At 42.2% G+C, this 72089-nt stretch overlaps 2 protein-coding genes across 2 annotated transcripts in view; one reads left to right on the top strand and one right to left on the bottom strand.

Moving 5' to 3' along the window:
* LOC106611047 (transforming growth factor beta-3 proprotein) overlaps positions 1–11326 on the bottom strand; it is a 15222-nt gene extending 3896 nt beyond the window's left edge. Inside the window, exons 1-4 of the mRNA XM_014210876.2 lie at positions 10523–11326; positions 2123–2286; positions 726–855; positions 471–578 (exon numbers count right to left, since the gene is read on the bottom strand). Coding sequence (XP_014066351.1) covers positions 471–578; positions 726–855; positions 2123–2286; positions 10523–10868 — 748 coding nt within the window. The 5' untranslated portion in view covers positions 10869–11326. The remainder of the gene's footprint in view (positions 1–470; positions 579–725; positions 856–2122; positions 2287–10522) is intronic.
* Positions 11327–27544: 16218 nt separating this feature from the next.
* On the top strand, positions 27545–70681 carry LOC106611048 (intraflagellar transport protein 43 homolog A-like). Its single transcript, XM_014210879.3, has 9 exons — positions 27545–27652; positions 27952–28056; positions 53666–53730; positions 57815–57853; positions 58692–58738; positions 68731–68803; positions 69792–69867; positions 70046–70108; positions 70394–70681. The coding sequence occupies exons 1-9, from the start codon at positions 27608–27610 to the stop codon at positions 70502–70504; spliced, it is 624 nt and encodes a 207-aa protein (XP_014066354.1). The 5' UTR covers positions 27545–27607; the 3' UTR covers positions 70505–70681.
* The last annotated feature ends 1408 nt before the right edge of the window (positions 70682–72089 follow it).

Below are 72089 nucleotides of genomic sequence, written 5' to 3'. Positions count from 1 at the left end.
CCCACTCCTCCTCCTCCTCCTCCTCCTCCACCAGTCAGAGCTGGTCCCTCTGTCTTCCCCCTGGGTTAGTGTCTGCTCATCCAATCTTCCCCTGATAGCAAAAGCAGTAGAGAACTTAGGAGAGACGCTGCCAGTGGATACGGACGCCCCTCTTAATTCGGGGCCAAGCATCTGAGCGCCGTGGAAGCACATTCCTTGTGGCCAAGCCAGTCAGGGCAGCGTTCCCAGGACCAGGGGCCCCCAATGCTAAGTGAGATACCAGACCAATTGTATTCCCATGATATTTTCTTTCTCTTATAAAAAAAAAGTGCCGAATAACTATCAACCATTGAGGCCCATGTTCACTGGATAAGACTTCAGAGGGTCTTTTTCTACATCAGAGCTCGTACGGAAAGAAAGGGGGGCTGTGAAGAGCAGTGGAAAAGCCAAAAGGATTTTCATACAAAATGAGGCATCTCGTGTCATCTGACCTTTGAACTTGACATCTAGCACCTCGTTGATGTTTTCGATGATGTCACCATTGGGGTTGAAGGTGTGGCAGGGGCAGTGCACACTGATCTCCAGGCCCAGGTTGGTCTCTGAGGGGAAGAAGAGGAGGTGGTATTTAACTTTGAGGCCATTTGTCTTTGTCCAAATGAACTTGAGTTTCCAAATACCCTTTGCTCATGCTTTGATATGCAACATATGGTATGAGACAGGGAACATTGGGGCTTTAGTCCACTCACCTCGGTACATGAGCCATTCCCTGACTGTGTCTGTGACATCGAAGGAGACCCACTCTGGCATTCCTTTGGTCAGGGCGTTCTTGCCCCCAATGTAGCGCTGCTTGGCTATGTGGTCGTCTGGCCGCAGGATCTGCCATGCCAGAGGTAAGAGAGTGACCCAGCTGCATATGCTCACTCTCTCTCCCACACACACACACCAGACGGCAACCCAGCCAGCTCTGCCTGAGCCAGACGCTCCAGGATGCCCTGGGCCAAACGTCTTCTCCTCATGGAAAATGTGACTCCCTGTGTTGATATCCCCATTTTGCAAGTTAATGCCTGTGTGTAGCCCTACTGCCAATGAGAACCTGGCTGTCCCTCCCATCTGCACTTCAAACAATTGGGCTCTCAACATTTTGGGTTTCCTTACACTGGTCTAGTCTGGATGAGGCACTGCATATGGTGCTAGAGACGCCATTGATTCAGATCTCTGAGCATCTCTGAGTATGTGCTGTATACCAGCATGAAAGTGTACTTTACTCTACGTCTCAAATTGCAGGACTGAGGCATAGGATGTAGAGATCCACACTTTAAACAACACCTAAGGTTTCTGTGAACAGGGAGAGGCCAGTGAAGTTGGGGGCTTGGCGCCACAGCAGCGCCTAGTCCCACAGCAGGCTGGATAACCAGGTTCCTGAACATTGTCAGCATCTAATCTGGCTTCCTGTGGGAACAGGAGACCCAGCGAGAGAGTGCCAGCCCCTGCCAATCAGCTTCAAGCTATGTGTGGGGGCGCCGCTCCGTTTACTCCCCCAGTCAATCTGAGCTGAGCTCGGCCCTGGCCAGAGCAGAGCTCGCCTCAGGCAGTATGCGGGCTGGAGATGCTTGTCTCCCTGGCAGGAAATGTTGGCACCTGATCATGGCTCCTAGTCTCTCACTGGAGATTAATGAGGAAACTGAGCAAAGACCCATCCCTGCCACCCCACATACACCCCACAATCCCAGGACAAACACACATCATTTAAACACACAAATCCAGGTGCAGATGTCTGAATCCCCTGTTGAAAACATCTAACGGAACTTGAAGAAAGGGTGGTTGGACAAAAGCTTGGAGATTGACAGCTGTGAAAGGAGAGATAGCAAAATGGTAATCTTGAGTTTCTCAGAGTCTGCTGTAGCACACTCTTAAAGTTTTACAAATGGACTTATGCAGAATCCATTTGACTTGAGGCACATGGAATAATGATCATCACTTAAAAAGAGGAGAGAGGAATTAGGGGACCTGTATAAATAGGTGTAGACCAACACTACATGTAGACCAACACTGTCCCATGTGCATTGAGCCATGTGGGAGAATTGGATCACGACCCCCCCTGCATGCTTGAGTACAGTGGGAATGAAATAGTACATTCACACACCTGGTAGAGCTCAATCCTCTGCTCGTTCCTTTTGGCGCTAGAGTTGGGGACACGAAGGGCTCGGAACTCGGCTCTGAAGAGGTTGGTGGAGTTCTTCTCCATGGCCGAGACATTGAAGCGGAACACCTTGGAGGTGATGCCCTTGGGGCAGTAGGGAAGGTCATCTGAAGAGCAGAACACACTTGTGTCACAGACAAGGTGAGCCACCTTAAAACACTCTAATTATGCAATCCTCCCTGCTTACACACAGCAGGACTGTGACTAAAGTCATCACTCTGTACACAGCCTAAAATCTGTTTTGAAATAAAATGATTTGTCAATCTTTTATCTATCTTCTGCATTTCGTAGTGTTTGACACTATAAACAAATGTTCTTCACAACAGAAAAAATACAGTTAACCATTCTTCAACCATTGCCTGTGAATAAAACTAAGCCTTGGGCCATCTGCTTATACTTCGTGCAGTGTGAGTTAGCAACAAGTTGAAGTCCTGAAATGAAAACCAAATGTCCTATGCGTTGGTGGAACTGAATAGGCTGGTCTAAGATGGCAGGGTGCTCAACAGGTGCTCAGAAAGCTAGGACAGAAGCCAAGCATTCTCTGGACCAACCAACCAACCAAGCAGCTCAGCGCACATATGCAATCACATGCATGTAGATACAGAACACGAGTTCAATCAATGTGTTGTTTGTAAGGGAGATAGACAGTCCTCCGGTGACTGTTTGTCAGGGGGGCTGAGTGTATAACTGAGAGTTGCGCCTTAAGGTTTTCTTAGCCATCAATTGAGTAATGAAGGGGAACAAGTCCTGTCAACCTGTGTGGTGTGGTTGTGTAAGGCAGACAGTGAACTCTGCTTCAGTAGTACAGTAGTTACAGTAACAGCCACAGAACACTTCTCGATGGCCCTCTTCTGAAATACTTCCTGTTGCACTGCCAGTCAAGGAAGCGTTTATTTTTTTCCCAACCCTAATACCATTGAATCGTTTATTATTTTAACAGGCCGAGCGCATGCAGTGTTGAGCAAAACAAGAACACGGCAAGCGTTTTACGAGCAAAGTGGAAACACTAATTTACAGCCAAGCCATCGCTAATTTATTACCCCAAGCCTGAGCTTTAATAGAGACCCTGTGATTCTCTGTGGTGTTTAACAAGGACATTGCACCTTTGGTTGACATCTAGATTTGTTTATAACAATGGAGAAGGATGTTTGTGTATAATGGATTGTGAGCTTATACGTCTACCTAAACTTCCTATGACCTGTAATCCTATTTCACTGCGGCTTTGCCATTATCCGATATTTCCATTGAATGTTTTTTCCCCCCCCACTTTTTTCAAGTGACCTTTTCAGTCTTGACTCTTCACCCCTAGCCAAATATCTGTCCTGTGCTTCCTCACAATCTATAAGGGCTCAGTACTCCCTTGGCCTGTCCCACACACCCTTTCTCTCTCGTCTCCTGTGTCCCTCTGCCTCCCCCACAGAAGGTGGAAAGCCCCACTTTGAGAGGAGATTTGAAATTCTAATCAAGTCTTTAGTTTCCTTTTGGATGACCTCATTTTTCCCATTGCAATGGTTTTAGGTGGATTTCGCATTAAGGCTTATTTTTGCCAAGGGTCTGAAGGTAATTTGTTCCATGGCTGTGAGTGCAGGGGAGAGCTAGTATAATTAGAGTGAAATACACAGCAGGATAATTGACAGTCTCTCTCCTCTCCATTATCAGATCTGGTTCTAAGGCCAGCAGTGTGAGGATGCTGATATCAGCAGAATCTGGACCTGAACTCTATCTGGAACAACCAAAACATGCCCCAAAGAGCTTCTCTGGGCCCTCAAAATAGATTATTTATCAATGCGACAAACTTTTATTACATTGTAGCCCTCCCCATTTCTCAAGGTTGTGCACTGTTCTTTCGAGAGTCATTGTGAAAATAGTAACTGTTTTTTGTGTGTGTAATAACAAACCGTAAACAGGTATCACAGTTACATACTACAAACAAAGTACTATTTAGAATTGTATATCTACACTGTAATTACACTAATCACCTGCCTATGTAACTACATGGTTTTCATGGCACTTAACATGAAGTGGTACAAACACCTCTTCCACTTTCCCCAAGGGACTGGAACTGAGGTCCTGCTTTTTGTAACCTCTCTCTTTTTTTGGCAGTATGTTGGCAATGACTTCCATGGAGTCTGGACTGTGGAGCTGAGAAAGCTGACTTCGGAGGACCAGTTGGAAACCATCCACTAACACCTTGACAGAAGTGTGATGTAGTCAAAATGTTGAGCAGTTGACCAGATATATTTATGTACTCAACTCTTAACCTACGAAGTCCGGAGCCTGCTGGTTTTCTATCCACATGATAATGAATTGCACACACCTGGTGTCCCAGGTTTAAATCAGTCCCTGATTAGGGGGGAACAATGAAGAAATGCAGTGGAACTGGCTTAGAGGTCCAGAGTTGAGTTTGAGGGTTCTAGGTCAATAACATGGTCAATAGAAGAGTCTTAGGTAAGGGTTGCAACAGTAGTGAAACCCTCCACATAGGAAGGCCTAGGGACAGACTTCAAATATCTCTGCTCTAAAGCTTCTCATAAAGCTTCCACCCCAGACAGACACTGCTCCCCCTGCGCCCCCCTCCACCCTCTGCTTCCTGTGTCTGGGATGCCCCATCACACTAGCTCCTCCCTACCCTGGCAGGTGACATCACATAGAAGCTCCCAGCAATCAGCCTGTTCCCAGTGCTATGATGTCAGTCTCTCCAAAGCTATGTGAAGGTAAACAAAGGAAATGGGAAGCATGGAAAGCAGGTGCTGGTCAGCTGCTGAGGAGTCTGGACCTTGTTTATCAGTGAAAAATGGCAACGGCGCTGCAAAAACTGGTATTATAATGCATTTAAATTACCTATCAAACTAATCTTATAAGACTTATCTGGCTTATCCAGAAGGCCATAAATATTAATGTTTTTCAACTAACGTTTCCATCTTAAAAAAATAAGTAACCAATCATGCTTTCTAATCTGTCAATAGAATAATATAGCTAACTCCAGATGACTAAATGTAATAACCTGAACAGTAAATTCCAAATTCTTGCAACTGAAGTACTGATCCTGCTCATAGAAATATACTGTCAAAGGTTTGCTCACCTGTGTGTGGTACTATCATTTAACCCTTGTGTTGTCTTAAGGGTAAAAAATGACCCGCCACTATGTTTAACAGCAGAGAAAACCCCCTAAATTATATTTCTTCAACTTGAAATTTTATGACTTTTCCTAGAGTGACCCCAACATTAGAAAAAGTGAAACATCGCCTTTGTATAGCTTTCATGGAAATATGAACACCACCAGGGTACAAAGATTGTCTTAGGGTCATTTTTGACCCGGCAGTTAAAATCATTTACACAACACACACACAAAAAGAGAAATTGAGATTGTGTGCTACTGATTGAACTCAGCCAGCAGCTCCTGAAGAGGAAGATCACCATGGTTGGCACAGTTAGAAAGAACAAGCATGAGCTCCCCCCTGCACTCCTCGCAACAAGGGGGAAGAGAGACCTTCTCATCAAAGTTTGCCTTCACCCCCACCACCACTCTAGTTTCTTACCTCCCAAAGAGGAACAAGAATGTGGTCCTCCTGAGCACACTGCACAAAACAGCTGAGATCAGTGATCGTGAGGACAGGAAGCCAGCCATCATCCTGGACTACAACCACAACAAAAGGAGGCATGGACAACCTGGACAAGGTGATTGAAACTTCCAGCTGCAGGAGGATGACCGCCTGCTGGCCCCTGGTCATCTTCCATAACATCATTGATGTGTCCTCATACAATGCCTTCGTGATATGGAACAAGATCAACCCTACCTGGATGACTGATAAGCGGAACAAGTGGAGGTTGTTCCTGGAGCAGCTGGGAAAGGCACTTGTAACCCCACACATTCAAAGGGAGCACCTCCCCCGCACAGCAGCCTCTGCAGCGCTTGTGAAAACTGTTCAGGGGGCTGAATCTTGTCCTGATCCACCCGAGGCTGCAGCTGGGGCAGGCAAGAGGAGGAGATGCCAATTCTTCCCCCAAAGGACAAATACTTTGTGCTGCACATGTGAGAAATACATCTGCAAAATCCATGCACACGCACTTGTGCTAATTAGAGTTGACTGATTTATGTTCTTCACGTTTTTGTATCTATTTTATTCTTATTGCTGTTGCTTATACACCTTGTGGGTGGGGCAATGGTTTAAAAAAATGGGAGAAGACTAGTATTTTGTAGTTGAATTCCTCATTGTACAGTATATAATAATATATCACTATGTTGCCAAAAAAGTTCAAGACTTATTGTTTCCCTTCAATAAAATGCATTCAAAACTACTTTATGCACATTTCTGCTACTTTCTTAGGCTATACAAGTGCTATCTCTTGCTAAAAACATTGTTTACACCTATGCAGTACCTTTAGCAATAATAATAAACCTCTACTTTAGTAAAGAAAACAATTATGACAGGTGTGTTGTAATAAAAACGAGTGGTGTCCACTGACTAAATGCAGTCTTTCTGTGTTGTGAAGAGGGAAAACCCAGATATTCACAAAGTTTGATGAATGACAGGTTGTTTCTTCATGAAAAATAGATTTGGGGTTTAAAATTCAATTAAGCTGCTTTATTTTAGGGGTTTAGTGAAGGCGAGTCATTTTTTACCCTTAGGACAAGGGGAGTATACAGAATATTAAGACTACACAAGGGTTAAACACAATGCTTTAGTGTGGACCAGGCCCTCCTGTCCTGAGTAAGTCTCTACACATGGAGCCTGTGGCTGACTGCGTTAGATGAGATAATGTGATGGAGTTCTCTGCTGAAGTAAGACAGCTTTTTTCCACTTGATCAAGGATGAAGAGGGAAAAATGGCTGGGGGGGGGGGGCGGGGCGTCTTTCGGAATGGACCAGAGAACTCTGTGTCTGTTTGCCTGGGATGACATCACTTTTCTACTATTCCATATATCAGAAACACTGCTGTCCTCAGCTCCGGTCCACATCCTTCTCCTATCCTCCCAACGATGAATCAATGATTGCCATATGCCAGACCGACCACTCATTACAAGCTTTTCTTCTAAAGAAACCTGTCTCTGCCTAATTTTCAGCTATGAGAGCCAACAGGTGGTTTTCTTAGATGGTTCAATGGTTGTCTTTGGACAGTCTTACTATGTTAAGGCAAACATAAAGACAGTGAATGAGTGCTAATATATGTGGAGGAGTCAGTACAACTGGAGTTCAGTACCCAAACCAAACCTAGGACTGGGTGCTGTGGATTATGGAGATGCTTGGCCCTTGTGTCGTTAGTTTGGCTCCTCTACCAGTGTTTGCCAAATGGCTCCCATCTGCACTTGTCATATCCACAGCTTTGCTGTTTATAAACACTGTTTATATTCAGAGATACCTAACTAGTGGTACAATGAGTATTTTGGCAAATTATTCTAGCTATTAAAGCATATGAGTCTGGGAGGAAAAATCTCTGCTTCATCTTACACAGCCCTGTATATGAATAATAAAAAGAGTGAAAAAGCACCACTGACAATAATCCAAGACATTCCCACTTTCCAAAGAGAGTGTATGTATAACCCATTATATTATGGAAATGGATTTAAAATATGCCTTACTGTATTACTGTGGTTGCTCGTTCTAAGATTTCTATATTTCTTAATTCCTTTCTTTTTATTTTGGGGATTTCAAATCAAATCAAACTTTTTGTCACATGTGCCGAATACAACAAGTGTAGACTTTACCGTGAAATGCTTCCTTACAAGCCCTTAAACAACAGTGCAGTTCAACAAGAGTTAAGAAAATATTTACCAAGACCAAAATAAAAAGTTTTAATAAAAAGTAACACAGTAACAATAACGAGGCTATATACAGGGGGTACCGGTACCGAGTCAGTGTGCGGGGCTACAGGACAGTTGAGGTAATTTGTACATGTAGGTGGGGGTGAAGTGACTATGCATAGATTTCTGTGTATTGTTTTGTATTGTTAGGTATTAATGCACTGATGGAGCTAGGGACATAAGCAGTTCGCTACACCCACGATAACGTCTGTAAAATATGTGTACGCAACCAATAACATTAGATTTTGGTGACAGACATTACACTCACTGATACTTCTTATGAAAATGACATAATGGAAAGTGAAGGGAAGAGAAAAGTGGTTATTCGTCCAAACTGCAGGCCTTGTTAATGAGAGGATAAACTCTCTCCCTCCCTTACACCCTCCAGAGTAGACTGTATCTGGATATTAACAAATAAAACGATTAAACAAACAAAAAACAGGGACAAAAAAGTGCATTGTAGGCTACATTTACATAAGTGTATGAAAAAGAATTAGTCTAGCTCCATAGCCAATGAGTGACAACTGTAGCCTATAGGCCCTGTTTATTTACTTTGATCATGATTGACAGGGTGACGTGACTTGGGCTCCTGACCATGACTGGTGCAGCCCACAGCTCACACATCAGACCTCTGTTTGTTTTGCGGACTCTAAGGCAGTGGCGTAGCCATAAATTAGTTGGTGGGTGGGACTGCAGAAATTTGGGTGGACCCTAAAAAGCAGCCAACTTTGTACACATTTTGCCATGGGGCACATAGAAAAATGTGCAGCTTTATTGCTAATCTCATGCTATTCTCTACACATTTTGCAATGAGGCTGAGAGAAAATGTTGCTTTTTTAAAGCTAATTAAAGACAAAATATAGGTGTGTTGACTGTGATAAAGTCACAGGATTATGAGCTGTCTTGTTTACTAAATGAACAAATGAAATAGGCAGTGGTATGATGTATATAGCCATAGACGCACTGTGACATATGCCTCAATTAAGTCATATTTGTGGCTTATTGGGGGTGTGGCTTTGTTAGTTTTTTTTGGCAACCCATTCGGTGAGAGTGAATGTCATTCCAGGTCATCTGTTCTGTTATATTTCATCAAATCTGACTAACACAGTGAATTGCTTGCTATGAATTTGATCTGATGGTGTTTGCTTGTTTAGATAAAAATACCAATAATGTCTTGTTTGGAACATTGACAAGTAAAGAGCACCAGTCCCTACACCCCTAGACCAAGGTGGTTGTAGTAGTTATTATTTTGAGAGTCAGATACACTAATGGGACCCAGGAAACAGATTTGACACAGGGGCCTGAGCTGTTGCCAGAAGAAGCTCTGCTCGGTCTTTGAATAGCATGAAACACCTGCCATCTTGATCTTAAAGTAGTAACATGATGCAATGATCCAGCCCCTGAACAGCGAATAGGCCTGCTTCCAAGTCTTCCACTTAGTAAACAATTCCCTTCCTGAGAAAACTCACTGCAATAGAGGCAAGCTTCCAATAAACCTCTCACTCTGATTAGACTGGAACAATCAGTTGTGGGTGGTATATACAGGTAACGCCAACTGGGATGAGCAATTTTGCTCTAGTGCACAAGCCAATTTGCAGCTGAATTAGCTGTGTTTTAACGTTTCAATAGAGCCAATATCTTATTTTTTGCTGTAGTGTACACAATACATAATCAAACAATTGATCAAAAAAGGTTTTAGATAAATGCATATTTGGACTAGGGAAAGAAAGGGTAATTGGAACAGTGGTTGGAGGAAAGCTAAAATCGATGGAGTCCTAGAAAAAAATTGTTCCAATGGCATCTATTGTGCGCTATCTAGTGTGCGCTATTGGGAGTTCCCATGGCTTTTGAGTGAGATATGAGGGAGGAATGGCGCTTACAGTGTGCGTTTAAATTGTGTTGGCCAATTCATCTCAGGCGGATGGAACACACCCCAAGCGAAGGTGTTCTTGCGTTCTTTAGTATAATTTGTTAATAACATTTCCTCTACGTGTTTGCAGTATTTCGCCTATGCTGCAGATCTACGGGTGCTTTTATAATTTCATTCCGCTGTAATTAACATATGACCAGTTAAAGGGAGACAATGACAAATTCTATAAATAAAACACAGACAAATTGCATTGCACACATCTCTGTACTCTGGAGGGGAGTCAGAAGAATTATATTTTAAAGCGGAATAAAAAAAAAATGGCTGAATTGGCTTCTTCGGGAAATCATAAAAAGTTGTCTTGTTTCTTTATTGGAAAGGTATGCTTCTCGATTATTTTCACAAATTGTCACTCTAAACTGATATTACATGCATGCGCTGCTCACCAGCTGTGGCATTCAGGTTAAGAAATGACGCATCATCAGACCTGGACTGCTTAGACTTTCACCATGGAACAATGGGCTATTTACATTTAACAATCAGGCTTTTGATCAGTAGGATACCTAACATAATAGAAGCCACGGTGGCAACACGATCAGCTGTTTGGTAGGATCATGATAGAAAAATGGCCTGCATGGGTAAAACGCGTAAATAGATACATGAACATTACTTACTGTTTTCTGGTGGTCCATTAATCATATTGAACTTGTAAATCTCTTTGGCGTAATATTCAGTCTCCGTGTTATCCTGTCCACAACTTTGCTGTCTGTCTCTCCCCAACTCCTCGATCAGCTCCTTCGTACTGTTATAGAGCGCCAGCACCTGAAACGGTACCTGATTCGGACCCACTGTCTGCGGCGGGCTGGTCATTCGAAGTTTACTAAGAATCTGTCCTCGGATTGCCTCTACTCTCTTTTTCTTTATGTGGTCTATGTCCACAGTGGTGCAAGTGGATAGTGACAAAGTCATTGTCACACAGTTCAACAGGAGGAAAAACAGAAGTGCTTTGCCCAAATGCATATTTCTATCTGCCCTTGCTTAGCTAATAATATGATGAAATGTTTTTAAAAGTATGGTAAACGGGAAACAGAAAAATACACCAAATAATATGGACTAGATTCCAGGAGAAATGTTACCCTCTATCTTTGCATTAAAGTGGTCAACGAGTTTTCCCCCGAGGAATCCCATCTTGTCAAGATAGGGCTAGTGTCATCTGGGTGCTAACCCGCTATGCATTCCAAGAATAGTCCAGATCATTCTTGAAATTGTATCTTATCTGAGACCCCTTTTCATTCAACCTGTTGTCTTTCTGTTCTTCATATGTTCTGTCACAACCTTGACATCTTCCGTTTTCTCTCTTCATTAGTTCATCATGACAAAATTAACTTTCTCCATTGCTTTTTATTTTTCATCAACTGTTGCTGGTGTTAAGTCAGTGCCGGTCTCCCTCGCGCTCCTGCCCGTTTTGCACAACCAGAGTCTCGTACTCAATGGGCGCGCAGTCCTTTCACTGATATTTTATAGTAAACGGTATTTGTGACGTTTGGGAAGGAGGGGCTGCAGATCATAATTGCACAAGTACATTTCGGGGAGAAGCATTTCACACTATGATTATGTCTGCCTATCTGGAGGCCATGTGCCAAGTATTACAGATAAATAAACAACGTATTTTGTTTGCGATTGGACTTTGTAGTATTTATTCAATTTATACAAATACTAGCCTACGCTGTCACTTCAGGTCATGAAATAGTTTCGGGTCACACAAGAGCAGCGTACATTTTCAAGAAGTGAGAGTATGCCCCCTAGTGGATATGTGAAGCTAATGTGGAAAACATGAGGGGGAAAACCAAACCACTGCATATTACTTGATTTTCATATCATTTACTGATAGAATAGGCGTACTTCTGTCATACCTTTATAATTAGCCTGTATGCTGACAGTATTGGTTGGTGATTGAAAATCTAATCATGTTTCTCTGTAGGCCTATATCATTTTAACTTTATGTAGTTTTATCTCTGTTTGGATTGTTGTTTGTTATAACACAGGGCACCATTGAAAAATAGATCCTGGTCTCAAATGGGATTCTCTGTATAAATAAAGGGTAAATAAAATAAAAGTTTGAGTTATTGGGTCTGAGACATAATGTCCAACAAGTGCCTATGTCCTTCAACTTTGCTAAAGTTGTTTGTCGAATTATTAATACAATCTAATGTCAGCAATGTCGCTTTTGATGTAAAACTATACTCAGCAAGCTTCCCTAGGGACTGCATGATAGGATATTTTACATTGCAGAAATCTCTACCACTAAAATGTATTGAGACGCAGCATGATTCTTTTTAGGTCATGAATGACATGAACATATATAGTGGTATGAAGTCACTGGTGTAGTTGCAGGGAGAGATTCCATATCAGTATCTCTATATATGGAACTCCAAAGGGCTTAAATCAACATTTACTGGAAATAATCTAGTAAATAATACTGAACCTCCAGTTGCTGGCATACGCCCAACTGTCCATTGACTAACAAAAATAAACTGCGGTTCAGATGCCATGAACTCATATAAGTTATACCAAAACTTTTACAGCGATGCCAGACTACAGGGCATATAAGGCTATGGATAACAAAGTTAATACGGGCTCTTTTCCTGACTGATAATTGGCTCAAATTATGACGACGAAAAAGACAATGTAAGCCTACATAGCATGTTTCCATATTGTTTCTGGGCTAATTGCCTGACTTTATCTACCTAACGTTACATTTAATTTGGGCGCTAGCTAGCTACATAGCATTCATTCCGCCATTTTATTGTTGCTAGGTAACCTTAGCTAGTGTTTATAAACCTTTTCAACGGTCGAAACAATAACACGTTCTATAGGCACGCGCAACCAGGTTCCCCAGTCTACATCATGTGCTGCAGCGCCATCATTTCTAACTAGCTAGTTAGTTGGTTGGTTGGTTGGTTAGCTAGAACACATTTATAAATTCCTATTTCTTGATCCAACCAAAACAATTCACACATTAATTATATACACACATTGACTTATTGCTATCAGATCCACTAAACAAAATAATCAGACAACGTTTATTTCCCGTTTGCTCTGGTGATGTTACATTTGGCTAGCACACCAAATAACCAGTCGAGCTAGTGTAATGTGAGGTAAAGAAAGATTAGTTTACCTTTGCCATCTAGTTTACCTTTGCCAACAATATAACTAAACTAACCGTAGCTAGCATTCGAGTCCAATGTTTGACGGCCGCATTGTTTACATCAAAGTTGGCTAGCAGCACTAAGTACCCCACTATCAACCTCTCTCCCCTTCACTAATCTGTCTCTCCTAGCTCTTTGTCTGCTTCCTCCAAAATGCAACTATATTTTACCCAGGTATATTGGCCACTTAGCTAGTTTCAATTAAGAAATATACTGTCGTTTCAATGAACCGCTAGGCATCTCTTATTGACCTCATGTTACGAGACCAAGCTAGCGGTTGGTAGTATAACAAACGCTAGCGCTGACACCTTGTGGTGATAATGTTGAACTGTATATGAATTACACCAGGATGATACATTACGTGAAGCAAACAAATATACACTTTATTTCAAGCAACATGTATTTAGAAATTAAATAAAATGAACCTTAAAATATTCCTTTCTGCACACCCTCTTGATAGTGATATATGCTGATAATGTCTCTCTGCTGAGCATGTCATCCTTAGGATCCGCCCCTTTTCATTCCAAACGTTTGCCTAAAATGACATACCCAAATCTAACTGCCTGTAGCTCAGGACCTGAAGCAAGGATATGCATATTCTTGATACCATTTGAAAGGAAACACTTTGAAGTTTGTGGAAATATTAAATTAATGTAGGAGAATATAACACATTCGATCTGGTAAAACATTATTCAAAAAAAAAAAAAACGTTTTTTTCTTTTTTTCCCTTAGTACATCATCTTTGAAATGCAAGAGAAAGGCCATAATGTATTATTCCAGCCCAGGCGCATTCTATATTTTGGCCACTAGATGGCAGCAGTGTATGTGCAAAGTTTTAGATTGATCCAATGAACCATTGCATTTCTGTTCAACATTTTGTATCAAGACTGCCCAAATGTGCCTAATTGGTTTATTAATACATTTTCAAGTTCATAACTGTACACTCTCCTCAAACAATAGCATGGTATTCTTTCACTGTAATAGATACTGTAAATTGGACAGCACAGTTAGATTAACAAGAATTGAAGCTTTCTGCCAATATCAGATATGTCTATGTCCTGGGAAATGTTCTTGTTACTTACAACCTCATGCTAATCACATTAGCCTACGTTAGCACAACCGTCCCGAGGGGGACCCACTGATCCTGTAGAGGTTTTAAGGCCTACCTTCATTACAAAGGTTGGGCTTGCACAAATACATTTTCTGATGGCATGTGGGAAATGGGATACCTAGTCCGTTCTCCAACTGAATGTATTCAACTGAAATGTGTCTTCCACATTTAACCCAACCCCTCTGAATCAGAGAGGTGCACAGAAGCTATAGAAGTCATATCTGGTATCCTTCAACATGGTTAGCCTTGTTAATTGTCTAAGAAAAAAAGAAAAACCCACACTGATCTTGGCAGTATCAAACCAGACTTGTATTTTCTTTATTAGCAAATGATTAACACACAAGTTCTCAGATGTGTGATTACTTTTCTTATTCCCACAGTATCATTTTAAATGGAGAAAACATATCAGCAAAATGTAAATAATGTGTGAGGATTTGCAAATCCTGTTTCTGTATAGAAATGACAAACCACATGTACAATTACATTGGACATGCCCACAAGGACAATAATAATCCCATCATGTCTGCATTGTGCATACATGCCATAAATAATCTCACATCCACTGTAACCAATAGTGGAGGCAAGAGAAAATACCCTGGAGAGTGACCACAGTGAAGGTTAACTTTTACATGGGCGGCAAAGTAGCTATGTAATGTATGAATTCCATCCTTGTATGGCTGACTGGGCCAGAAACCCTAATCAGATTACACTTGTAGCTAGCATACCAACCACTGGAGAAGGAGGACAATAAGTGTAGAAAAATGAAGCAAATCAGTGCAAAATTAGAGGACATCCTCCAGCAGCCGAGATGCTTACAGCATTAAAATATAGATCAATTCATGATAGACTGGAGGAGACACTACTTCAAGTCTCACGGGGGGATGACATTACATCACAGTGGCTACCAGAAATTATCTGCAACTCACCTCTGCTACAGTCACACCCCTTTCACCTCCTCCTACGCCACCAACTCTGATCTGAGTCAATGTAGCAGAATTAAATTAGATTGACTCAGTTCACAAAGTCTGCTCTGCTGGCTGCTGAGATTGATGTATAGGAGGAGGTCAGTGAGTGTAGCAGAGGGGTGAGTGTGTTGAGGTAGAGGGATAGAAAGAGGTCAGTGAGTGTAGCAGAGGGGTGAGTGTGCTGAGGTTGATGTATAGAAAGAAGTCAGTGAGTGTAGCAGAGGGGTGAGTGTGTTGAGGTAGAGGGATAAAAAGAGGTCAGTGAGTGTAGCAGAGGGGTGAGTGTGTTGAGGTTGATGAGAAGGAGGTCAGTGAGTGTAGCAGAGGGGTGAGTGTGCTGAGGTTAATGAGAAGGAGGTCAGTGAGTGTAGCAAAGGGGTGAGTGTGTTGAGGTTGATGTATAGAAAGAAGTCAGTGAGTGTAGCAGAGAGGTGAGTGTGCTGAGGTTGATGTATAGAAAGAAGTCAGTGAGTGTAGCAGAGGGGTGAGTGTGTTGAGGTAGAGGGATAAAAATAGGTCAGTGAGTGTAGCAGAGGGGTGAGTGTGCTGAGGTTAATGAGAAGGAGGTCAATGAGTGTAACAGAGGGGTGAGTGTGTAGCACACGTGAACTAGTTGACAGGGGAATGCTAGTCACTTTCTCAATTCATCCGTTCCTCGATTCCTCTCCTCGTCTCCTTCTAAAAACCCATTGGAGAAGAAGGTCAGAGGGGAGGGATCTTGTATCTTCTCCTCCAATACAATACAGGTGAGGAGATAGGATGCGAGTAATCAAGGAAAGACAAAGTGAGAATGGCCTAGTAGCCATCGTGTGGTGAGGTCACCCACCCTGAGACCTAAAGTACTGTTACCTTAGCCCAACCAAGATCCTGGTTTTGGAATGATAATGGATGGTGCTTTGTGGGTATGAAGTGCTGTTATGGACAGGGGTTGCATCCTAGGTCAGCCATACAGGGATTGTTACACCCACACCAATGATCAAGGACATCAGCTGCTGCTCAAATCTGTGCAGTACCATCAGACAAATGAAAGTGAGTGACAACCAAATAAAACAGACAAACAGGGAATGTTCAATGACCAAAAAATCCACTTTACATAATTAAAAGAATCAAGACTTTATTTTATGTCATACAAAGAATGCCTATGTAAATGGTTAGTGGGTTTAGACATTCATCTTACTCCAAAACAAGAGATGATTGAATAGTTAAATGAATAGTGTTTAATACAAATAATAAGCAGAATGTCAGGGATGGGCTGGAACAGAAACCTGCACACCCATTAGCTAGATCTCTAGAAGCAAGGTTCACAATGCATATATAACACATGGCTATATACCCTTCAGTCTCTCCAGGACTTGGGGCTTTCTTTGGGACCTTCATCCACACAAGGTTAAGCAGTTTTCACAGGTCTCTGTATCTGAGATTAGAAGCATAGACATTAGACCAGGACTTGCTTCATTATTCTCAAGTGATATAACATTTGATATTTCGTTGTAATTGAGTTTTTGTATTGTCATATTTCTCTCTTTGGGACTAGAAATCAGTTCATTAGCTACAGTTGAAGTCGGAAGTTTACATACACCTTAGCCAAATAGATTTAAACTAAATTTTTCACAATTACTGACATTTAATCCCAGTAAAAATTCCCTGTCTTAGGTCAGTTAGGATCACCACTTTATTTTAAGAATGTGAAATGTCAGAATAATAGTAGAGAGAAGGATTTATTTCAGCTTTTATTTCTTTCATCACATTCCCAGTGGGTCAGAAGTTGACATACACTCAATTAGTATTTGGTAGCATTGCCTTTAAATTGTTTAACTTAGGTCAAACATTTTGGGTAAGTTGGGTGAATTCTGGCCCATTCCTCCTGACAGAGCTTGTGTAACTGAGTCAGGTTTGTAGGCCTCCTTGCTCACTTTTTCAGTTCTGCCCACACATTTTCTATAGGCTTGAGGTCAGGGCTTTGTGATGGTCACTCCAATACCTTGACTTTGTTGTCCTGAAGCCATTTTGCCACAACTTTGGAAGTATGCTTGGAGTCATTGTCCATTTGGAAGACTCATTTGCGACCAAGCTTTAACTTCCTGACTGATGTCTTGAGATGTTGCTTCAATATATCCACATAATTTTCCTCCTCATGATGCCATCTATTTTGTGAAGTGCACTAGTCCCTCCTGCAGCAAAGCACCCCCACAACATGATGCTGCCACCCCCGTGTGTCACGATTCCTACCGACGGTGGCGCCCCCTCCTGCTCGGGTGGCGCTCGGCGGTCGTCGTCACCGGCCTATTAGCTACCACCGATTCCCTTTTTGTTTTTCCCTTTTTTTTAATGTTTTTCTGTATGTCAACTGCGTTTGTTGACTGTGCTTGTCCATTGTATTTTTCCCTGTTGTTGGGAGACCTTTTATTTTGTACGGGTGGTTCCATTAAAATTACCACACAGTGTTCGCTGCTTCCTGCGCTTCTTTCCGCCACACCACAGACAAGACGCTACACCGTGCTTCACGGTTGGGGTGGTGTTCTTCGCCTTGCAAGCATCCCCCTTTTTCGTCCAAACATAATGATGGTCATTATGGCCAAACAGTTCTATTTTTGTTTCATCAGATCAGAGGACATTTCTCCAAAAAGTACGATTTTTGTCATCATGTGCAGTTGCAAACCATAGTCTGGCTTTTTTTATGGTGGTTTTTAGAGCAGTGGCTTCTTCCTTGCTGAGCGGACTTTCAGGTTATGTCGATATGGACTTGTTTTACTGTTGATATAGATACTTGTGTACCTGTTTCCTCCAGCATCTTCACAAGGTCCTTTGCTGTTGTTCTGGGATTGATTTGCACTTTTCGCACCAAAGTACGTTCATCTCTAGGAGACAGAACGCATCTCCTTCCTGAGCGGTATGATGGCTGTGTGGTCCCATGGTGTTTATACTTGCGTACTATTGTTTGTACAGATGAACATGGTACCTTCAGGCGTTTGGAAATTGCTCCCAAGGATGAACCAGACTTGTGGGGGTCTACGATTTCTTTCTGAGGTCTTGGCTGATTTCTTTTGATTTCCCCATGATGTCAAGCAAAGAGACACAGAGTTTGAATGACGGCCTTGAAATACATCCACAGGTACACCTCCAATTGACTCAAATAATGTCAACTAGCCTATCAGAAGCTTCTAAAGCCATGAAAACATTTTCTGGAATTTTCCAAGCTGTTTAAAGGCACAGTCAACTTAGTGTATGTAAACTTCTGACCCACTGGAATTGTGATACAGTGAATTATAAGTGAAATAATATGTCGGTAAACAATTGTTGGAAAAATGACTTGTGTCATGCACAAAGTAGATGTCCTAATCAACTTGCCAAAACTATAGTTTTGCGACCTGTACACTCTCGTTGGTTGGCCCTCGCTTCATACTCGTCGCCAAACCCACTGGCTACAGGTTATCTACAAGTCTCTGCTAGGTAAAGCCCCACCTTATCTCAGCTCACTGGTCACCATAGCAGCACCCACTCGTAGCATGCGCTCCAGCAGGTATATCTCACTGGTCACCCCCAAAGCCAATTCCTCCTTTGGTCGCCTTTCCTTCCAGTTCTCTGCTGCCAATGACTGGAATGAACTGCAATAATCACTGAAGCTGGAGACTCATATCTCCCTCACTAGCTTTTAGCACCAGCTGTCAGAGCAGCTCACAGATCACTGCACCTGTACATAGCCCATCTGTAAACAGCCCATCTATCTACCTCATCCCCATACTGTATTTATTTATTTATTTATCTTGCTCCTTTGCACCCCAGTATCTCTACTTGCACATTCATCTTCTGCACATCTATCATTCCAGTGTTTAATTGCTATATTGTAATTACTTCGCCACCATGGCCTATTTATTGCCTTAACTCCCTTATCTTACCTCATTTGCACTCACTGTATAAAGACTTTTTTTCCTACTGTATTATTGACTGTATGGTTTGTTTATTCCATGTGTAACTCTGTGTTGTTGTATGCGTCGAATTGCTATGCTTTATCTTGGCCAGGTCGCAGTTGCAAATGAGAACTTGTTCTCAACTAGCCAACCTGGTTAAATAAAGGTGAAATAAATAGTTTGTTAACAAGAAATTTGTGGAGTGGTTGAAAACCAAGTTTTAATGACTCCAACCTAAGTGTATGTAAACTTCCGACTTCAACTGTATATTTAATTGAATTACTCATCCATTTATTTGTGTATCATATAGTGAATATGACTTATATTGTTGGAAAAGGAGACCGTGTTTCCAGTGATGAGCTTGAACTGGGTCTTGGGAGAGGGAGGTTTTTCAGGGAGTTGCCTCAGACCCCAGCTAGACACACAACTCGCCCATCATATAGGACAGTCTATATCAGCACAAATTAGGAAGGAAGGTGAGAGGAAGGAGGATGGAGGCACACATGCTCAGAGCTCCAGTGCAGGCTAGACATTGACTGACACACCCTCCCGTCATTTATCTGGTATGAAGTTGGTCATGCAGTCTGACGTGAGAGAACCTCCATGTTTCAGAGGGGAGGGTTCTGACAAGTACTCAGTACATGAATGGGAGGAGCTCATCGACGCTTACCTGAGGGAAATGGGCGTGCCGGTCATAGAACAGTCACAGGAGGTCATGTCCAAGCTTATGGGAAGAGCTAGAGACATTGTAAAGATAACACTCCGCAGCAATACATCTCTGAAACCTCACGAGAACTCTAAAGTGATAATAGATATACTGAAACAGCATTTCAGTGAGTCAACATATTCATCTATGCCTCTTGACGATTTTTATAACACTTTGCCCATAATAGGAGAAAATGCCATGAAGTACTGGATCCTTCTGAGCAAGGCAGTAGATGTGGCTGATGAGTGTTTGAGGAGGCAGGGTCGGAACATTGAAGACTCCAGCCGAGAGGTAACGATGATGTTTGTGAAATACTGCCCAGATCCTTCTCTTTCTGCAGTTTTAAAAGTTCAAAATAGCTGATAGGTGGACGGCAGCTGAGATACAAGAACATCTAGAGGAGTATCAGTCTGAAATGAAAGCCTGAATGCTGACCAGGTCAAAGCGCCAGGCTGCTGTGAGACAGGTGGCCACACATATCCAGACGGCTGTACTTGAAGATGAAATGACAACTTGTCCAGTGTCTCCTAGCCAGAGTGAGGTACTTGTCATCTTTCACTCCAGTGTTTAATTGCTATATTGTAATTATTTTGCCACTATGGCCTATTTATTGCCTTACCTCCCTTATCCTACCTCATTTGCACACACTGTATATAGACTTTTTCTATTGAATTATTGACTGTATGTTTGTTTATTCCATGTGTAACTCTGTGTTGTTGTTTGTGTCGCACTGCTTTGCGTTTATCTTGGCCAGGTCGCAGATGTAAATGAGAAAGGTGAAATACAAAGGTGAAATACAAAACAATACAAAAAATAAAAACTTGTCACACCCTCTAATCAAACTGAGGGAAACTGCATGCACACCTTGATAAGCCTACTTGATCGTGTGCTAACGCAGAACACTCAGACAACAGTAAGACCGCAGCACCCACCTAACCAAGGGTACTCTTACAGGAAATACTGCAAGGTGTGTAACGGTACAAACCACTCTACGCTTGCACACTGTAGAAGGGAGGGTCTGTGTTTGTCATGCTCTGAGTCAGGTCACTGGAAAAAAACTGTCCGAAGCCTGGGCCCAGATACAGTGAGGAGCCCACACAAGCAACCCATGGAGCGGAGCCGTTAAACTAGCAGGCCCACATTTGGAGGGGGGATATGTGGGTCAAGAGAAACAAACCCTCGAGTGTGATGAAGATTTAGAACGACGGTATGTGAACACGTAGTGCAGCACCAGGAGGGGTCCGGGTCATAGCGCAGAATATACAAAGAGTAACGCAATTTGACAAACTGTTTTATGCCCCAGTCACTGTAAATAACCAGTTCCAAATGAATGGGATGCTTGACACCGGCTCCATGGCCTGTACTTTAAGCGAGGCAGCAGAGCAAAGAATGCTTGCAGAAAATATTAGTCTAGAGAAGAAGCCACTGTCAGAGCCAGTCAATCTCATTGGTGTAGGGGGGAAACGGCACAACCAAAATGCATGTATGAAGTTAACCTTAACGTGTATGGGATTAGTTGTTTAGTTCCTGTGCTCATAGTCCCAGGTCAGCATGATGATCTCATTCTCGGTACCGTCATCATGAAGTGCTTTGAGAGACTAGTCAAGAACCATATCACCTCCACCCTACCTGACACCCTAGACCCACTCCAATTTGCTTACCGCCCCAATAGGTCCACAGACGACGCAATCGCAATCACACTGCACACTGCCCTAACCCATCTGGACAAGAGGAATACCTATGTAAGAATGCTGTTCATCGATTACAGCTCAGCATTTAACATCATAGTATCCTCCAAACTCGTCATTAAGCTCGAGACCCTGGGTCTCGACCCCGCCCTGTGCAACTGGGTCCTGGACTTCCTGACAGGCTGCCCCCAGGTGGTGAGGGTTAGTAACAACATCTCCACCCCGCTGATCCTCAACACTGGGGCCCCACAAGGGTGCGTTCTCAGCCCTCTCCTGTACTCCCTGTTCACCCACGACTGCGTGGCCATGCACGCCTCCAACTCAATCATCAAGTTTGCAGACGACACTACAGTGGTAGACTTGATTACCAACAATGACGAGACGGCCTACAGGGAGGAGGTGAGGGCCCTCGGAGTGTGGTGTCAGGAAAATAACCTCACACTCAATGTCAACAAAACAAAGGAGATGATCGTGGACTTCAGGAAACAGCAGAGGGAGCAGCCCCCTATCCACATCGATGGGACAGTAGTGGAGAGGGTGGAAAGTTAAGTTCCTCGGCGTACACATCACGGACAAACTGAAATGGTCCATCCACACAGACAGCGTGGTGAAGAAGGCGCAGTAGCGCTTCTTCAACCTCAGGAGGCTGAAGAAATTCGGCTTGTCACCAAAAACACTCACAAACACTCACAGATGCACAATCGAGAGCATCCTGTCGGGCTGTATCGCCGCCTGGTACGGCAACTGCTCCACCCACAACCGTAAGGCTCTCCAGAGGGTAGCGAGGTCTGCACAACGCATCACCGGGGGCAAACTACCTGCCCTCCAGGACACCTACACCAACCGATGTCACAGGAAGGCCAAAAAGATCATCAAAGACAACAACCACCTGAGCCACTGCCTGTTCACCCCACTATCATCCAGAAGGCGAGGTCAGTACAGGTGTATCAAAGCAAGGACCGAGAGACTGAAAAACAGCTTCTATCTCAAGGCCATCAGACTGTTAAATAGCCATCACTAACATTGAGTGGCTGCTGGCAACATACTGACTCAACTCTAGCCACTTTAATAATGGAAAAATGGATGTAATAAATGTATCACTAGCCACTTTAAACAATGCCACTAATGTTTACATACCCTACATTACTCATCTCATATGTATATACTGTACTCTATACCATCTACTGCATCTTGCCTATGCCGTATATTCTTATTCATATTCTTCATATTCTATATTCTTATTCATTCCTTTACACTTGTGTGTATAAGGTAGTTGTTGTGAAATTGTTAGGTTAGGTTACTTGTTAGATATTACTGCATGGTCAGAACTAGAAGCACAAGCATTTCGCTACACTCGCATTAACATCTGCTAACCATGTGTATGTGACAAATAAAATTTGATTTGAGATAGCACCCGGGTTTAGATTTAGGCTAAACTGAAAATGTCAATTGGCGTCGTTGGAGCTCAAAAAAACATTATGCTAACATGCGCGCACGTTGATTTTGTCCACCCACACCAGACATGATCAGGACACACAGGTTGAAATATAAAAATGAACACTGAACTAACTATATTAATTTGGGGACAGGTCGAAAAGCATTTAGCATTTATGGCAATTTAGTAAGATAGCTTGCTGTTGCTAACTAATTTGTCCTGGGATATAAACATTGGGTTGTTATTTTACCTTAAAATGCACAAGGTCCTCTACTTTGACAATTAATCCACAGATAAAAGGGTAAACCGAGTTCGTTTCTTCTCCTTCAGGCTGCTTCTTCTTTGGACTTTATATGGCAGTTGGCAACCAACTTTAAGGTGCATTACCACTACCAACTGGATTGGAATGTGGACCTCAGTTCATCTTTCAATCCCCCACGTGGGTATATGCTCCTAAAAACGAATGAGGAGATGCTCAAGTTCTATTTTAGCCCCTGGCTATGCAGACGCTCGTTGACCCGCGCGAGCAGTGGGTGCAATGATTGAATAACATGTATGTGTACATTTATTTTGCAACGCTCGCTAACATAACGCGAGCAGTGTGGTCAGCATGTAACCCCACACAGTTACTCATGGTTTCGTAGAAACTCCTTGAAAGCAACAGTTCCAAGGCCGTTGCCTATTTATAATCAAATTGGCAGAAAGTGCCCTGCATGCATCTGAAAAACGATGTTGAGTGTCAACAAAGCCCTCACATTCCCTCAGACCAAACTGTCCTCGCCAGCTCCCAATCCGATGAACCCAAGCTACATTAGCTCCTGAAGCCACTGGAACCTTTGTCAATCCAGCCATGCAGCAAGCGAATTAAGACTAACCGATCGCTAAAATACTAAACTATAAGTCTTATTTTGTTAAGGTAAGTAAAGTAGGGGGCAGTTAAAACCAATTCGGGAAAAAACTATTTTTAGTACACAAAATGTTTTCCCACCTCACAAGAGCATCTCTCCCCCTTCTTTCTCTCCCCAGCAACAACAGAAAAAACCCCACGAAGCCCACTGCCCACCACTCATAGTCCAACTTGATTGGTTTAAACAGGTACACACCCTTCACATGAACAGAAACTGTCCCAACATATCTAAAGTAACAGTACATAATAATTTAACCAACATAGACCCAACAGCGAAGGCTGTAGTAAAACATAGAGCTTATGAAAATTAAACAAATCTGGTTATATGTACAGTTCTAAATACACGTTTTAACAGGGTATTAAATACAGAAAGTATTACCCCTTTTCATAGCAACTATTTCCTTTTTTCTTTGATGTTACAGACAAACTATATCCAACAATAATAGCCTGCTTCTGACTTTATCAGATACTTGCCCATACTGGTATATAAATGAATCAATATAATACCAATCAAACTCTTTTGACCTTGGGGGGTTTATTTATTTAATGCATTATACTGCAATTGTACTATGGTAATGCACATTTAATAAAGATGGTTCCATATGATAATTCTTTGTACAATTTATCATAATTGTGCATTACCATGGTAGAATGTATAATGCAGGTTAAAACCATGGTTTTTCCATGATCCACATCTACACCATTGTATAAATGAAGCAATAGCATTGTATTATTTAGGTGCATTGCAGTACCATCATACTACCTAAATAAAACAATGGTCCATTTGCATGATTCAGATCTATATCATGGTATAAATGATGCCATACCATGGTAATATTTAGGTACAATGGCAGTACCATGGTAGTACCATCATAGTTCAAGGCTAAAACCATGGTACACTTCCATGATTCAGACTATGCCATGGTATAAGTGAATGTATTATAGTAGTACCATGCTATGAATGAAAATACCATAGTAGTACCATGGTACATTTTTGGAAGGGTGTAAAGTTAGCTAACTACAGTAGTGAACATTATGTTGGCAGCTCATTTGAGTTAGCCTGCACAGTGCACACTAAGTTTCTGTAGCTAGGTAGCTAATAATACATAATTTAAAAAATATATTTTCAAAATATATTTACTTACTGCCTCAGTTTTCTTGGTCCTTAGAAGAAAAAAAAGGGCAATCTTCCTGAAGTTTCCAGTGGTAGCAGAAAGCAGCCAGCGATGTGGACGATTGGAGACATACAACCTACTGACTCTGGTCTTCCAACATGGGGCCTAGCAGTGATGTAAAGTACTTAAGTAATAATACTTTAAAGTACTACTTAAGTCGTTTTTTGGGGTATCTGTACCTAAGTATTTCTATTTTTGCTTCACTACATTCCTAAAGAAAATAATGTACTTTTTACTCCATACATTTTCCCTGACACCCAAAAGTACTAGTTACATTTTGAATGGCTAGCAGGACAGGAAAATGGTTCAATTCTGTAACGTACACGCAGGGAGTCAGGAAGCAGGTGCAGAAGGTGAGTTTAATAATAAGAAACATGAAGAATATCAAAACCAATACTGCCTGAAGGCTACTGAGGCCTTAATAAAGGGAGAGAAATCAGGATGATAATTGAAGTCCAGGTGTGCGTAACGATGGGGAGCAGGTGTGCTTAATGTGGGTTGCCAGGACCGGTGGTTAGTAGACCTCGGCCTTCCCTGTAGCTCAGTTGGTAGAGCATGGTGTTTGCAACGCCAGGGTTGTGGGTTCGATTCCCACGGGGGGCCAAGTATGAAAAAAAAAAAATGTATGGAATGAAAAAAATGAAATGTATGCATTCACTACTGTAAGTCGCTCTGGATAAGAGCGTCTGCTAAATGACTAAAATGTAAATGTAGACCGGCAATGTCGAGTGTCAGAGCGGGAAAGCAGGAGTAGGTGTGACAGTACCCCCCGCCTGACACACAGTTCTACCCGCAGGACGACGCTGGCCAGGGGGATGGCCACGAGGGTGAGGAGTGGGCCGGTCTGGACGGAGGAGGTGGAAATCCCGGATGATGTTGGGATCCAACAACTCTCCTCTGGACCAAACCTCTCCCAGTCCACCAGGTTCTGGAGCCAACCCTCACAACGTCGGGAGTCCAGGAGGGACCTGACGGCATAGGCAGGGCTCCCATTGATGTCCAGGGGAGGTGGAGGGGTGTTGTAGGGGACGGCACCAGCCAGGGGACCGGAAGGCCATAATGCCGGAAGACCTGCTGGAACAGTGCCTCAGCGACCTGGAGAGCGGTAGGGAGACCAGAGGAAGGGATAAAACATCAGGATTTAGAGAATCTGTCCACAACAACCATGATAGTAGTGAAACCATCAGAAGAGGGTAGATCAGTGATGAAATCAATGGACAGATGAGACCCAAGCCACTGAGGCACGGGAAGGGGAAGGAGTTTCCCTGCTGGAGCGTGCCGGGAAGATTTAGTTTGGGCACATATGGAGCAGGAATTGACATACCCGAGCGACGTGCGGGTGATACCTGGGTGTCCAGCGACGAGAGATGTTTGCGCCCAGGTCAACAGCCAATCCCTTATCCCCATAGCCTAGTGAATGTCCACATCTATGTCCCAAAGCACGGGGGCAACCACTCGGGAGGGCGGTATGATTGGTGCACTCAGGACAGGAACTTCTCCCGAATTGAAGAGACTGGACAGGGCATCGGCTTTGATGTTCTTTGAACCTGGGCGATATGACAAGGTGAAGTCGAATCTAGTGAAGAAATGGGCCCACCTTGCTTGGCACGGGTTCAGCCGCCTCGCTGTCCGTATGTACTCCAGGTTCCGATGGTCGTGAGGATGAGAAATGGGTCCTTGGTGCCTTCCAGCCAGTGTCTCCACCCCTCTAATTCCAAATTCACCACCAAGAGCTCCCGATCGATTACGTCATAGTTCCTCTCTGCAGGAGACCATTTTTTTGTTGTTGTAGTATGCACATGGATACAATTTCTGTGGGTTACCTTGACATAGGGACAGGACGGCCCCCATGCCCAATTCTGAAGTGGCCACCTCCACCACAAAGGGCAGCGTAGGATCTGGGTGTTTCAGCAACTTTAACTTTCACTGTTACTTGAGTAATTTTCTATTAAGGTGTCTTTACTTTTACTCATGTATGACAATTAGGTACTTTTTTCCACCACTGGCGCCTAGTGCAGTTGCTAGGTGATTTGTGACACAACTGCAAAACTGGGATTGTGATGCAGAACAATGGGCTGGAAATAGAACTTTCAGAATAAGAGTTGGTGCCACGGTGCTCAATAAAACTAATAGGTGTGAAAAAGGCCCTAAAAAACTTTGGTAAGTAGCAGGGACATAAGGTAATATTATGAAACTGGGCTCTATGGCAGATGCAAATTAACTAGTTTTATATATATTAAAAAACATGTTTCCAGACTAGATGTAGGCTACAGAAAATGTCCTCAAAAGTAAAATAAAAAGTTATACTATAGGTAACCTGAAGTTACACAGGAGTAGAAATACCCCCCCATCACTGTTATGCCAATGAGGCGTCTGTAGGTAGGGTTATAATGACAATCTTTGTCTGATGTGTCTCTGTCTATAGGCCACTTTTACCCAATAATGGGTAGCCTCTGTATCTACCAGACCAGAGTTTTTGAAAGGTTTGGATGTAGCTCCATCATGTAATTTTGTCTTGCCTCTAACGTTCCGCTCCCTGCCACTCGAGCATGGACTACTTACACCACTCCCCCTTATTGGTGTCACCATGGAGATGGTTGCGGTGTGACGCTCCTAGTCCCCAGGAAGTAGTTCCATCTGTAAACGCAAGGGAAAATGGACGATAATCTTCAACTCGGAGACAGTGGAGTTGTAAAGAATGTAAGTAATTTACGATTTCAACTTGTACACAGATTCTTTACATAATAAGTAACGTTAGCAATGTTTAGAATGTCATTGCAAACCTTGAACTTGAATTATGGTTTCTCTCTTGTCGAGGCAGCCTTTTTCAGGCAGCTACTTAGCTAGCTAACGCGTTAGCATTGCCATCCAGCTAACTAAACACCGCTTTACAGCAATTGTGTGATAAAGTTAATATTTAACTAATGCTTCAGAGTTACGACCGTGTTCATGTCATTTTAAGATAACTTTTAGTGACTCGAATTATGATATTCACTCAGGTTGCAAAGTTAGGTCGACGGGCTCGCCTGGCTGCAGAGCAAACATCATCACTGGAGGAGTCTCGACACGTCAGAAAATCCTCTTCTTCTACGTCGATGGGAGAGGTAGTTATTATTTACGATTGACTATCAGTGTTGCTTGTAATGCCTTTTTATTTACCTAAAACCAAATATCATATATTACTTGTCCCGGCCATTAACGTCACTTAATACACTCCACCTAAATACATGTGAATCATTTCTTATGCATGAACCAAGGAAGAGGAAGAGGTATTGTATGAGAGCACTTAAGTAATGATATGGCTTGGCAGTATTCATTTTCTAACCCTACAGAGTAACTTTATACCACAAGAACATATACTGTACACTCATAGATTGAATCCATACACATTACATATGATTTGAATGTAGGCATTCTACATACTAACTCAGCTGTCACTGAGTACCTCACACTGTGGTATTAAGTTACTTCATGTTGTGTTCAAGGGATGTACTGCTCTATTCTGCTTTATAGATGTAGGCATATTAGAGTACAGTTGCTCCTTTGGATACTGCTACTTTTATGTAAAATTAGTTTGAAGTGGATCCTGCACAGTGGTATAGTGCTATTATTTTTTTTAGACAAGGGAGCGCAAAAAAAAGTAAGTCATAATTTCCTCAAAGTTTGTACCAACAGATGTAGCCAATTGAATAGCCAGCCTATCATTATAGAATATGCATAAAATGGATCCTCCAATTGCAACATCTGCACATACAGTATTGTCTAAAAAAGATATATAAATGTTAAGTTAGGCATATGCTACCTCATTTCAAAATAGGCCATCATCACTGTCAATCATGAACTATAATTCTTCATTCTTCATATTCCCAGTTTCATGGGAATATGCATTTAGGTCTTCTTGAATTACGGTTTCGTGAGCGAATTAGAGCAGATGGTGTTGACAAACGATTAGCCTTTCTTGTATTTCATTTCAATCAAAGCATATATCCTGCATAGTGGCACGCTCTGTTGAGTTTTGGTGCATTATCTTTTTTTGGGACCATTCAGCTTCAGCTAACAATGTTTTTAGTGTAACAGTAACGTTGTAGGCCTACTATGCTATGGTATTATATTCAGTTCTGTTTTGTAAAAACGCAAATTAATCATTATGTAATCTTGCAAAACATTGATTCAGCTTTGATCTACTAAACAAGTACCATTGTGAGTAGAAGTCGACGGATTATGATTTTTCAACGCCAATACCGATTATTGGAGGACCAAAAAGCCGATACCGATTAATCGGCCGATTATTATTGTGATACATTTTTTATGTACGTATATATATATATATATATCAATCACACACACACACACGCGCGTACACACACACACACACAGCTCTGAAGTGACAACGATGCTGAAGAGTCTGCTTAGGAGACAAATACTCTCAACTGTTTGAATAATAAAAATAGAGTTTAAGTTACCTGTGATGAATGCTGAAAACAAAAACTGTAATTTCTATATGCAGGAAATCCTATTTTAATAATGGGCATGGTAAGAATTGACTACCAAAGTGCGAGTCATAATTCCCATGACACCTAGCAAAATCTGAAAAGCGGTTCCTTCATTTATTCCATAGGGTATTTTTATATTAACTTAAAATAAGGTCTGTGTTTGGTTTAGGCTTACACCACCTTGCCAATTTTATAACTGTGTAGATATCCATAGGATATAACTCTGATCAATATAAGCGAAGATAAAACATTTTGTAGAGTGGATTTATGAAAATATGTTGACAAACGTTACCTAGTGAGATTTACACGGTTATCAAAACGCCGAGGCGGTTTAAGCACAAAACACAGACCTTATTTGAAGTAGATCAAGACATTCTCTATGGAAGACATGAACGGTAAAATAACGAAGGAACCCCTTTCAAGTTCAGCCGCAAGTTATTACAGGAATTATGACGCGTCGACTATTTCTCTCTAAACCATATACCTTTGACTATTACGAGCCTGCTGCTGCCTACCACCGCTCAGTCAGACTGCTCTATCAAATATGAAATCATAGACTTAACTATAATATAATGAACCTTAGGTCATTAATATGGTCAAATCCGGAAACTATCATCTCAAACATTATTCTTTCAGTGACATACGGAACCGTTCCGTATTTTATCTAACGGGTGGCATCCATAAGTCTAAATATTCCTGTTACATCGCACAACCTACAATGTTATTTCATAGTTCCGTAAAATTCTGGCAAATTAGTTCGCAACGAGCCAGATTCTGTATACCCTGATTCTGCGTGCAATGAACGCAAGACAACTGACACAATTTCACCTGGTTAATATTGCCTGCTAACCTGGATTTCTTTTAGCTAAATATGCAGGTTTAAAAATATATACTTCTGTGTATTGATTTTAAGAAAGGCATTGATGTTTATGGTTAGGTACAGTCGTGCAACGATTGTGCTTTTTTTTCACAAATGCGCTTTTGTTAAATCATCCTCGTTTGGCGAAGTCTGCTGTCTTTGTTAGGAAGAAATAGTCTTCACAGTTCGCAACAAGCCAAGCGGCCCAAACTGCTGCATATACCCTGACTCTGTTTGCAAGAGAAGTGACACATTTTCCCTAGTTAAAATAAATTAATGTTAGCAGGCAATATTAACTAAATATGCAGGTTTGAAAATATTTACTTGTGTATTGATTTTAAGAAAGACATTGATGTTTATGGTTAGGTACATGTCGGAGCAAAGACAGTCCTTTTTCGCGAATGCTCACCACATCGATTATATGCAAAGCTTGACAGGCTAGATAAACTAGTAATATCATCAACCATGTGTAGTTAACTAGTGTTTATGATTGATAGATTTTTTTTTTATAAGATAAGTTTAATGCTAGCTAGCAACTTAACTTGGCAACGTAAAGCAGGTGGTTAGAGCGTTTACCTTGTCCCCAAGCTGACAAGGTAAAAATCTGTCGTTCTGCCCCTGAACAAGGCAGTTAACCCACCGTTCCTAGGCCATCATTGAAAATAAGAATGTGTTCTTTAACTGACTTGCCTAGTTAAATAAAGGTTTAATTTTTATTTGTTTTAATAACATAATAAATATATTTTTTTTAAAGGCAAATCGGTGGCCAAAAATACCGATTACCGATTGAAAAATTGAAATCGGCCATTCCGATTAATCGGTCGACCTCTAATTGTGAGAAGTGATCATTAAGCAATAAGGCCTGAGGAGGTGTGGTATATGGCTAATATACCACGGCTAAGGGTTGTTCTTAGGCACGATGCAACGTGGAGACACAGCCCTTAGCCGTGGTATATTGGCCATATACCACAAACCCAAGAGGTGCCTTATTGCTATTATAAACTGGTTACCAACATAATTAGAGCAGTAAAAATAAATGTTTTGTCATACCCTTGGTATACGGTCTGATACAGTGGCTTGCGAAAGTATTCACCCCCCTTGGAATTTTTCCTATTTTGTTGCCTTACAACCTGGAATTAAAATCGATTTTTGGGGGGTTTGTATCTTTTTGATTTACACAACCTGACTACCACTTTGAAGGTGCAAAATATTTTTTATTGTGAAACAAACAAGAAATAAGACCAAAAAAACTGAACTTGAGCGTGCATAACTATTCACCCCCCAAAGTCAATACTTTGTAGAGCCACCTTTTGCAGCAAATACAGCTTCAAGTCTCTTGGGGGTATGTCTTTATAAGCTTGGCACATCTAGCCACTGGGATTTTTGCCCATTCTTCAAGGCAAAACTGCTCCAGCTCCTTCAAGTTGGATGGGTTCCGCTGGTGTACAGCAATCTTTAAGTCATACCACAGATTCTCAATTAGATTGAGATCTGGGCTTTGACTAGGCCATTCCAAGACATTTAAATGTTCCCCTTAAACCACTCGAGTGTTGCTTTAGCAGTATGCTTAGGATCATTGTCCTGCTGGAAGGTGAACCTCCGTCCAAGTCTCAAATCTCTGGAAGACTGAAATAGGTTTCCCTCAAGAATTTCCTTGTATTTAACGCCATCCATCATTCCTTCCATTCTGACCAGTTTCCCAGTCCCTGCCGATGAAAAACATTATTTTATTATTATTTTTATTTCTCCTTTATTTAACCAGGTAGGCTAGTTGAGAACAAGTTCTCATTTACAACTGCAACCTGGCCAAGATAAAGCAAAGCAGTTCGACACATACAACAACACAGACATACAGTCAATAATACAGTAGAAAAAGTCTGCATACAGTGTGTGCAAATTAGGTAGGATAAGGGAGGTAAGGCAATAAATAGGCCATGGTGGCGAAGTAATTACAATATAGCAATTAAACACTGGAATGGTAGATGTGCAGAAGATTAATGTGTAAGTAGAGATACTGGGGTGCAAAGGAGCAAGATAAATAAATAAATAAATACAGTATGGGGATGAGGTAGTTGGATGGGCTATTTACAGATGGGCTATGTACAGGTGCAGTGATCTGTGAGCTGCTCTGACAGCTGGTGCTTAAAGCTAGTGAGGGAGATATGAGTCTCCAGCTTCAGTGATTTTTGCAGTTCGTTCCAGTCATTGGCAGCAGAGAACTGGAAGGAAAGGCGGCCAAAGGAAGAATTGGCTTTTGGGGGTGACCAGTGAGATATACCTGCTGGAGCGCGTGCTACGGGTGGGTGCTGCTATGGTGACCAGTGAGCTGAGATAAGGTGGGGCTTTACCTAGCAGAGACTTGTAGATAACCTGTAGCCAGTGGGTTTGGCGACGAGTATGAAGCGAGAGCCAGCCAACGAGAGCGTACAGGTCGCAGTGGTGGGTAGTATATGGGGCTTTGGGGACAAAACGGATGGTACTGTGATAGACTGCATCCAATTTGTTGAGTAGAATGTTGGAGGCTAGTTTGTAAATGACATCGCCGAAGTTGAGGATCGGTAGGATAGTCAGTTGTACAAGGGTAGGTTTGGCAGAATGAGTGAAGGATGCTTTGTTGCGAAATAGGAAGCCGATTCTAGATTTAATTTTGGATTGGAGATGCTTAATGTGAGTCTGGAAGGAGAGTTTACAGTCTAACCAGACACCTAGGTATTTGTAGTTGTCCACATATTCTAAGTCAGAACCGTCCAGAGTAGTGATGCTGGACAGGCGGGCAGCGATCGGTTGAAGAATGCATTTAGTTTTACTTGCATTTAAGAGCAGTTGGAGACCATGGAAGGAGAGTTGTATGGCATTGAAGGTCATCTGGAGGTTAGTTAACACAGTGTCCAAAGAAGGGCCAGAAGTATACAGAATGGTGTCATCTGCGTAGAGGTTTCTCAGAGAATCACCAGCAGCAAGAGCGACATCATTGATGGATACAGAGAAGAGAGTTGACCCGAGAATTGAACCCTGTGGCACCCCCAGAGGTCCGGACAACAGGCCCTCCGATTTGACACACTGAACTCTATCAGAGAAGTAGTTGGTGAACCAGGCAAGGCAATCATTTGAGAAACCAAGGCTGTTGAGTCTGGCGATAAGAATGTGGTGATTGACAGAGTCGAAAGCCTTGGCCAGGTCGATGAATACGGCTGCACAGTAATGTCTCTTATCGATGGCGGTTATGATATCGTTTAGGACCTTGAGCGTGGCTGAGGTGCACCCATGACCAGCTCTGAAACCAGATTGCATAGCGGAGAAGGTACGGTGGGATTCAAAATGGTGGGTAATCTGTTTGATAACTTGGCCTTAGCCTGCTGAGGGTAGGGGGCAGTATTGACACGGCTGGATAAAAAAACGTACCCGATTTAATCTGGTTACTACTCCTGCCCAGTAACTAGAATATGCATATAATTATTGGCTTTGGATAGAAAACACTCCAAAGTTTCTAAAACTGTTTGAATGGTGTCTGTGAGTATAACAGAACTCAAATGGCAGGTCAAAACCTGAGAGATTCCTTTACAGGAAGTGGCCTGTCTGACCATTTATTGTCTTTCTTTGACATCTCTTTCAAAAACTTAGGATCTCTGCGGTAACGTGACACTTCCCACGGCTCCAATAGGCTCTCAGAGCCCGGGAAAAACCTGAATGTCGTCATTCCAGCCCCAGGCTGAAACACATTATCGCCTTTCTCAAGTGGCCGATCAAGGGACTGTGGGCTTAGGTGCGTGCACTGGCCGCCCCCGTCTTTGTGTTTTTTCCTCTGTTTGCCGAAAAGGAGATTCCCGGTCGGAATATTATCGCTTTTTTACGAGATAAATTGCATAAAAATTGATTTTAAACAGCGGTTGACATGCTTCGAAGTACGGTAATGGAATATTTAGAATTTTTTTGTCACGAATTGCGCCATGCGCGCGACCGTTATTTACCATTTCGGATAGTGTCTAGAACTCACGAACAAAACGACGCTGTTTGGATATAACGATGGATTATTTGGGACCAAACCAACATTTGTTATTGAAGTAGAAGTCCTGGGAGTGCATTCTGACGAAGACAACAAAGGTAATAACATTTTTGTTATAGTAAATCTGATTTTGGTGAAGGCTAAACTTGCCGGGTGTCTAAATAGCTAGCCCGTGATGGCTGGGCTATGTACTTAGAATATTGCAAAATGTGCTTTCACCAAAAAACTATTTTAAAATCGGACATAGAGTGCATAGAGGAGTTCTGTATCTATAATTCTTAAAATAATTGTTATGCTTTTTGTGAACGTTTATCGTGAGTAATTTAGTAAATTGTTAGTAAATTCCCCGGAAGTTTGCGGGGGGTATGCTAGTTCTGAACGTCACATGCTAATGTAAAAAGCTGATTTTTGATATAAATATGAACTTGATTGAACAAAACATGCATGTATTGTATAACATAATGTCCTAGGGTTGTCATCTGATGAAGATCATCAAAGGTTAGTGCTGCATTTAGCTGTCTTCTGGGTTTTTGTGACATTATATGCTAGCTTGAAAAATGGGTGTCTGATTATTTCTGGCTGGGTACTCTGCTGACATAATCTAATGTTTTGCTTTCGTTGTAAAGCCTTTTTGAAATCGGACAGTGTGGTTAGATTAACGAGAGTCTTGTCTTTAAATAGCTGTAAAATAGTCATATGTTTGAGAAATTGAAGTAATAGGATTTTTAAGGTATTTGAAAATCGCGCCACTGGATTACACTGGCTGTTGCGTAGGTGGGACGAATTCATCCCGCCTAGCCCAGAGAGGTTAGAAAGGCAGGGTAGGATGGATATAGGTCTGTAGCAGTTTGGGTCTAGAGTGTCTGCCCCTTTGAAGAGGGGGATGACCGCGGCAGCTTTCCAATCTTTGGGAATCTCAGACGATACGAAAGAGAGGTTGAACAGGCAAGTAATAGGGGTTGCAACAATTTCGGTAGATCATTTTAGAGAGGGTCCAGATGGTCTAGCCCGGCTGATTTGTAGGGGTCCAGATTTTGCAGCTCTTTCAGAACATCATCTATCTGGATTTGGGTGAAGGAGAAATTGGGGAGGCTTGGGCGAGTTGTTGTGGGGGGTGCAGGGCTGTTGACCAGGGTAGGGATAGCCAGGTGGAAAGCATGGCCAGCCGTAGAAAAGTGCTTATTGAAATTCTCAATTATAGTAGATTTATCGGTGGTGACAGTGTTTCCTAGCCTCAGTGCAGTGGGCAGCTGGGAGGAGGTGCTCTTATTCTCCATGGACTTTATAGTGTCCCAGAACTTTTTTGAGTTTGTGCTACAGGATGTAAATTTCTGCTTTAACCTCTTGGGGCTAGGTGGGACGCTAGCGTGCCACCTGTGGTGCACTCCATCAACAGCAGGTGCATTTCAAGAGCGGCAAATTTGAATCCAAATAAATGTCAAAATTCAAATTTTTCAAAAATACAACTATTTTACACCATTTAAAAGATAAACATCTCCTTAATCTAACCACGTTTTACGATTTCAAAAAGGTTTTACGGCGAAAGCATAAATTTAGAGTATGTTAGGACAGTACATTTACAAGAGTTGTGTGTAATGTTTTGTCAAGTCAAAGACAGGGTCACCAAAACCATAAAACCAGCTAAAATGATGCACTAACCTTTTACAATCTCCATCAGATGACACTCCTAGGACATTATGTTAGACAATGCATGCATTTTTAGTTCTATCAAGTTCATATTTATATCCAAAAACAGCGTTTTACTATGGCATTGATGTTGAGGAAATCGTTTCCCTCCAATAACCGGCAGTCAAGTCAGCGTAACAAATTAAATAATTAAAATGAGAAAACATTGGTAAAATATTATATTGTCATTTAAAGAATTATAGATTTACATCTCTTGAACGCAATCAACTTGCCAGATTTAAAAATAACCTTACTGGGAAATCACACTTTGCAATAATCTGAGCACTGCGCCCAGAAAAATACGCGTTGCGATACAGACTAGACGTCATGTTGGGGAGATCTAAAATCGAAAATACTATGTAAATAATCCATTACCTTTGATTCTCTTCATCAGATGTCACTTCCAGGTATCACAGGTCCATAACGAATGTAGTTTTGTTCAAAAAAGCTCATCATTTATGTCCAAAAATCTCCGTCTCGTTAGCACATGATGTAAGCCAGCCGGACTTCTCGTCATGAACGAGGGGAAAAAATATATTTCCGTTCGTTCAAACATGTCAAACGTTGTATAGCATAAATCATTAGGGCCTTTTTTAACCAGAACATGAATAATATTCAAGGTGGACGAATGCATACTCTTTTATAACGTATTGGAACGAGGGTACCCAACATGAACTCGCGCGCCAGGTGTCTAATGGGACATCATCGTTCCATGGCTCTTGTTCGGTCAGATCTCCCTCCAGAAGACTCAAAACACTTTGTAAAGGCTGGTGACATCTAGTGGAAGCAATAGGAAGTGCCAAAATATTCCTAAACCCCTGTGTTTTTCAATGGGATAGGTTTAAAGTCAATACAACACATCAGGTATCCACTTCCTGTCAGAAAATGTCTCAGGGTTTTGCCTGCCAAATGAGTTCTGTTATACTCACAGACACCATTCAAACAGTTTTAGAAACTTTAGAGTGTTTTCTATCCATATATAATAAGTATATGCATATTCTAGTTACTGGGTAGGATTAGTAACCAGATTAAATCGGGTACATTTTTTTTATCCAGACGTGCAAATGCTGCCCCCTAGACCCAACAGGTTAAAAAGGGTTAGGGTTTCCTAACTGCCTGTGTATATTGGTTCCTAACTTCCCTGACAAGTTGCATATCACGGGGGCTATTCGATGCTAATGCAGCACGCCACAGGATGTTTTTGTGCTGGTCAAGGGCAGTCAGCTCTGGAGAGAACCAAGGGCTATATCTGTTCCTGGTTCTAAATTTGTTGAAAGGGGCATGCTTATTTAAGATGGTGAGGAAGGCACTTTTAAAGAATAACCAGGCATCCTCTACTGACGGGATGAGGTCAATATCCTTCCAGGATACCCGGGCCAGGTTGATTAGAAAGGCCTGCTCGCTGAAATGTTTTAGGGAGCATTTGACAGTGATGAGGGGTGGTCGTTTGACCGCAGACCCGTTACGGATGCAGGCAATTAGGCAGTGATCGCTTAGATCTTGGTTGAAAACAGCAGAGGTGTATTTGGAGGGCAAGTTGGTTAGGATGATATCTATGAGGGTGCCCGTGTTTACCGATTTGGGGTTGTACCTGGTGGGTTCATTGATAATTTGTGTGAGATTTGAGGGCATCAAGCTTAGATTGTAGGATGGCCGGGATGTTAAGCATGTCCCAGTTTAGGTCACCTAGCAGCACGAGCTCTGAAGATAGATGGGGGGGCAATCAATTCACATGTCCAGGGCACAGCTGGGGGGCAGAGGGTGGTCTATAGCAAGCGGCAATGGTGAGAGACTTGTTTCTGGAAAGCTGGATTTTTAAAAGTAGAAGCTTGAATTGTTTGGGTACAGACCTGGATAGTAAGACAGAACTCTGCAGGTTATCTCTGCAGTAGATTGCAACACCGCCCCCTTTGGCAGTTCTATCTTGTCGGAAAATGTTATAGTTAGGGATTGAAATTTCAGGGTTTTTGGTGGTCTTCCTAAGCCAGAATTCAGACACGGCTAGGACATCCGGGTTGGCAGAGTGTGCTAAAGCAGTGACTAAAACAAACGTAGAAGTCAAGAAATAAGGGTACAGCTAAAGGCTATCAGAACTGGTTGTTTATTACGTTCGGAACAGAGAGCAAATGGAGCAGGTTTCTGGCCGCGATAGAAACATCTCCACAGCTTGATGCTGCCACCACCATGATTCACTGTGGGGATGGTGTTCTCGGGGTGATGAGAGGTGTTGGGCTTGCACCAGACATAGCATTTTCCTTGATGGCCAAAAAGCTACATTTGAGTCTCATCTGACCAGAGTACCTTCTTCCATATGTTTGGGGGGGTTTCCTACACGCCTTTTGGCGAACACCAAACTTGTTTGCTTATTTTTTTCCTTAACCTCTATGGGCTAGGTGGGACGCTTGCGTCCCACCTACTCAACAGCCAGTGTAATCCCGTGGCGCGATATTCAAATACCTTAGAAATGCTATTACTTCAATTTCTCAAACATATGACTATTTTACACCATTTTAAAGACAAGACTCTCGTTAATCTAACCACACTGTCCGATTTCAAAAAGGCTTTACAACGAAAGCAAAACATTAGATTATGTCAGCAAAGTACCCAGCCAGAAATAATCAGACACCCATTTTTCAAGCTAGCATATAATGTCACATAAACCCAAACCACAGCTAAATGCAGCACTAACCTTTGATCTTCATCAGATGACAATCCTAGGACATTATGTTATACAATACATGCATGTTTTGTTCAATCAAGTTCATATTTATATCAAAAACCAGCTTTTTACATTAGCATGTGACTAGCATTCCCACCGAACACTTCCGGTGAATTTACTAAATTACTCACGATAAACGTTCACAAAAAACATAACAATTATTTTAAGAATTATAGATACAGAACTCCTTTATGCACTCGCTATGTCCGATTTTAAAATAGGTTTTCCGTGAAAGCACATTTTGCAATATTCTGAGTAGATAGCCCGGCAATCACAGGCTAGCTATTTTGACACCCACCAAGTGTGGTACTCACCAAACTCCGATTTACTATTAGAAAAGTTTGATTACCTTTGCTGTTCTTCGTCAGAATGCACTCCCAGGACTTCTACTTCAATAACAAATGTTGGTTTGGTTCCAAATAATCCATAGTTATATCCAAATAGCGGCGTTTTGTTCGTGCGTTCAAGACACTATCCGAAGGGTAAAGAAGGGTGATGCGCCCGACGCGTTTCGTGACAAAAAAATTCAAATTATTCCATTACCGTACTTCGAAGCATGTCAAACACTGTTGAAAATCAATTTTTATGCGATTTTTCTCGTAAAATAGCGATAATAATCTGACCGGGAGTTGTTGTTTTCGTTCAAAGAGAGAGAAAGTAAACATGGTGTCGGCTCGTGCACGCGCCTCCAGTCTCATTGTCCTCAGATCGACCACTATCCAAATGCGCTAATGTTTTTCAGCCATGGCCTGCAAAGACATCATTCATCGTTCTGGCGCCTTCTGAGAGCCTATGGGAGCGTTAGAAAATGTCACGTTATGCCAGAGATCCCCTGTTTTGGTTAGAGATGATCAAGAAGGCCAAGAAATAGTCAGAGAGAGCGCTTCCTGTTTGGAATCTTCTCAGGTTTTGGCCTGCCAAATGAGTTCTGTTATACTCACAGACACCATTCAAACAGTTTTAGAAACTTTAGGGTGTTTTCTATCCAAATCAAACAATTATATGCATATTCTAGTTACTGGGCAGGAGTAGTAACCAGATTAAATCGGGTACGTTTTTTATCTGGCCGTGCAAATACTGCCCCCTATCCCCAACAGGTTAAGCAATGGCTTTTTTCTGACCACTCTTCCCTAAAACCCAGCTCTGTAGAGTATGCGGCTTAAAGTGGTCCTATGGACAGATACTCCAATCTCCGCTGTGGAGCTTTGCAGCTCCTTCAGGGTTATCTTTGGTCTCTTTGTTGCCTCTCTGATTAATGCCCCCCTTGCCTGGTCCGTGAGTGTTGGTGGGCGGCCCTCTCTTGGCAGGTTTGTTGAGGTGCCATATTCTTTCCATTTTTTAATAATGGATTTAATGGTGCTTCATGGGATGTTCAAAGTTTCTGATATTTTTTTATAACCCAACCTAGATCTGTACTTCTCCACAACTTTGTCCCTGACCTGTTTGGAGAGCTCCTTGGTCTTCATGGTGCCGCTTGCTTGGTGGTGCCCATTGCTTAGAGGTGTGGCAGACTCTGGGGCCTTTCAGAACAGGTGTATATACTGAGATCATGTGACAGATCATGTGACACTTAGATTGCACACAGGTGGACTTTAGTTAACTAATTATGTGACTTCTGAAGGTAATTGGTTGCACCAGATCTTATTTAGGGGCTTCATAGCAAAGGGGGTGAATACATATGCACGCACCACATTTCAGTTTTACATTTTTTGGAATCTTTTGAAATAAGTAATTTTTTTTCCATTTCACTTGACCAATTTGGACTATTTTGTGTATGTCCATTACATGAAATCCAAATAAAAATCCATTTAAATTACAGGTTATATTGAAACAAAATAGGAAAAAGGCCAAGGGGGTTGAATACTTTTGCAAGGCACTGTATACCACAACTGTCAGCCAATCAGCATTCAGGGCTTGAACCACCCAGTTTATAATATTATATTTGTATAAATAATAAGTGATGAGTATGACTATTAGGCGTAGGCAACAGATCTTGATGAGATGTAATTTTAAGCGATTGGAGCATCCTTTGTGGTGCTGAAAGGACAGCGCCAGGATCGTGCAATGATGTTAAAGAAGTTGAATCAACTTGTGGTGCTGAAGGATAACTCTGCCATTTGGCTAGTTCAGAAACAAACAACAATCATTTGAAGTAGGTCTATAGCCTAATAGGCCTACGACTACGTGGTATACCTATTTGTAGGCTATAGCTTAATCTAAATACAAATGCATATAGCTTAATATCATTGCACTGTTTGCAAGGAGAGCTTTATTGCGAGTAGACATTTCATTGTATTGTGTATCATAAGTAAACTTTGATTAGCTTGAACACATGGTTACAGTATACCCTATTACAGAATTGAAGAAAACAGAGGTGAACTATCAATTCCGAGAAGTAGTGAGCATAAATGATCACTATGTAGAATAGTAGGACATTTGTTTTAAAGCAGGCCATGAAATCAAGCTTTTGGTGTGGTATATTCATGCATCTCAATAAACGATAACCTAAATGCATTATTACCTCCAACTTGGCCCAATTCACATTTCTAATTTATCACCCTGACATACCAAGCTAGAACGGGCCCTGCATCTCAACCAATAGCCAATGTAGGTTAAATATCCCAAGCAGGGCTACAGCAACTTACAGAGAGGGTCAGGCTCTTTGGGTTTGCAGTGGCCACTCTGATTTGGGTGTCCTCGGCATAATGTAGTCGCCTTAACCAAGTGGTCACATATCGTTCTGGATTCCAATGCACAACGGGTCCTTGGAGTTTGCCCTTTTTAATATTTGTTTTTAACATTCTGATTGGCGAAAGTGGTCAAGCCTCCGACGGGCCTCCACCATGCACGTAGCCTATACTTCTTCATCATTCTCACCACCACCAGAGAGAAGACGGCAATACATATTTATTTGGTTTGTCAATCTATCGTTTTTCATGGAAGTTCTGTAGTAATTAAATATAATGTAGAATTTATCCGCATGAATTTTCCAGAAATAGTTTTACCAGCTCTGTGTATTCTCAAATAGATAAAAGTGTGGGAGTGCCACTCCTCCGCGCACCAGCAGCACTACACCCCTGATCCTGCAGTTTCTTTGACTTAAAAGTTGTTCTACGTACCTGGCGGTCTTGAGTTGCTTGTTTTTTATGCAAAGCCCAGCTACCCAGTTCCATCAGATATGAAATTGTAGGAATAGGGACTAGTGGTACTTTTCAATTGAGACTTACCCCCACACCAGGGGATCATCAAGTAGATTCAGCCAAAACATAATTACAAATTATTTGTAGATTGAAAATTGACTGCAAGAAGCCCAGACAGATATCATAGTTATTTTACTAAAACATAACCATTTCAAACTTTGCTTACATTTGTATACGGTAACATATATCTCTATTATGTGTGGTCTGTGGGAATACTTTGGAACAGATTTCCAAAATATAAATCACTTGGAGCTGATTTGCTGCTCTAGTGTAATTGTGTTTCCATCAGGAGTGTGACAGTAAAGACTTGGAGCGTACAGAATCAACAACCTCTGCATCATTCGACAGTTGCTTTGTGAGAAGGTGTTAAAGTTCACAGTTAGCCTTTGTTATGTAAACGCTAGCTGAAAAGTACCCAGAAGCCTAGGTTGGGCCTCAAGTCAGGGCAGGTTCGCCGAAGCCATGGCCCAGTGAGACACGGTGGCCGGTCCGCATAGATACAAACAGAGTCTTTTTGGTAAAACACCAGGGTAAATCCTCAGTGGAAACTCACCATAGATGTTATTTTTGAATTGGCCTAGGTTATTTGCTTTGGTACATTGTTGCCTGTTCTATATCTTCGGCTGTTATGAAGAGAGAGGATAGATTTGAGTTAGTCTGAAGTTTGTTCAGTGCCGTGTACTAATTCATACCTGCACTTGCTCCTGGACCCTCATCTCCCACAGTCACACAGAAAATGATTACAGATATAAGTGCTTTCAAATGTATTTATTTTTTTGCTGAGTTTAGTTATTTTTCATGTTCAAATAACTCATCATAAGCTAAAGATAGGTCTTCATCTTCAAAGATCAACTGCTTTTGTATCGTCTTTGTCATCGGTGTTTATCCTCATTAATTCCTAATTACATAGAGCGCTCTGAGTGTTATTTTTGGTAGCAGACTGTAAAAGCAGGATTTACCCAGAGGAATGTAATACTGTTAATAAGTTGCCACATTTGTCATTCATTTATCCTCCCTTGTTCTTGTTGAAATATTTTTCTTTACTTTTTGCATGAAATTACTTGTTCAGCCTCAACCTCCCAGCTTAATAGCATCCCCCAGCCTCCCCTTCTTCTGTAGACGCTGACATTCACATTTATAAATGGGTTTGCTGAAGGAACCAGCCAGGGAAGATGTTTTCCTCTTTCATGTCGAAAGTAAGAAATTCCTCCTGACCAATATGTCCTTTGCAGACCCAATTTGGTAATGAGAATGTTGTGCTTTTTTTCCAAATTCATTTGTCTGCTGCCTACCCTTGTGCTCTGAGGAATTCATTCATTCAAGTGCTGGTCCCCAACTCCCCGGGCCCCGGTCTCAGGACCACAATCCAAATTCAATTCACTATTTTCAGTACTATTTTCAGAATCAAAGAATGAGAGGGAGAGGGTCATTTTTTTCATGAGAAGCTATTTTAGGTCAGACTCGCAGTCCACCCGGGCTGTCCTCTGTGTGGCAGTTCCCACACTCTGCTCCATATGTTCAGGCTCTATGATTGGACAGGAGTTAAAACCATAATAAGCATCGCAATGGTTTGCATATAGACGGCAAGACGTTGTGCATGCCATTCCTAAGTATTTTGTATGTGGGCTTAGTGAGAAGGCATGTAATCTTTGCCAGAAACATGCATCTATCTGTAGCATGGTATAGTGCATAAAACAAATTACAGAACACTGATCAAATATAGAATTAGAATACTAGAATGGCAATGAACCGTCTTATGATGGTATAAAGGTCAGCCATTTTGGTCAGGGAATTGGTAAACCATGGTTTGCCAGTGCTGTGATAAGATATTGTGTAAAATAATGACTTTGAAGAATGTTTGTTAGCTAACTAGCCAGTCGGTTTTAGTGGAATGGTTCCATTAAGTTTTAAAATGTACTGCCTATATGCCAACATTCCATTAAAACAATGCAGTCAATCACTGGCTGAAATCAGTTGATGATGCAACAAGTACTGATATTGTATCATATAATAGCACTCACAGCTTTCCAAGAAAACAAAAATGAAGACATTTATGGCCTGTTCAGATATATTTTAGAGGCTATTTTATACATAACATGTATAAAACCTGTATAACCTATTTAGAATTGTATGACAATATTTTAGGTTGACTAATTCTATTACACAATTTCTTACTTTTATTTTCCTGTATAGAATCAGGATTACCCCTCTACTACCATTTATTCCAATTGACCCTTCTCTAAGCCCCACCCCCCTTGGTTACTGTTGAAACCTTGGGCAAAATTTTTCCGGGAAGCCCAATTCCCCCTTCTAACCACTGGCGAAATCCGCTCACAATGATCTCAAACTGTGTTTTTAATACACAATTAAATTAATACCAGACTACTCCTGGCTAATCAGGAACGTCTTGGGTATGTTGTGGTGGACTGTCATTACAATTGATTCACGTGAACCAGGTGAAATTATGTTTGTAGTGTGGCTAGCCTCTTAATAATGGCTCTGTATCAGTCAAAAGTTTGGACACACCTACTCATTCAAGGTTTAAAAAAATATATATATATTTTCTACGTTCTACAGAATAATAGTGAAGACATAACACACATGGAATCATGTAGTAACCAAAAAAGTGTTAAACAAATCAAAATATATTTCATATTTTTCAAAGTAGCCACCCTTTGCGTTGATGACAGCATTGCACACTCTTGGCATTCTCTCAACCAGTTTAACCTGGAATGCTTTTCCAACAGTCTTGGAGGTCCCACATATGCTGAGCACTTGTTGGCTGCTTTTCCTTCACTCTCCAGTCCAACTCATCCAAAACCATCTCAATTGGGTTGGCGTCGGGTGATTGTGGAGGCCAGGTCATCTGAACTCTGTGAAGCATTTGGGCTGCAATCTGAGCTGCAGTTAACTCTAATGAACTTATCCTCTGCAGCAGAGCTAACTCTGGGTCTTCCTTTCCTGTAGCGGTCCTCATGAGAGCCAGTTTCATCATAGCGCTGGATGGTTTTTGCAACAGCACTTGAAGAAACTTTCAAAGTTCTTGAAATGTTCTGTATTGACTGACCTTCATGTCTTAAAGTAATGATGGACTGTCATTTCTCTTTGCTTATTTGAGCTGTTCTTGCCATAATATGGACTTGGTCTTTTACCAAATAGGGCTAACTTCTGTATACCACCCCTACCTTGTCACAACAACTGATTGACTCAAACGCATTAAGAAGGAAACAAATTGCACAAATTAACTTTTAACAAAGCACCCTTTTTAATTGAAATGCATTCCAGGTGACTACCTCATGAAGCTGGTTGAGTGAATGCCAAGAGTGTGCAAAGCTGTCATCAGGGCAAAGGGTGGCTACTTTGAAGAATCTGAAATATCAAATATATTTTGATTTGTTTAACACTTTTTTTGGTTACTATTTGATTCCATGTGTTATTTCATAATTTTGATGTCTTCACTATTATTCTACGGTATAGAAAAAATAAAGAAAAACCATTGAATGAGTAGGTGTGTCCAAACATTTGACTGGTACTGCACATTTCGAGAACTTTATATTAAGGGGCTAGCTAGCGTTAGAAGCATTTGGTGGTCAATGAATGAGACGAGAGCTAGCTAGTTATTCGAAAAATACTCCAACTGGCTCTGCATTTCAGGAATCGCAGTGGTAAGTACCCTTGGTGCACAATTATTTAGCCATTTAAACAATACATTTTTTTAAGAAAACTCGGTTTTTCTCACTGCCCTCACTGGCTTTCATGCGTTTCAAACATGAATTTGTCCGAGTTGTCGGACTTGAAAACAGTTGCTGCGATTGGTTTTCCAAAATCCTTAGCAAAAAGTCAATTAGAGTGGTGTGAATTTCGCGCTGACCAATAATATTTCCATTTTCACCCCATTCTGGAACTTTTAGGGTTTATGACATAGTTCCTCTAGTAATTTAAAAAGATCTCTTAGATAAAATAGTCTCTCCCCATCTATATGGGATACCAAGGGTTACTTGGTCTGAACTAGCCTACAACTCCAGAATACAGTTCCAGGGGCAGTTTATGTTTTTTTTATATATATATATATATATATATATATATATATATATATATATATATATATATATATATATATATATATACTTTGTTTTTATTGTAGGAACACAAAGAAAGTACAAATAAAGTAAAATAAAAGAACAACAAAAAAGATCTGGCAGTTATAGTGCACGTCATACCTTCATCATATTAGTTACATTTACATCTTTGAATTAGACCTTTTCCAAGTACGAAACCCATTTTCCCCAGTATTCCTGACCTCTCTCCTCTTGTGTTCTTAGAGCAAAGGTCATACGCTCCATGTGGTGTATTTCTTTTACAATGTCTATCCATTGTGTCATGGTGGGAGGGTCTTTTTGTTGCCATTTCCTAGTGATAGCCTTTTTACTGGCTGCCAGTAGGACCTTCAAGAGGTACTTTTCTCTATTGTGTAAGTTATCAGGTATTTCACCCAAGTACAAAGAAATGAATGTTTGTTCTATGTCAAATCCCATTATTTTTCCAATGTTAGATCATATTTCTCCCCAGTAGGTTTCGATTGCGGGGCACGTCCAAAAGATATGAGAGTGATCCACCCTCGATAGGCCGCATTCTCTCCAGCAAGGATGTAGGGAGCCAGTCTGTTTTGATTTCAGTTTAGGTGTTATGAAGAAACGTACAACATTCTTCCAACAGAATTCTCTCCATGACCTTGAGTTGGTGGAGGTTTGTTGAGTCTCTAATATGTTCAACCATGTTTCAGCAGTTATTTCAATGCTAAGTTCCTCCTCCCATTTCTTTTTAATATAGTTTGTAGAATGTTTCTTTGAGGATTGAATACCCAAGTAGAGATTTGAGAGTTTTTTTGTTACTCCCCAAGTTGTATGCGTTAGTGAATACTTGGATTAATTTTGGAGGTGCTCGAGGGTCAGTCACTTTTATCTCCCTTAAGAAATAGTGTCGAACTTGTAGGTATCTGTAAAAATCTTGTTTATCCAAGCCATGTTTTTTACTTAGGTCCTGAAAGTTATCTAGGTCCCCATTCCTTATAATTGTACTGAATGATGTGATGCCTTTCTGCGTCCATTGTTTAAATCTGCTGTTCTGAGTTGCAGGAATGAAGCTGGGGTCGTATGCGGGCCAACTCAGCAGTTTGATCTCTCTGTCTAATTTATTTTGCTTAACTACCCTTAACCATGTCTTTAGAGAAAAATTAATCCACTGATTTTGTCTACTGTATATTTCTATTACCATGTCCTTATTTCCCAAAACTGATTGTATGGGTGTCTCTGTCAAAGTAGTCTCAATGTCTTTCCATTTGGATTCGTATTCTGAATTGCACCAACACACCAGAGGTCTCAATTGGGCTGACACATAATAATCTTTTAGGTTTGGTAAGGCCATACCCCCACAGTTTTTTTGGTAATTGTAATGTTGTATATCTAATTCTTGGTCTCTTACTGTTCCAGATAAACCTTGATATCCGTTTATCCCATTCTCTAAACTGTTTAGGCTGGATTTCTATGGGCAGCGATTGGAACAAATACAGTAACCTCGGCAGGATGTTCATTTTGATTGTTTCAATTCTACTACTAAGATCTAAGGGAAGTGAATTCCACCTGTCTAGGTCATCATTTATTTTCTTGTTGATGTGATCGTAATTCATGCAATAAAGTTTGTGTGTATCTTTTGGTAGAAATACTCCAAGATATTTAATGTATGAAGAGGTCCAGTGGAAGTTATACCTACTCTTCAGCTCTTCCTGTGGGGTATAATTATATACTAGGGCTTGGGTCTTGTGTATGTTAAGCACATACCTGAATATGTTCCAAATGTTTGTCAAACATCCATCAATCTAGGTCCACTTGAGCCTGGGTCTTTAAGGAATAACAGAACGTCATCAGCATACATGCATATCTTATGTTCACTGCCTCTTATTGTTATTCCCTCTAAGGTCTTATTGCCTGTGCTAATGGTTCGAGGTACAAGGAGAAGAGCGTGGGTGAAAGATTACAGCCTTGTCTTGCACCCCGCACTAATTTTATCGTTCGTGACAAATGTCCATTTATCTTTATTCTGGCGGTCGGACACAAATACAGTGTTTTGATGCACTGTATCACTTCTTTGTTGAAACCAAATCTTTCCATAACTTGGAATAGGTAATCCCATCCCACTGAATCAAATGCTTTTTCTGCATCTAGACTGATTAATATTGCACTTGTCTTATTCTGAGTAATGTGGTCCATAACATGTAGTGTTCTCCTTATATTGTCCTGTCTGCCTATTTTGTATGAAACCAGTTTGATCTCCATCAATCAATTCTGGGATTATGTTCTCCATTCTTTTGGCTATTATTGATGCATATAGTTTATAATCCGTGTTAAGAATTGCGATAAGTCTATATGAACTGCATTCCTTCTTATCTTTACCCTCTTTTGGGATTACAGATATGATGGCCTCTCTCCATGACGGTGGGAGACCCTCCTCCCGCAGAGTCCAATTAAAACAGGCCTTAAGTAGAGGTGTTAGTTGTTCTCTGAAGGTCTTGAACCGTTCTGAAGGGAAGCCATCAGTGCCTGGAGACTTGTTTACTTTTAGTTGAGATATTGCTTTATTCATTTCTTCGGTGGATATTTCTAAAGTTAGTCTATCATTTTGCTCTGTCCCAGTTGAGGGGAGATCAAGTGAGTTCAAAAAATGCTCTATTGTCTGTGCATCTGCCTTCTCTGGTTTCTTGTACAGATTTGTGTAATATGATTCAAATGCATTCTGTATTTCATCTAATTTGCATGTGATCTTCTTTGTTTTGGGGTCTTTTAACTTTGAAAATGGTATTCTGTGCTTGTTGTTTCCTGAGTCTCCATGCTAGTAATTTGGTTGCGTTTGAGCCTGCTTCATAATATCGTTGTTTCAGGAACCTGAGCTTTTTCTCTACTTCTTCTCTATAAATCTGGTCAATTTCCTGTTTTTCCTTTTGAATCTCTCATAATATAAGAGGATCTTTGTATTGACTATGAGATCGTTCTAAGTTTCTTAGTGTTTCCTGTAATTTCAGCAGTTTCTGTGCTTTAATCTTTTTCTTGAGAGATGATGTGGCTATGATCTTTTCTCTAATAACCGCCTTAGCTGCATCTCGTGTTCAGGTGTGGATAAGTGAGTTTCCTGCCAGAATAGTATGTCAACTCTCTCCCGTTTCATCTTTGCTATTACCTTACTTCTCTTGATGTCACTCCCCAGTCCGTTTACATTGAGACTTATGACCTTAAATTCCCGATGATGCATCGATATAAAAAAAAAACTGCACCATATCTGCCTGCTTATCTTGAGCCTAAAAATGAACGAGAAATCAAGAACGATAATAAAGTAAACCAAAGTGGGAAAATACTTTGGTATTTGGACTCCCATGTCAGAGGACTGTCTCTTGCCTCTGGGGTTTGAGGGGATGAGCCTGTCCGCAGGAGGGGCCCCTCGCTCAGATATGAAAATGTGTGACGTTGTCACAAACAAGACCTGTTGGAAACAAAAATAATAAGGGCGCCTATTTCGTAGCTTATACACATCGGTTAATTACAAGTGAAAACTACACTGCTCAAAAAAATAAAGGGAACACTTAAACAACACAATGTAACTCCAAGTCAATCACACTTCTGTGAAATCAAACTGTCCACTTAGGAAGCAACACTGATTGACAATAAATTTCACATGCTGTTGTGCAAATGGAATAGGCAACAGGTGGAAATTATAGGCAATTAGCAAGACGCCCCCAATAAAGGAGTGGTTCTGCAGGTGGGGACCACAGACCACTTCTCAGTTCCTATGCTTCCTGGCTGATGTTTTGGTCACTTTTGAATGCTGGCGGTGCTTTCACTCTAGTGGTAGCATGAGACGGAGTCTACAACCCACACAAGGGGCTCAGGTAGTGCAGCTCATCCAGGATGGCACATCAATGCGAGATGTGGTAAGAAGGTTTGCTGTGTCTGTCAGCGTAGTGTCCAGAGCATGGAGGCGCTACCAGGAGACAGGCCAGTACATCAGGAGACGTGGAGGAGGCCGTAGGAGGGCAACAACCCAGCAGCAGGACCGCTACCTCCGCCTTTGTGCAAGGAGGAACAGGAGAAGCACTGCCAGAGCCCTGCAAAATGACCTCCAGCAGGCCACAAATGTGCATGTGTCTGCTCAAACGGTCAGAAACAGACTCCATGAGGGTGGTATGAGGGCCCGACGTCCACAGGTGGGGGTTGTGCTTACAGCCCTACACCGTGCAGGACGTTTGGCATTTGCCAGAGAACACCAAGATTGGCAAATTCGCCACTGGCGCCCTGTGCTCTTCACAGATGAAAGCAGGTTCACACTGAGCACGTGACAGACGTGACAGAGTCTGGAGATGCCGTGGAGAACGTTCTGCTGCCTGCAACATCCTCCAGCATGACCGGTTTGGCGGTGGGTCAGTCATGGTGTGGGGTGGCATTTCTTTGGGGGGCCGCACAGCCCTCCATGTGCTCGCCAGAGGTAGCCTGACTGACATTAGGTACCGAGATGAGATCCTCAGACCCCTTGTGAGACCATATGCTGGTGCGGTTGGCCCTGGGTTCCTTCTAATGCAAGACAATGCTAGACCTCATGTGGCTGGAGTGTGTCAGCAGTTCCTGCAAGAGGAAGGCATTGATGCTATGGACTGGCCCGCCCGTTCCCCAGACCTGAATCCAATTGAGCACATCTGGGACATCATGTCTCGCTCCATCCACCAACGCCACGTTGCACCACAGACTGTCCAGGAGTTGGCGGATGCGTTAGTCCAGGTCTGGGAGGAGATCCCTCAGGAGACCATCCGCCACCTCATCAGCAGCATGCCCAGGCGTTGTAGGGAGGTCATACAGGCACGTGGAGGCCACACACACTACTGAGCCTCATTTTGACTTGTTTTAAGGACATTACATCAAAGTTGGATCAGCCTGTAGTGTGGTTTTCCACTTTAATTTTGAGTGTGACTCCAAAGCCAGACCACCATGGGTTGATAAATTGGATTTCCATTGATTATTTTTGTGTGATTTTGGTGTCAGCACATTCAACTATGTAAAGAAAAAAGTATTTAATAAGATTATTTCTTTCATTCAGATCTAGGATGTGTTGTTTAAGTGTCCCCTTTATTTTTTTGAGCAGTATATATCGGTCATGCATGCATATCATGAATCATCCTCTTGATGTGTCCTTCTGTCACCCCGTTGTCAATGTGTCATTAATACTTAGTTAATATATATGTTAACGTGACGCTACTTAGTGTGTTTATAAAGAACACATACTTTTGGCTACTCACCCTTGTTCAGCATTGGGGGAAAATAGGGGAGATATTTTACCTATTGCGATGCCAACCGTAACAACCCAACGTCTTAACAGCTCGCGGTAACTATTCATTCTGTTAAATCCGATTCAGTTCCATCTTCCCGTTGGAAATGCCCGAGTCTCTCTCGGATGTGAACGTCCTCTCGCCGAGGTGGTTTCCCTCTTTCTCCATGGCTCTGCTTGTCGATAACGATCCATGGGAGAGCCTGCTCGAGTCTTTCCGCCGGTGATGTCGCCTTTCTCCTAGCAGTATACTCCACTGGGATGCCCCTCAACTTCAGATCCTCAGCCGCCTCGTCTGCATGCTCGTATGTAACCGGGCCATTTTCCAGAAATACCCGCATTTTTGCCGGGAATGGTGTTTGGAAGCATATACCCTTCTCTTTAAGTGCTTTCTTAATGGGGGTGTATTCTTTCCAACTTTTCAGTATCTCTTCCGCGTAGTCATGATCAAAGAACACTCGTTGGCCTTGGAAGCTAACAGGCTTTTTCCAGGTTGCATGTAAGACTTTCTCTTTCACTGAGAATTTTAGGAACCGTACTACTATTGATCTTGGTGGGGCGCCGCTGGGGGGGTTTGGGGCCAGAGCTCGGTGTGCTCTCTCAATTCCCAGGTCAGTGTCGTCTTCAAGTATGTCTTTGAATAGACCCTCCACGAATTTGGGCATAGTCTTTTTCTGCGCCCTCTACTACGTTATAAAGTCTAATGTTGTTTCGACGTGAGAAACCTTTGAGTTCTGTCACTTTTGCCTGTAGTGCGTGTTGGTTTTTCAGTGACTGTTCAAGTATTTCCTTGACTGCGGAGTTCCATGTGTCCGTTTCCCCAATGCGCTGTTCTGCGTCCCCCATTCTTGTAGATATGCTGTGAAGTTCTAATTAGTTTTCTTCAAGTTTCTGGTTGTCTTTCTTGAACTAATTTAGTTCCTTTCTTACATATTCTCGAAGTTCCTCTCGTAAGCCTCCTTTATCATCTCACGAAATGAGGTTTCTTTTGCTGCTGCTATCTTATTTGCGCTAGCATTAGCAATCTCGGGTTCATCGATGATTATATCTTCTGCTGTCTTGTTACGGGCTGTTGTAGCTCCGCGACCTTTTCCTATTTTCCCCTTTTCCATTTTGCTTAAGTTATTACAATGCTCTGAGTAAATACTTGAATTTAGGGGGGGAAATACCCAACCGATGTGCAGTACGAAAAACTAGGCAGACATTTTTTAAGTTTTGCATCACAGGAAGCTTTTACTTTATTTTTCTGATTAAGCTTGACAGAAAGCATCATTTTCACATGGAGTTAGAGACCATTACATGCCACAACACCCTTTTGTTGTTTTGGACTCAAATTCCCCTTTTCCTCCTTCTGTATGTTTTCAGCCGACGTGTAGAATTTAGCCTACCGTAATTTCCGAACTATAAGCCGCAACTTTTTTCCCACGCTTTGAAACTCGCAGTTTAAACAATGACCGGCTAAAATATGGATTATTCCCGCTTTCACTTTTTTTTTTTTTTTTTTAAACACATTCTGTGACGTGCTCAGTTTTTTGCCGGCATGAAGCTTTCATTAGACCAATGAAATTGCCGAACGGGTTAAGGTCAAACAACTTTTTTGTTTACTGTTTAGATTAAATCGAGCTCGCTCAAACTTCCCATCATTCTGATTACGGTAGTCATTTTGTCACCCTGATTCCTGGGGGCGCAACAAAGTATTTGCAGCCACTCGACATCAGTGTAAATCGTGCATTTAAGGTGGCGCTCCGTGTTCAGTGGGAGGCTTGGATGACAAGTGGGGAGGAATCCTTCACTAAAACGGGCCGCATGCGAAGAGCAACTTATGGTCAAGTCTGCCAGTGGGTCCTGACAGCGTGGAGCATTGTAAAAAAATCCACTATCATCAACGGGTTTCGAAAGGCTGGACTGCTGCGTTTTGAAGAGGGCTCAGCGGGGGATTTGCCTCCGGATGAAAGTGACGAGAGCGACAATGAAAACGATCCAATATCGGATGAAGCAATTCTGAGGCTATTCAACTCCGAGTGGTTTCAGTGGTTCAGTGGTTTCAGTGCACCGGAGGAGGAAGATAGTGACCAATGACTTTCTTGGTAGACTACTGTTTACTGCTCATTTTTTATTTTTTGTTACAAGCCGTGTTTCGATAAAGCCTATTTATTTTTTGTTACAAGCCGTGTTTCGTTAAAGCCTGTGTAAAGTTAATTTGTTTCAATGTACCGGTAGGCACCTGCGGCTTATAGACATGTGCGGCTTATTTATGTTCAAAATAATATATATTTTTTAATTCAGTGGGTGCGGCTTATGTTCAGGTGCGCTTAATAGTCCGGAAATTACGGTAATAGTTTAAAGAAGTTGTCTGTTATGCCTGTCATTAAGGATCTCTCTAACCTCAGGTACCCCCTCCTAAACCAGCCCGCAGGCAGGGCGGCTGGGCTGAGGAGACTTCTGGATCAGCCAAGTGAGTATCTCCTTCGCTCTACTCACCTCCAGCCTGTAGACTAGGTAACTCCACTTCACAGTCTCCAGAATGTGTCTCTGGCATGCGTTTGAGATTGGGAGCAAGGTTCTTTTGTTACCAATGATCTCTCATGCTGAAACAGAGAATAGGTTATGTATCAATGCATATTTTTTATACTTTGCGCTCTGAATCAACAACATTCCAGGGAGCCTATCTGAGTAGTGAACCCCACACATCCTCTTCAGCTGAGCGCGAGGTGGCAATTGACATGGTTCATGTGTCAGCCACAGGAGGGCACTGTTAGTCAGTTATCCACTTCATCACAGGGTTAGGCCACTTCATCACCTCTTACGATGGCTGTCTAACCAATGCATGCTCGCTTTTAAAGGCACATGTATGAATATTTCCTACCACAGACACATGGAATGTGTTGAACAAAATAATTCATCCCTAAAACAACACATTTAGGCTGCATCCCAATCCCTCCCCTTAGCCCTCCCCCTCATTTTCAAGTGTTCCTCAGTGGGAGAGTGGCACTCAAACGGAGCAGCTAGTGGTAGGGAGAGCTAAATTAGGCCTAGGGAATGGGACAAAAGTACATCACTCGCGCACATCAGAAACTGCCAACGGATACCACGCAATTCATTGGCGACGAGCCTTGTGTTTTTCACAATGCCCGTACTGGCGGCAGTAACAGCTTTCCTTATATTTCTGATGCAACAAATGCGTACTTACTACTTACCATGTGAGCAACATCTGAGAGCAGCAGAGCAATCAATGTGCCCGTAATGTACCCATCTTCTGGCTGTGGTTCAATGTGGAGTAGTACTGAAGCAGGACTTCCATTCCATAACAGTTTGACATGTAACAGTTGCATTTCCTTCACTTAGTCATTACTAGTGGAAGCATTCTAGAACAATTAAGACCACTGTTCTGAGCTAATATTTATACCAAATGTTTTAGGGTCCATACACAGATAGCTACACATCCATATCATACAGGTCTTTTTATCCTCCACTACACAACAAGCAAGAAAAGAGTTAGCTACTGCTATGTACCTGCTATGGCAAATATCTTCAATCTCTAACACTAACGTTACGTTACTTACTACAGTAAAGAACATTGACAAGTGATTGACAGCAAGGCAACCTGACAATATTGTACATTCAATTTGCAGTAAATGCTTTCTAGGTAGATTGTGTACATCCGCTGGTTTTCACAGCTCAGAAGTCCCTAAAACATTCAACAACTACAAATTACAATTCATGCAAATGTCAAACGCCCATATAGCAAGCTAAATGTATAGCTAGTTGGCTAATGTTAGCTAGTCAGCTAGCTTGTTAAATAGAGATTTTTCGTAAATTAACTTTATGACCAAAAATATGCATAATTATTTGTCTCTACATTAAGTAACATATTCCTCTTAACTGTCCATTTTTTTATGATTTGAAAAGGGGGGGCCAACTAAAAGACCTCGCTCGTTAATGTACATCTCCGTATGTGCTGTCAGTGTGACTGTAGTCAGACTGTGGAACTGGCTCTGCACTGTTCCAGATGGCTCCATCCACCACTCTACTCCAGTCTCTGTGGGGAGGAGAGCCGGGGAGATGCATCAATCTATACATTGAAGTGAACAAGCTGGTTCAATTGGGTTTATTTGCGTAGTTATTATTTATTTGCAGAGCCAGTAAAGACAACAGCAAACTAAATATATCTTTCTCACTCTGGGAAGGTCAGAGTGTCTCGTCCTTGCATTAGCGTAACTCGTCTTGATTCCTGCGTTCAGAGAGATTGGAATACCGGAGGTGTTAAGGGTTTCTCACGTGCATTGATCCTCTCTGAAACAAAGTAAGTAATGGGCCCCCCTGGAACTGGCAAGGACTTTTCCCTTCAATGTCAACCCTTGTGCTCAATCACCTCCTCCCACTAATCCCAGCCCAGAAATCCCAGGATTTGTCGATCTATCACTCCTAATTGACACTAAATGATCTGTCAGTTTATTGATGAACCTTTTGAAGCTGGGTTGTCACAATATATTTTATCCCTAACAACTTTTTCCAGACAGTTTTACCATGTCTATCGCTTCAGCCTACATGAGTCTTAATCAAGGGGCCTGTAATGTGTCTTAAGCGTCACCAGCCCAGGACACAGTCCAAGGGCAGCAAGGTGGGCTCCCTCTCTGATCTCTCTCTGACCATCAGACTCCAGAGCTGATCACAATGCTTCTGTTGCTATTGTTGTCGCTTTGAATAGCATACAAATATAGGATAAAAGGATAGGCAGGATGGGTTAAGGTGGGTCGGACTGAAGTATTTTATTTTATTTGTCTCAACAAAAAGATCAATAAAGACTGTATAAATAAAGGCTAAAAGTATAAATAAATGTATAGCCTTTATAAATGAAGGCTAAATAAACAAATACATAATACAGCAGAGATCAGGTCCCACAGCAGTGAAGTGTCCCTGGCGTAGCTGGTTGTGGTGTGGACTAGAGAGTGGATGAGGACCATGTGTGAGGCTCTGCTGAGTCTGTTTCCGCTCCCCTCCAGACGAGGCCCTAAGGCCAGGGGGTTGGCTCGGGGGCATGTCCGCTTTGTCTCTGTCTCCCCTGAGCTCTGTCTGGACCCTGGCCAGTGTCTGCCATCTACACCACTGGTCTCCTGCTCCTCGACGGAGGAGCCCTTAACACTCCTATGGCCCTGTGGTGGCTTCAACCCCAGAGAATATGCTGATCTATTGTAGAGAGGGGAGCCTCCAGAGATTAGTGAATGGATTATTCATGAAGTACAATTTATAAACATGTATAATGTAATTTCATTTTTTAAATTTAGGTTATTGATACACACTAGTAAGGAATAATAAGAAATATATTTGTAGGGCAACATTCACTTGCCTTTAAAAAGCTGTTTTCAGTCCTGAGAAAATTACAGTATCTGTTTTCTTCAAAACCAGTAGGGGGCACTCCTCTACCAGTAGAACCTGCCGGTACTGTGTATCTCCTCCAAAACATTATTCAGCAACACTCGTATGTAAGAGTAACTTTGTAAAAAGTTGTCTTCATAGCCATTAATTCACAGACTGTCTTGGTCTAAAATGTTAAGATTTCAAGACTTGATTTGCCTTTCTAATGCTGCTTGTGGTGAGGATACCTTTATTTGACAGTAGCCCTGTTTTGTCTAATATTATCTCCCCTAACCCTGGTGTGAAACAGTGTTATGCCAGGAATAGTGTGTTGAGGTGAGAATGTGTGAAAAGACAGGGATTCTGTCAGTGTGTGTAGGGCGTGGCATGCAGTCAAGCTGGGCTGTGTAAATGGAGAGGTGTCTGAAAATAGCCCCGTGGTCCAGCAGGGGAGGAACAACAGAGAAGAGGAACAACAGAAAATACAACCTAGGACAGGGATGGGGAACTTTGACGGGGGTTTGGGACAAAAAAATCTGAATTCATCATGAGGGGATGCAGTGGCTCGCGGGGTTGCGTACCCACATCCATACTTATACATGCAGTCAGAGCTCTAGCCTTTTAGGAGCCCTAAGTGAAATTTGATTTGCATTCCTGGTAATGCACTTATGTCCCCCGTGGACCGGCTAATACATATAAAGCATCCTCCATTCAGGCTGCGAAGGCATAATTGTCTTAAAATCTGAAAATGGTTTTATTAAGACGGTACACATATTTTCCTCGTTTTTTTCCCGACGTGTTGCCATTAAAATGAGTTAAGGAGGAAAGTTGTGCCTTTGGAGCCTGAATCTACCTAGGCTAAGACTCTGACTCTGTTTTTATTTTCATTTGGGGGAAATTGATCCACGGGCCTACAAAAGGGGGGCTGCCAGTTGCCCATCCCTCACCTAGGCCTTAGGAGGCTCACATCTGACAGAGCAACTAGCCTACATCAGAACCATTAGTGCTTTTAAGATGAAGCTTTCAAATATAAATAGAACAACTGTTCAATAAGCTAATTGGTCATTGATTTGTCTGTTAAAATTGAATAGATTTTAGTCATTTTATTTATGTGGCACAAAAGTATTTTGTCTGTGTTCCTTTGTTGTATAATCTATCAATTATGTTCACTGTTTGTTCCTTAGGTCTGGAAGAAGGCCTGCCGTGGTGGAGGACGTGGAAGAGTAAGTTCACTTAGTCTCGTCTTTTCATTCTGAAATATTTCCCTCAGTTGTTGATTAAATTAAATAACTATTTGGTATAAAAAAAATACAGGAATCGAAATTGGACCAATTTAAATGTTTGTGCCCGATGCTCTGATTTGGAAATTGCTGTACTTGGTTGCAACTAATCCTCGCCTTCCAAGAACAATCACTTAACATGATTAAAAGCCAGCGTGACTGAGTTGTCATCACTTTTATTGTTGTTGGGAGCCAAGTTAGCCTGTTATTTTAGTTCTTCCATGTTGCCAACTTGCATATTAGGCCTTGAATAGACAGTAGTGAGATGGAAGGAGACTAGAGGACATGGTGTGTTTTACTCATCACGGCTGGAGGCCCACGCTTGAATAGCAGTGTTGAGACACAGGCTTTGAAAGAAACACAGGCAGTGCTACAAAATAGTCCTTTGATCTATGTTCTTTTCACCACCAGCCCATCTCAGTTCCATTTATTTGCTGCCTCCGTTGTGTTTTTGATTCATTCTTAGAGGGATACTGTTGAGTTCAGTGAAGCCCTGGGCTGCTCACAGAGACAATCAGCCAGGCAGTCCCACTGATGCTGCTGTGTCTGTGGAGCCTTTAGGCGGTGTCTGCTGCTGTATTGTAGAAACAGTCCCAGTCAGTCTGCAGCAGACAGACAGGCAGAACAAGCCTCCTATCAGGCTGATCTAGAGCCTCACTCAGCCCACAGAAACCGGCTCATCATCAAAGCACAACAGCCCAGTCTAAGTCTGGCTCCCTGTGATGACCTCACCACTGAAAGCCTTCAATAATTCATACTCTCCCACTTCCTGTTTCTGCAGCCGACGCCTTCGACCACAAACCCCCCAGGGCTCGGATGATGAAGGAGGTGAGAGCACCCTTGTATCCCAGTCCCGTGTCTCTTCTGGCGGGCAGAGCTGAGTCCTCCAGTCCCTCCACAGCACATTCATCCAAAATAGAGCAGATAAGCTGCCTCTCGGCTCATCGCTTTCTTTAACACTCCCAACATATTTGTTCTCAGTGCGAGTGAGGAATCCTCTGTAGCAACTCTGCTTCTGACCACCTACTGTGAGACACCCAAAACTTACCAGAGAACACAATCGTGTAGATGAAAGTGACAGGTGAATATGTTAATATGATAAGTTTAGAGAACTGTAGCTGATCACTGGTTATCCCCTCATTCCATCACATCACACACAGTCCATAACAGACCTCAAATACAGTATTCACTAAATTAATTATCCTATTCAGTGGCTGAAGCAGGATTTAAGTGTCTCTTCTCTTTGAGCGTTACACACACACACACACACACACACACACACACACACACACACACATCTTCTCTCTCTCTCACACACACACAAACACACACACACACACACACACACACACACTCACACACACACACACACGTCTTCTCCTCTCTCTCTTACACACACACACACACACACACACACACACACACACACACACACGTCTTCTCCTCTCTCTCACACACACACACACACACACGTCTTCTCCTCTCTCTCACACACACACACACACACACACGTCTTCTCTCTCTCACACACACACATCTACATGTTGGGGCAGGTGCTTCAGAGCGTTGAACCAGCGGGAACGCTCAACGCTAGCCTCTAACTCGGTCACCTCAGGGCCTGGTTCTCCGCATCACAAACAATGTCAGAGTAGACATTTCAACAAAGCACGGCTTGGGATAATTGTTCCAGTTTTTGGGGCAAAGCACCAGGGGAAATAAGGGTGAAATTGCCTTAGCAAAGATAGGAGTGGTGAGCCCCTGATTATTTAAGAAGTTATATTATATACATGCCAATGGCCGGGCTGGATGGCGTTGTATAAGGAGGTTTTCTTTGAGGTATTAAACTGACATATTGATGAGGAACAGAAGCACTGTGTCTGCGGCTGTAGTTACTACTCTCATACTTAATGAAACACCTACCCACCATTATAGCCCTCTTCTGTGGATTTACAGTGCATTCGGATAGTATTCAGACCCCTTGACTTCTTCCACATTTTGTTACATTACAGCCTTTTATTCTAAAATTGATTATATATTTTTTTCCTCATCAATCTACACACAATACCCCATAATGACAAAGCAAAAGCAGGTTTGTAGAAATTTTTGCAGATGTATTAAAAAAACATCACATTTACATAACTATTCAGGCCCTTTACTCAGTACTTTGTTGAAGCAACTTTGGCAGGAATTACAGCCTCGTCTTCTTGGGTATGACGCTACAACCTAGGCACACCTGTATTTGGGGAGTTTCTCCCATTCTTCTCTGCAAATCCTCTCAAGCTCTGTCAGGTTAGATGGGGAGCATAGCTGCACAGCTATTTTCAGGTCTCTCCAGAGATGTTCAATAGGGTTCAAGTCTGGGCTCTGGCTGGGCCACTCAAGGACATTCAGAGACTTGTTCCGAAGCCATTCCTGCATTGTCTTGGCTGTGTGTTTAGGGTCGTTGTCCTGTTGGAAGGTGAACCTTTGCACCAGTCTGAGGTCTTCAGGGCTCTGGAGCAGGGCTTCATCAAGGATCTCTCTGTACTTTGCTCTGTTCATCTTTCCCTCGAGCCTGACTAGTCTCCAAGTCCCTGCTGCTGAAAAACATCCCCACAGTATGATGCTGCCACCACCATGCTTCACCTTAGGGATGGTGCCAGGTTTCCTCCAGATGTGATGCTTGGCATTCAGGCCAAAGAGTTCAATCTTGGTTTCATCAGACCAGAGAATCTTGTTTTTCATGGTCTGAGAGTCTTTAAGTGCCTTTTGGCAAACTCAAAGGGGGCTGTCATGCCTTTTACTGAGGAGTAGCTTCTGTCTGGCCACTCTGCCATAAAGGCCTGATTGGTGGAGTGCTGCAGAGATGGTTGTCCTTCTGGAAGGTTCTCCCATCTCCACAGACGAACTCTGGAGCTCTGTCAGAGTGACCGTCGTGTTCTTGGTCACCTCCCTGACCAAGGCCCTTCTCCCCCGATTGCTCAGTTTGGTCGGGCGGCCAGCTCTAGGAAGAGTCTTAGTGGTTCCAAACTTCTTCCATTTAAGAATGATGGAGGTCACTGTGTTGTTGGGGACCTTCAATGCTGCAGAAATGTTTTGGTACCCTTCCCCAGATCTGTACCTCGAAACAATCCTGTCTCGGAGCTCTACGGACAATTCTTTCGACCTCATGGCTTGGTTTTTGCTCTGACATGCACTGTCAACTGTGGGACCTTATATAGACTGGTGTGTGCCTTTTCAAAATCATGTCTAATCAATTGAATTTACCACAGTTGGACTCCAATCAAGTTGTAGAAACATCTCAAGGATGATCAATGGAAACAGGATGCACTTGAGCTCAATTTCCAGTCTCATAGCAAAGGTTCTGAATACTTCTGTAAATAAGGTATTTTTGTTTTTATTTGTAATACATTTGCAAACATTTCTAAAAACGTGTTTTTGCTTTGACATTATGTGGGGTTATGTGTAGATGATGAGGAAAAATGTGTATTTAAATCCATTTTAGATTAAGGCTGTAACGTAACAGAATGTGGGTAAAGTCAAGGGGTCTGAATACTTTCCGAATGCACTGTATGTGCTTAGAATCCTAATAAAGTGTATTTGCACGTTTCATCTTCTAGATGTTGTAGGTTTAGATGTTATGAACTTCATTACTGGAATTAGATTTACAAAATAATGTGAACATTTGACACCTTTTAGTTTTATGGCCACTTTGTTTTTACAAAGCCTTTTTCATTTTTCATTGTTGTTTTGTTTTTACGATTATAACAAATGGTAATAAACGTTTTTGACAATGCTTTTAAGTTGCTCACAAGATAACACACACACACACAGTCATAATCACATTCACACACACACACACACACATGCTTACACACACCCTAGCTGAAAGGGTCAGTTGTGTGGAGACCCCAGTGGTACCGTTCTTACCCAGCAAATGCAGCTGGAAAGATAATTCCTCAGTGGAGGACCACCTCTTAATACAGTGCCGGCGGCTGGGGCAGTGGAAATTGCAGTGCTGAGGGTTAGTGAGATAGCCCCTCCGATCTTGATTATGTCCCCTACCCTATCCCTTATGTCCACTGGCTAGAAGCATAGAGAGAGAGAGGGCAAGCCCTTTCCCCCTCTCCCCCTTGGCTGGCTTTCAGTCCCCTGCCAGTCTCATTGCAAAGAACTGCCATTACAAACACACTAATCTGTTCTCAATCTGTTTCTGTCTCTGTCTCTCAGTCAGTGATCTGCTGAATATTGTCCCATAAGCTTTTCAAATGTAGTCCGTGCCTAGGTAATCATCCCATAGCCTCCCTGCTTAGATTATAGCAGCTCTGCCTGGTGATGTGTGGAGGTGTCCCCAAAGTCGCTGACTGCGGCGTGCCTGCTGGGAGTATGTCTACATTCACAGCAAATTATCCCCTTTTGATATTTACATGCTTCAGCGAGGAAACTCGCCATGACCGTGTAATAAGGATAGGCTTTGCCCAGTCGCCGCCAGACAAAGCAACCTTGATAGATGTCCAGGCTGCAATGGGGAACGGAGGAAATGTATCAGGAAATGTGTGCCAGCAGTGCTGGGAACAGACATCTCTTTCTGATGGCGTTGCCCTTTCCTTCAGAAAGAAAAACGGCAGCTTGTTTGCAGCTCCTATTAATACTCTCTTGGCGTCCAGTAATAGGTTGAATTTGAAGCTCATTTTAAAATGTTGTAAATTTTTTTGCACTTAACAATAGAGTTTCGGTAACACTTTTCTTGACACCCAGCGTCATAACACGTTATGACACGATCATAACCATGTCATAATATGTCATAACGGCTGACAATTTGTCCACCTATAATATGGACATAACACTGTCTAGACACATATTTAGACCTGTTTTGGCATATATTGCTTTATTTTATGGCTGGATTTATGACACTTACACAAGAGTGTCAAAACCCACACAAGTTACCACTGTAGTTATTTTATGGCTGGTTATGACACATATATAGGCATGTCGAAACCCACAAAACCTACCATACAAGGGAAAACATTCCTTTACACCATAGCCAACAGTATGTTTATCTTATATATATTTTTTTTAATTACCATGTTCGATTATCATTGTAATTGCGCACAGATTGTCAGACATGCGCCTACCCCAGTGCCCTGTTGCTGAAGACTGGGATGAATGCAGGAGCAGATTTCAGGAGCAGGACAAGACACCCTCTTTTTGACTGATGACTGATATAAGAGCATGTACGTGATAGGCCTATCTGGCATATATGATTATGATGGTCATAAATGCTTCTTGACAGTGTCTTAAAGTGTATTTTCTTAGTCCAAGTAAAGTGACACAGGATGGTCATAATGCTTCTTGACAGTGTCATAAAATCTATTTTCTGCAAGTTATTTGAAATATGAAGAAAAAAACATGACAAGTAATGAAATACAACAAAGGAAAGGAAGGAAACTTCTTGGCAGGGAAAAACTCATTTGAAAATATGTGTTTTTTGACACTCTTATGTAGGTGTCGTTACCAGCCATAAAATAATGCAATATATGTAACAACAGGTATAAATACAGTACTAGTCAAAAGTTTGGACACACCTACTCATTCAAGGGTTTTTCTTTATTTTGACTATTTTCTACATTGTGGCATAATAGTGAAGACATCAAACTATGAAATAACACATATGGAATCATGTAGTAAGCAACAAAATGTTAAACAAATCAAAATATATTTTAGATTCTTCAAAGTAGCCTCCCTTTGCCTTGATGACAGCTTTGCACACTCTTGGCATTCTCTCAACCAGCTTCACCTGGAATGCTTTTCCAACAGTCTTGAACAAGTTCCCACATACAGTTGAAGTCGGAAGTTTACATACACTTAGATTGGAGTCATTAAAACTAGTTTTTCAACCACTCCACAAATGTATTGTCAACAAACTATGGTTTTGGCAAGTCAGTTAGGACATCTACTTTGTGCATGACACACAAGTCATTTTTCCAACAATTATTTACAGACAGATTATTTCACTTATAATTCACTGTATCACAATTCCAGTGGGTCAGAAGTTTAAATACACTAAGTTGACTGTGTCTTTGGAAAATTCCAGAAAATGATGTCATGGCTTTAGAGGCTTCTGATAGGCTAATTAACATAATTTGAGTCAATTGGAGGTGTATCTGTGGATGTATTTCAAGGCCTACCTTAAAACTCAGTGCCTCTTTACTTGACATCATGGGAAAATCAAAAGAAATTAGCCAAGACCTCAGAAAGAAAATTGTAGAACTCCTGGTTCGTCCTTGGGAGCAATTTCCAAATGCCTGATAGTACCATGTTCATCTGTACAAACAATAGTACGCAAGTATAAACACCATGGGACCACGCAGCCGTCATACCGTTCAGGAAGGAGATGCGTTCTGTCTCCTAGAGATGAACGTACTTTGGTGTGAAAAGTGCAAATCAAACCCAGAACAACAGCAAAGGACCTTGTGAAGATGCTGGAGGAAACAGGTACAAAAGTATCTATATCCACAGTAAAATGAGTGCTATATCGACATAACCTGAAAGGCCGGTCAGCAAGGAAGAAGCCACTGCTGCAAAACCGCCATAAAAAAGCCACACTACGGTTTGCAACTGTACATGGGGACAAAGATCGTACTTTTTGGAGAAATGTCCTCTGGTCTGATGAAACAAAAATAGAACTGTTTGGCCATAATGACCATCGTTATGTTTGGAGGAAAAAGGGGGAGGCTTGCAAGCCGAAGAACACCATCCCAACCGTGAAGCATGGGAGGGGCAGCATCATGTTGTGGGGGTGCTTTGCTGCAGGGGGGACTGGTGCACTTCACAAAATAGATGGCATCACGAGGAGGAAAATGATGTGTATATATTGAAGCAACATCTCAAGACATCAGTCAGGGAGTTAAAGCTTGGTCGCAAATGGGTCTTCCAAATGGACAATGACCCCAAGCATACTTCCAAAGTTGTGGCAAATGGCTTAAGGACAACAAAGTCAAGGTATTGGAGTGGCCATCACAAAGCCCTGACCTCAATCTCATAGAAAATTTGTGGGCAGAACTGAAAAAGCATGTGTGAGCAAAGAGACCTGCAAACCTGACTCGGTTACACCAGCTCTGTCAGGAGGAATGGGCCAAAATTCACCCAACTTATTGTAGGAAGCTTGTGGAAGGCTACCCAAAACATTTGACCCAAGTTAAACAATTTAAAGGCAATGCTACCAAATACTAATTGAGTGTATGTAAACTTCTGACCCACTGGGAATTTGATGAAAGAAATAAAAGCTGAAATAAATCATTCTCTCTACTATTATTCTGACATTTCACATTCTTAAAATAAAAAGTGGTGATCCTAACTGACCTAAGATGGAATTTTTACTAGGATTAAATGTCAGGAATTGTGAAAAACTGAGTTTAAGTGTATTTAGCTAAGGTGTATGTAAACTTCCGACTTCAACTGTATGCTGTGCACTTGTTGGCTGCTTTTCCTTCACTTTGCGGTCCAACTCATCCCAAACCATCTCAATTGGGTTGATGTTGGGTGATTGTGGAGGCCAGGTCATCTGATGCAACACTTCATCACTCTCCTTCTTGGTCAAATAGCCCTTACACAACCTGGAGGTGTGTTTTGGGTCCTTGTCCTGTTGAAAAGCAAATGATAGTCCCACTAAGCGCAAACCAGATGGGATGGTGTATTATGGCAGAATGTTGTGGTAGCCATGCTGGTTAAGTGTGCCTTGTATTCTACATAAATCCCCAACAGTGTCACCAGCAATGCACCATCACACCTCCTCCTCCATGCTTCATGGTGGGAACCACACATCCGTTCACCTACTCTGCGTCTCACAAAGACACGGCGGTTGGAACCCAAACTCTGACATTTGGACTCATCAGACCAAAGTACAGATTTCCACCGGTCTAATGTCCATTGCTCGTGTCTCTTGGCTCAAGCAAGTCTTCTTCTTATTGGCGTCCTTTAGTGGTGGTTTCTTTGCAGCAATTCGACCATGAAGGCCAGATTCACGCAATCTCCTCTGAACAGTTGATGTTGACATGTGTCTGTTACTTGAACTCTGTGAAACATTTATTTGGGCTGCAATTTCTGAGGTGCAGTTAACTCTAATGAACTTATCCTCTGCAGCAGAGGTAACTCTGGGTCTTCATTTCCCCTAGCGATCCTCATGAGAGCCAGTTTGATGGTTTTTGCGACTGCACTTGTCTGACCTTCATGTCTTAAAGTAATGATGGACTGTCGTTTCTCTTTGCTTTTTTGAGCTGTTCTTGCCATAATATGGACTTGGTCTTTTACCAAGTAGGGCTATCTTCTTTATACCACCCCTACCTTGTCACAACACAACTGATTGGCTCAAACTCATTAACTCAAATTCGAACAAATTAACTTTTGACAAGGCACACGTGTTAATTGAAATGCATTCCAGGTGCCTACCTCATGAAGCTGGTTGAGAGAATGCCAAGAGTGTGCAAAGCTGTCATCAAGGCAAAGGGTGGCTACTTTGAATAATCTGAAATATAAAATATATTTTGGTTTGTTTAACACTTTTTTTTTTGGTTACTAGATGATTCCATATGTGTTATTTCATTCATTTAGTTGTCGTCACTATTATTCTACAATATAGTAAAAGTAAAGAAAAGCCCTGGAATGAGTAGATATGTCCAAACTTTTGACTGGTACTGTATATGGGTCATGACTGTGTTATGACAAGCTATGTCAGCTGTTATGACATTATAACGTGTTAAGACACTGGGTGTCAAGTAAAGTGTTTCCAGAGTTTGCATATAGAGAACCTAACCCTTACTGCTTCACGTTGAACTCTCGTAGAATAGTGTTAATAGGGCATTATTGGCTGAGAGAGTGGGGGGGAAACAACCCAGGAAGCTATTTGCAAAGAGCTGGACAGCGAGGCTTTTTGATGTCATTGCGCTAAGACCATTAAATTTGATTGGGGGTCCGGAGGGGATGGATTCTGCTGAACACTGTGCTTTGTAAATGAGAGGACAAAGTGTCACCGGGGCCTCATGAATATGAAATACCCACGCTTGCGTTTATTTGGATATCAGAAACACAGATGAATCTTGTCAGCGGCTAAACGAGTGTGGCATTTTAAATTTTATTTAATTAAACAAAGAGAACGGAATTAGTTATCAACTGATGATGATGTGTTGTTATCTGTGCAAAGTTGCTGGGATTAGATTTTTCTGTTTCCTTCAACTGAAGAATCCTTCATAACCTTAATCGTTTTGCTCATTCTAGGAACATAAATAACTTCCTTTTTAACTTTTTCTTTTGTCATTGCTGAAATATTTGCTTAACTATTATATGAGAACAGTAGACTAATCCTCCGAGAAAATATGTATTTTGCAACCACCAGTGTATTTTCTAAGAAGTATTTTGAAGGTATAGTGACAGATCTACAGATATTTCCTCCCATCAGATCGTGCCTCCCATCTCCTGGCCTCTATCTAGCTCCACTATTGACTTTCCCCTCAGGGTGCATCGCTGTGTTCAGAGATTACTGACATTCCTGCTCCCTCTCCCTCCCGCTCCCCTGCTCTCTCCCAGCCTCTCCACTGACACCTAGCACACTGTCTGTCTGGAGGAAGTCAGAAGGAAATGTAGCTGCACTTTTCAATTGCCTTGAACCAGTATTGAAAAAAGAGACAAAACAACAGAGAATTAGACCTCTCCTCTGAGTGCACATGAGTTGTTTCTGTCTGTTTTTTTTTTGCTCATTTAGAGTTCTTACATGGCAACAAGGATTAGATAGATTTCTGTGTCTTTGATGTTGACAGGCAACTCTAATAGCAAAGTTTGCACAAGTATGAATTTATCGTTTTCTGTTGTGGAAGTAGGGGAGACCACTTTCCCCTCAAATATGATTTAATATACTTGTAGTTCATCTATTTCATATTTTGTAATGTTTGTTTCTAGCATGGTATAATGCATGTATTAATTTCATATGAATTATACAGGTGCATTTAAGTGTCTTCAACATTTCAATATTCATCCTATTTCCTCACAGTCAGTCTGTCTGCCCCCCCCCCCCCCCCCCACACCTTCGCCCACTCTAACAAAAGTCCATCTGAAATGTGCTGTGAAAGTTTGCCCTGTCCTTCTTGGGAGCGGAGCCATCCTCTGTCCTGTTGCGTTTTGCCAATTAAAGCGAGTTCCCACTGTTTGAGCAGCGGGCTGGCGGCTCCTGGCACCGCAGCCCCTGCCAGGCCGCACCGTGACTTCCGACCCCACACAGATGGGCCCGCCAGCAAATACTCTTGCACATGGCTGGATGCCGCCCCGGTCCGAGTGGCAGAGTGGTCATGGAGGTCGGCCTGCCGGCCACCGCAGGTCCTGGGGGTGGGCGGCGCTGACAGGGCCCAAATGCTGGGGTAGCGGGGGGTGCTTTCCGGGGAGCCCCTGGCCAGCGCCCCTCTCGCAGCAGGAAGAGCTGCTGCCTGGCCTCCTGAATATTCATGGCCGCCTGGCTATTGTGACAGGGCAGCTCTACGGAGAATGTAGGGAGAGAGAGGGAGGGGATGAATCAGGTGCCAATTTACTCTGAGACACTCACACGTACACAAACAAACACGTACACACACAAACACACACACACTGTCATACCAAACACAAAGCAGACTGTCATACCAAACACAAAGCAGACTGTGTCTTTGAAATGAGTGTTTCTGTAACCCTTGTCCAGTTTTTATGTGATTGACCACTATTGTGTCTCAGTTAACCCTTTAGATGTACAGATTGAATGACTAAATAATGGAGAGGGTGACTGATGAGATATTGATATGTTCTGTATGTATGTTGTGTTTTAGATATACCAGTGATCCCAGACCTTGATGAAGTACAAGAGGAAGACCTTACCATGCAAGTTGCTGCTCCTCCAAGGTACTGTAAACAACACCACCCTCCCCTTTAGTTGACTCCAGTTACTCAAACTCCTAGATGGCATCCCATCACTCTGTTTTCAGAGTTGATGACGTGTATCCATTTGGTCAGTCTTGTGAATACAGACATGCCTCCTCACCCTCACTGGCTGCATAACTGTTCATGTCTCTGAAGTGACCTAATAGGACCTGACAGCTGAGTTCAGATACCTCTGGAGGGTTACAGACCCAGCCCATCCTCAGAGCCATGTACAGTACCTGGCCTACATTTTAACATCAAGGAGAGTTAAAGATAATAATACACTGGTCTTAGATGGTGTCTTGACTGTTACCTTGCCTCCTCTCATCATGGTAATGAAGGTGTCTTGGCATATTGGGCCGTTATGCAGAAATAACAGTTAAGGTGTGATTTATGCACGGCTGTTAGCGGGGCCCTTACTAGTGGGGCCCTTTGATTTACAGGGCAGTGAGAGACACGCCGACATGTGTCCACTATGTAGCGCGGCTATGACAGCGGCGGGGGTTATTAGGCTGAGACCTGCTCTCTGTACGAGATAATATCCACATTGAACTCATTGCGGGGGCAATGTAGCGTGTAATGTGCAGTAAGTAGGACTGGCATGCACTGCTAGGCCCTCGCCACTTTCAGAGCCCTCCTCTTAATTCCAACTACAGATAAGCAGCTGGGTTTCAATTTGAGGCGGTTACCACTTGGCGCCCATCTCCTGATCTCTCTGTCCTTTATGAACTCTCCGTGCCCTGTAAGCACTACCCTAAACTTCTGAGAAGCTATCTGTCTCACAGTGATACTTGCAAGTTGTACTGTACTATGATACAGTTTGTCAATTGGTCTGGTGATAGCTTACTGATGCAGGTAGTGGCTACTGTCTTTGAATAGACAGCCTCTAATGAGGAAAAGCATGCCAACATTTAGTATAGCACGTCTACTATGGGATTTTTGTTTACTTCGTGTTTGTTCTTCTCCTCAGCATCCAGGTAAACCGGGTAATGACATACAGAGATCTGGACAACGACCTCATGAAGTACTCTGCCTTCCAGACCCTGGTAAGACAACTCATATGGGCCCCACACACACAGCCAGGTTTCAACTGCTCATTTCTTCTTCTTTGTAATACATTACCCAGCCTGCCTTTTAAGGAGGTATCCAATATCAACCCCTCTCTCTGAGGAGTATGTCTCTGCACGCTCAGGGTGTTCTTATAAGGTCTCTGCCTCTCACTAGGATGGGGAGATTGACTTGAAGCTCCTCACCAAGGTTTTGGCTCCAGAGCAGGAGGTGCGGGAGGTGAGTGAGTTTTTTTTGTAAATATAGCTGCTGTGTTCCCTGTGAGGGGGGTGTGCAGCTGTTTCTGAAGCACCAGGGGAGGTTGCCTTCCAGTCTCCCAGGTAATCAAGATTTATGATGTGTGCATTAACACGCTCTACTATCCTTCTCCCACCTTCCCTGCGATGTTCGCTCTGTCTTGCTCTGCTTCTCCCCCTCTTATTTTCCTCGCTTTCTTCTTTCTCCCTCTTTTTCTTCATCTGCTCTTCCTCCCTCTTTTCCTCTCTCTCTCTCCCTCTCTATCAGGAGGACGTGGGTTGGGACTGGGATCGTCTGTTTACGGAGGTGTCCTCAGAGCTGCTGACGGAATGGGATCAAGGAGAGAAGGAGGAGCAGGTTCCGCTGCCTGTGTTATGATGACGAGCCTCCCCAGGATGGGATAGGGGGGACCAGGACGCCTCCTCTGGGACCTGGGTGGGTGCATGTCAATGCTCTGTCCAAACATAGGGACCATCAAATATATGTAGCTTGTTGTTCATATTCCAAATTCAGTGCAAAATGTATTTATTTTTTCTAATAAATTTAAACACACCACATTTGTAGGTGTATTTATTTTGAAATTAATTAGTGTAATTTCTATAGTAGGTTGCAAATGAATGATATTCTCTAAGACACAGAAGTTTAACGACACGTGTGCGGTATTTCACTGCAATGCTGTCTGTTTGAATCTACCAAAACTGCTAGAAGACAACTCACGTTTGTTTTAAAATGCTGAATTCCTAAATGGTCTGATACAGATCAAAATGCCCTCTCGTCTCCCGCCTGCATTATCTACCCCCCTACAACCTCAGTCAGATACAAGTCCAAGGTTGACAATCACCTAAGCTGAAATCCACTTGATTGTGGTCAAATTAGCGTTCTTCATTAAAGCCCACAACTTTATTGTTATTGACTGTGCCATTGACTTTATCTTCCAGCTCTTCGACAAGAGCTGCCCTCTCTTCACTATTATCTCAAATGCATTGAACACACTTCCTATTGACAAATGGGGGATTAGCATACATTATGTAAGGAAGGAAGGAAGGAAGGAAGGAAGGAAGGAAGGAAGGAAGGAAGGAAGGAAGGAAGGAAGATAAGAAGACATCTTCCACCTTTGGAGATGGCTGGAGGTGTCCAGATGCATGCTCTCTCCAAACTTACATAACAACCATGCATCAAACCCAAACCACAGGGCCTTAGGAGAGGCTGTAATACTATATATGCCTATGGGCCTGAACATGAGTCCAATTCAACAAAATACAGATTATTAGTAGTGAAGAAGCCCTCAGTGGAGTATGTCCTCTGCTCTTTACCTTTTTATATGTAAGGATGGAATCATTTATACCTAAGATCCTCTCACTGTCATAGTTTGCACACAAATGTTTAGTATGTATCAGTGTGTGTTTATGCCTTGTCTCCACTTAGATTAGTCTTTGGATCATGTGTGTGAATAAAGACGCAGGCCTCCAAAGCTACTCTGAGACTATTGGGAAAACAGGTTTAACATTTACAGACTGTGATTAGGTTTATTTCTCCCTGAAGCAGAGAGAGGTCTCGTGACAGTTGGGGATACGCCAACGGCCTGGAGGACACAATCTACGCAGCTCACAGCTCAATTATCTCCAGTCACACATAGATAACCATTCAGCCAGTCATTTCGTAGGCCTCAAATCAGTCTTCATGGGTATTACAGATGGAGGGGATGTTCAGAATTACTGTAACGAGTGGTCAGCCTTTCTCCCTCTTCCATCTCTCTCTTTCCCTCACTCTCTCTCTCTCTCCAGCACTTACACACACTTACAGTCTCTCCACAATTGGCTTATTTAGCCAGCCTTAATGAATTCTGCCCATATGCCCTGAGCAGCTGCCGCGTTGCCCCTTCCTCCCACCCCCGCGGAGCTGCGAAGTGCCCAGCCATGTAGAGACAACCTCTAGCTGTCTCTCTGGAGATGGCCGCGCCTGC

Source organism: Salmo salar, chromosome 09 (assembly GCF_965601325.2).
Source record: "Salmo salar chromosome 09, fSalSal1, whole genome shotgun sequence".
Lineage (NCBI taxonomy): Eukaryota > Metazoa > Chordata > Actinopteri > Salmoniformes > Salmonidae > Salmo > Salmo salar.
The sequence above is the reverse complement of the archived record's forward strand: the minus strand, read 5'-3'. Positions and strand labels throughout refer to the sequence as shown.

Coding starts and splice junctions, on each gene's coding strand:
- LOC106611048 (XM_014210879.3), top strand. CDS start 27,608: ATGGACGATAATCTTCAACTCGGAGACAGTGGAGTTGTAAAGAAT. Junction 68,804..69,791: donor CAAGTTGCTGCTCCTCCAAG/GTACTGTAAACA, acceptor TCTTCTCCTCAG/CATCCAGGTAAACCGGGTAA. Junction 70,109..70,393: donor CAGAGCAGGAGGTGCGGGAG/GTGAGTGAGTTT, acceptor CCTCTCTATCAG/GAGGACGTGGGTTGGGACTG.